This window comes from Rhagoletis pomonella, unplaced genomic scaffold (genome assembly GCF_013731165.1).
Source record: "Rhagoletis pomonella isolate Grant_MI unplaced genomic scaffold, Rhpom_1.0 Rhpom_scaffold_00002, whole genome shotgun sequence".
In the NCBI taxonomy this organism is placed as follows: Eukaryota; Metazoa; Arthropoda; class Insecta; order Diptera; family Tephritidae; genus Rhagoletis; species Rhagoletis pomonella.
Genome location: NW_023458556.1, coordinates 26647779 through 26719867, shown reverse-complemented (window position 1 = coordinate 26719867; position 72089 = coordinate 26647779). Strand labels below are relative to the sequence as shown.

Here is a 72089-nt window from a genome sequence, read left to right as displayed (position 1 = left end):
AAAATAATTTTTCCTATTTAAGAATATTCGCCTTCCAAATCTTCAAAAATTTTGAAAACATATATTTTTATTCGATCAAAAAATATATAATTTTAACGGGTTTTAACGCAATTCCATGATAAAATGCTGTTTCGTGTTTAATATTTACAATGTTTTTCAAGCTAAATTTCTTTTATAATTTTTTATAAATATGGTTCCTGCTTTAAGAAAGAGATAAACGTTTAAACTTTATACAGAATTTGGAAAAATTGCACAAATTTGTATCTCAATTTTAAATAAATATGAAAACTTGCGGCTCGAGCCGGCGAAATACAAAATTACAAGTAGAAAGGTCGCTAAAACCACAGTATATATTTTTTTTCGTAAACGGTGTTGCGCATATTTTTCCACAAGAAATTCGTATTTATGTGGAAAAAGTGCAAGGAGTTGTCAAAAAAAAAAAAATTATTAAAAATCAATGCGATTTTTTAGCCGCTCAAAACTTGCATTAATTTTACTAAAATTGTATAAGCCTTGTAACTGCATGCCCAAACATTTTATAAAAATTCTAATTAATTTGACGGCCAGTGCACCTCTATGGAAAACTTCAAAGCCCCAGCGGCACGGTTAAATATTAACCGATCTCCTTAGTTTCGATATTCTTCAGTTTTGAGAGATAACAGCGGGAATATTAAAAAAAAAAAATTGGGGTTCCTTTTAATTTGTATACCACCCTAATGAAAATGTACATACACATGTATGCGCATTAGGGTGGTCGTTAAAAAATCAAATGAAGGATTTTTTAGGTCTCATACCCCTCAATCGGTAATACCACTGTCACAGATATCACATATATATTTTGGTCCCAATTGAAGACGGTTAAGGTGTTTCGCAAAGCGGTCAAAAACCAGATGCCTCTGAGGACTCAAAAAAGTTTAAAGATTTTTTTTTTCATTTTATGCACAAAATCGATATTACTAAAGTCGGGGATATTACAGATACATCCTATTTCCGATTGGAGTCGCTTAAGACGTCTTCATAGGGTAATCAGAACTTTGAGCCCTGTGCGACACGCCTCCACCATCTCCAATCGAGAGCAAAATTTTTATGTGATATCTTCGACTATAGTAGCATCGCCGGTAGGGGTTTAGGCTTAGGAAATCTGATGTAAAAATTTGCTCCCTACATTTAAGGACCACCCTAATGCATATATATATATATATGTAAAAAATAAATGTAGACAAACAAATGCAAGTACATTTCTATCTGCATGCTATTGAGTATGTGTATGTTCATTTTCCAATAACAACAAACAGACATTGCTCGCAAATGAGTTAAGGTGAGATTGTTTGCTGCTGTATGCTGCATGCCGCATGCCACAAATGCGCAAACAAACAGTCCAGCACAAACAGTGAGCAACAAAATAAAATGGGTGTGCAAAAAAATTGAAAACGCACAACACCTCAGGCAGAATGCGAAATGAAAATGCAACATGGCAGAGTGCAATGCGCAAATAAAAAAAAAAAAAAAACAATTATACTCGTATGTAAGTCATATGAACATATTTAGCTTGTTGGCTTATAGGCCTGACGATGGGTTCATAAAAAATGTGTACTTAATGGGTATGTACATATGTATGCATGTGTGTGAGCGAGGGTGCCTATCGTTAGAGGGCATTGCCGCTGCATTTGCGCGGTTTTATGTGTAAGTACATATATATTGTATGTATGTATGTATGTATGTAGTGTTTCGAAGCTTTGAAATGGGGCGAATACGTATGTTAGGTGATCAAAAACCGTGCAAAAGGAGATAGAGTGTCAAAGTCTCTATTTTAGTTTGACACCTAAAAAAATGTCGAAAATACGGTTTACATAAAAAGTTCTGAAAAAATTCGGTGTAGTACCGAACGCCTGTAGTCCTCAGCATTCCACCTAGTAGTAGATGATCCAACTGGTTCCATAAGGCAGTCCCCAGACCTGGGAAGCGTGTCATAAAATCCGGCCTACCACTGATTCGTACATTTAAAGAATTTTAAATAATTTTGTAATGAGGCGTATCAATTTCAGGTAGTATTAAACCCTAAAATATCTAAGATAGTTTTTTTATATCAAAATTTATGCTGGATTTCACTACCAAATTTAAGAAATCCAAAAAAAGTGGACATTCCACCAACACAAGGGCATTCATGTCTTGGGGCTTGTTGCGGTTGAAGATGCTAGAGAGACTGATAGAACGACCTAGTCTGCGCTGCAATCAGAGTACTGAGCTCATGGTTGGTGCACCCAAAATAGATTACGGATTGTCTAAACTCCCTGTGAATTACATCGATATATTTTCTAAAAAGACTTATGGACTACAGGGCCCAGGGAAACTGCGACACGAGTTGTCGAGAAAGGGTATCCTTAAAATAATATTATTAGCCTGGAAACGAGTGAGAGTCCCGCTGGCAACCTGTGGCGGCGCTCGATTTTTTGGGGCCTCTGACCGGTCACGATGCTATCGGAAATCACATCAAGAGAATAAAAATCACATCTTACTCTGCGAGAAGTATCTCTACAAGCGGCTTTAATTATTGAGAAAAATAATTCCAAAACTAACCACAGCCGTTCAGGTAAAAACTAGATCCAAGTGTAAATAGCAAATATTTGTGAACCCACGAGTGTATGGAAAGAATAACAAATACATATGTAGATACATATACAGATACGCGGTGTAATATTTGCATAGCTCAACAGAGTAGACCCATTAACTTTTGTTACCTTCAAGCGACGAATTGTTGCAAAGCATTTAATTGAGATTTCGCAGTCGCTGTCTGCAAAACATATGAATTTGACAGACTGTGGATAATTTTTTGGTTTGTTTTGCTACGACTGCTATCGATTTAGCGGCTGTGCGACAAATAAAAATTTCTGAAAAAAAGTATGCGGAAAAATCACGGCTACCAGCATGGCGACTAAACTTTTTCAATATGCTTAAGTTTTGTGTATTTTTTATTTTCTATGACAAATTTATATTTTATTTTTTATTGCTTTTAAGGTTCCACAATAAAACGTGACACATTGCCGTTAAATTCCGATGCTATTCTTCCTTAAAATTCCACAATTGTAATGTGGAGCACGCGTAAGCTTAAAAGTAATCTGAGACCTATGTACAGACATACATGTATGTATATTTATGTAGCATTGTTTGAGAGTGATAAATGTTAAAGGAAGACAAACAAATAACAAATCAAACAAATAAAGGCAACCACATAAATGCAAGCAGGAAGAATACTAACATATATACAGCACACACATACATACATTTAACAGGATGTGACAGCAGTATCTAAGAAAGAAAGAAAAAAACTTTACAAAAGAAGTTCAATTATATCTAATGTTTTTTTCCGAACGATTTGTGGCGATATTCATGCGAATTAAGGCACTTTTGTTTGGATATTCGACACCGTAAGGCAGAATACCTCCCTATTTTTTTAGTTCTTTGTGAGTGTTGGAGTGAATGCTCAATGAGTTATCATAAAAAATACAATAGACTGGCAAATTTATATTTGAATTGAATTGAAGCGAGTGACTGACGAATGGAATTGAAATGTTTAGTCCCGCGTGTAAATACACGCAATGTTAAAAAGCAACGAAGGGTTGGGGGATAGTCATTTAAATTACTAATTTCGAGCGTTACATGGATCTGATGTTTTCTATAGAATCATTTCACTCTCCACATATTTAAAGGAGAAGTAAGATCTAGGATAAGAAAATCTAAGAGCCAAATCCCTCTAAAGGTATAATAGAAATAAACTGAAACCACTAAATTTATGCTCACAAAAACCAGTAAGGGATTTTTTTTATGTAAGGCTTATGACGAAAACTTGAAATATTCTGTAAATCTATATTAATTTTTTAAATCGAGGGATATAAATTATTTATTCATTTAATTTAAGCAAAAAGTTTAAGTTTTTAAAAATAATGCCCCTTTTAATAACAAGAATCTTACTGTAGACCTTCCCAGCAAAAAACACGATTACCACAGAAACGAAAGTGGAAACGAGCTAGGCGATGGGAATTGCTTACCCTTTCGCTTCAAGAAGGCCTTATTTTAACATGGGCATGTCATTGGAGGTAAGCGCTTACCCGCAGCATTACCTTCAAACGAAGGGAGAACGCATGGATAAACAGAATCCAGAGAAGCGAACAAAGAATGCCTTACAGAGAAACTAATGTAGAATGCCTAGATAAGTACATACTTATTTATATTAAATTGTAATCAGAAAATGTCTTAAAAGATTAAAATTCATTAAAATTTTTATAAATCAGCTTTTATACATACATATGTATTTATTTAGGTATTTAGATTTTCTTAAAAATCGGTATGTACATACATGCATATTTAACTAAGCTTAAAATTGTACTTCCTCACTCTTGTACTTCACTTCATTGACTGACTTCAACTTCGCTGCAAATTGAACAAAGCAAAACATGATTTTTATGTGAGACAAATTTCCACAGAAAGTAACGGTAAAAAAGAATTTTTGGGTATTCATTCTTTTTTTCAGCTGACTACGATGCAGCATTCTACTTTGCATTCTCGGAAATGAAGCAAAGAAGCGAAATAAAAAAAATATTGTAGGACATTCTACTTTGCATTCCCCGAAATGAAGCAAAGAAGCGAGACAAATAAAATATTGTAGGACATTCTACTTTGCATTTCCGGAAATGAAGCAAAGAAACGAATTAAAAAAAGAAATATTATAGGACATTCTACTTTGCATTCCCCGAAATCAAACAAAGAAGCGAAATAAATAAAATATTGTTGGACATTCTACTTTGCATTACCGGCAATGCCTAAAAGAAGCGGAAAAATTCGAAGGCATTATAACACTATGCCTTCTAGAACACGTTATCACTAAAAGCGATTACCGATTTTTTGCTGGGTTTGCAAAATCCAAAAATATACCAAAAATAGAACCCTCTCGCAAGCAGCTTAAAAAAATTTTGATAGATGTAAAAGCCTTCAAAATCATTAAAATAGTGATGTTTAACTTTATATGGAATTTCGACAAAAGAATGTTCGCTACATATGTTTTATAGCTAAATATGTACATACATCAGCTAATAATCTGTTATATTTATTTTTTTTCAGTACGAAGTGTCATATTGGTTTCCAAATATTTTTAAATGGCACAATTTTTTTTTATTTTATGACTATTTAGTGGAAGTTTGGCATTAGACTACAATTAGAATTTTTACAAAATTCCTCGACTTAAGCAATTATAAAAATAGGAAAAGGATGATTTCAATAAAGGTTTGTTGATTTGGTGCTCAAGCAAAAAAGTGAAAGCAATAAATATGTTTGCTTTAGCATTTCAAAAATTTTTCATTTCGTAAAAATAATATTAAAATTATATTAAAATTTTGCTATCTACGGCAAAATGAAATATCTTAAGTTTTTTTTTTTTAACGGAGCAGAGAGCCATTCGCGTTGTTTCCTATAATTGAGATGTAAAATTTGCCATTAATCAGGTGGGCTTTCATATTCGCTCCACTTACTATTTTATATTTTCCCTCCAAATTTCTTCCTCCTCATACTTCGTTTCCTCTCAAAGTTCTACAAAGTTTTGCGGGTTAATTGTCTTATCGCTGATTTATTAACTAATTTGTAGCATGTATTCTTTCAGACACCCCCCAATAGAAAATATGAAATGCACCGCCTCCTGCACTCCCCCTTTCACTTAAATCATGACAAACAACATTTGCGCCTAGCGATAGGCTATGCCGAAAAAATTTGCTGAATTATCAAAACAGGAAGTGAGCGCTAAAAACTTTGAAAATGTACAACTAAAGATAGCAACAAGCAAGAAAAAAACAGAAACACCAGAAAAGAGGCAAGTTTAGGTAAGTAGATAATAGTGCAAAGCGGCAAAATGCAAGTACAACAGCAAAAAGGCAAATTGCATCAAGTCAAAGTTTTGCTACACATTCTAAGGGGAAAAAAATTTCCACAAGAAACTTACACCGTCAGCAGCTGAAGAAGCGCAGAGCAGCAGCAGCAGCAACAGTGGCAGCAGAAATTGAGTAGCAAATGTTGCCGACAACTTTCGATAAAACGAACGTGCGGAAAAGGAGCAACAGCGCTTCACAACACTGCAATGTTCATCATACGCCCCGTTGTACCGACTGCGGAGGCGATGAGCAGAAGCGTTGCGAGTGGCGAACAATCTGTTTTGCCAGCGTTTGCTAAGTTTAGCAGCAAAAATTTGAACAACAACAGCACCGAAATAAACAATTACAACAACAATATGTGAAGTGATGCAACGTGCAGTGGCGCCACATTGTCTATTGTGCAGTCATGCCGAACGGCAAAATAACTCAAGTAAAACAAACAAGTAAGAAAGTCTAAGTTCGGGCAGAGCCGAACATTAAATACCCGGCGCACGTATTAAATATATGTTTTTCGCCTTACCGAAAGCTACGGCTACATGGTAAGCCGGGGCGTATCAATTTTGAGTAAATTAGAGTCCTTAAATTTCGATTTTGAAGTTTCAAGCAGTTCTGAAATTTACCGTTATATGAGAAGCGGCCGTTATTTTAGTCCGATTTCAATAATTTTCAACGGTTTGCTTATATGTGGCAAGCACAATAACCACACCGAGTTTGGTACAAATTGGTAGAACGGTTACTGAGATACATATATGTGATCATAAGTGGGCGGTGCCACGCCCATTTTCCAAAAATTTATCACAAACGTATTTCTTGGTAAAGAATTGTTGCAAGCATCAATTTTGAACAAATTAGCTTCAATATTTACTGATTTATCGAAGATTTTGTATTTCTCTAAATTACCGTTATATGGGATGTGGGCGTGGTTATCGTCCGATTTTAAAAATTTTCGGCGATTTTGTATGCTGTACCAAGGCCGATAACTGTGCCAAGTTTGGTAGAAATTGGTACAGCGGTTACCAAGATATACACATGTAACCATAAGTGGGCGTGGCTACGCCCATTTTCCAAAAATGTATAATATTCTTATTTTTTGTCAAAAAATTATTGTAAATACCAATTTTGAGTGCTTTATCTTCAGTAGTTACTAAAATATCGCAGTTTTCGTATTTCTGGAAATTACCGTTATATGGGAAGTAGGCGTGGTTACAGTCCGATTTCGCCCATTTTCAATAGCAACCTACCTTGGATTAAGGGAAACCTACATACCAAATTTCGTTGAGATATCTCAATTTTTACTCGAGTTATCGTGTACACGGACAGACGGACAGACGGACAGACGGACAGACGGACGGACAGACAGACATGGCTTAATCGATTTCTTTTTTCATCCTGATCATTTATGTATACATTTGTCTATATCTATCTCGATTCGTTTTGGCTGTTACAAACAACCGTTATGTGAACAAAATTAATATACCCTTGTGCACAAGTGCGCTCGGGTATAAAAAGAAAAGTCAGCTACAGTGATACAATACAAGAACAAGAAGAACAACAATACAATTTGTGAACAATAAACGAAATATTCGAGGAATATGATAACAAACAAAAAAGCTGAAGGCGGCGCTAAAAAGGAAAGCAAGGAATATGACGAGGTAGCACATCCTTTGCAACTTATGGCAGAGTTTCATATTTTGACAGGAGCAACGAAAAGTGTTCGAATTTCCTGACTCTGGGCGAATGTACCTACGTACGCCGCCGAGACTGACAAATGAGCGCGGGCAAATGAATGGCGAGACTAATAACAACGTCAGGACGGGGGGCCTTGGATGCCTTGGATGTGTGGCAATTGAGCCTTGTTGCCTCAGCAAAGGAAAAACTTAACTTTGTACATTTACGTACTCACTAAACTAAGCGGTGAGCGAGAAGGCAGTAGAAAAGCCAATGAGTTATTACCAAAGTTATCGGACTGCAAAATGCCGTAAATAATGATGAAGTGAAAATGCGGCGTCCGAAAAGTATAATAGCTGAAGCTGTTAAATGTGTCTGCTGTTGTTGTTGTTGGTTTTTTTTTTAATTTTTCCTATTCCTACTTTTAATGAAGTTACACTACAAAAGCACAACACTCGCCAAGTTTGGAAAACTTTTTTGCTTAGCGCCCAAAAATATGTTTTTGTTAAATATTTTTTTTGTTCGCTTATGCGACGTAAAATTTGTGTTTAAACAGCAACTTCCTTCCTAACGTTAATTGTGTGGAAAAGTGCTTTATAAAAAAGTTGAATGAAATTAACTGATTTCCTCTGCAACAATTGATAAATTTTAAAATCATAGTTTTGTAGCGACAAACGCAGTAGGTGTAAAAAGTAAGAGAGATGTGAAGAAAAAATTATAAAAAATTAACTTTTAGGTTGCAAATGGAGTGAAAGCAAAGCTGGAAATGAAGATCCATGCGCGGTTGAAAGCGAACTTCTTGCAACTTTACAAAGGAAAGTTCCGTGTGCTGAAATCTGAGCGATTTTTTTTTTTATTGCCACATACAAGGCAGTAATCAGAAATAATTTGAGGATACTAAGCCTTAAACAAAATATACTCCGATTAATAATCCTAGAAAAGCATCTTAGGACAAACTGTTGTCTCTGCACTCTCAGCTGGCGTCACCCTGAATCACATCCCACGCGATTGATCAAAGGCGAAGATGGTATTTCTAGCAAAAAGGGGAGCGGGCGCCCAGTTGAAACGGAATGATTTTAGTAGCCTCACTTCATTTGTTCTAAAAACTCTAGAAAGGCTCACAGATAAAATAACTATTTCTCTATTCAGTAATGAGGAATAGATTTATATGGGATTTCATTAGCGTATTAATATGTAGATATAGAGCTTCCTGTTGTTTGGTACCCAGGACAGCAGCATCAAAAGTCACGGAGAAGATGGCGATCAGAAATTCCATGTCTGACGATAGGAGAGGCGACTCTACCATGTGATCAACTACCGTGAGATGTACCTTCCGGAGATCGAACACTAGGCACTCCGCTGCATCAGTGGAAGTTTGGACTTTATTTCTTGAAAAAAAGCTGGCTACAAAAAGACGCTTCGATAGCATGAAAAGAAGAATTGTCAAAGATTAATCAAAGCCGTGCGAGCTAAAACGAGGTTTCAGAAAATTTACTTGCGAAAGAGCTAAGCAGCAACAAATGGATATACCACTTGTATATGATAGTCTCTACTCGTTAAATTCACTATGGCCTGCCCATAAAAAAATCGTTAAGCGAGCAGAGCAGACAAATCAAAAGCGTCCAGTAAGCAAAAACTGCAGAACTGAATTTATTACAAAACTGCATTACAATAATGTCGATTTCACTGGACCCATGTCCGTCTGTATGAAACGAATAACTTAAGTATTCACAAGAGACTGCGTCGGCAAAAAATTTTAAATTACCCCCTCTAGTTTTAAAGCATACTTTCAGAGCAGATTGGGGTCATAAAAATGTTCGTACTTGGCGTACCATAAAGAACAGCCGTAATCGAAATTTCGTACTAAATTGTTTTTATTTATGAATCGATTGGTCTATATGGTTGAAAATATATTTTTCAGAACTAAACATAGCCAAATCGCTGTCGACCATACTCCTATGCTTACTCAATTCAAATAACTCAATTTCTACCTCATTCAACAGAACTTCATTCCTCATAAAATAAAAAAAATTTTGTTGGTGACGATTTTTTTTTCAAGCGTAACAATAAATTATTAAAAGAATAATAACAGCGGCTTAAGGCTTCTTTTTCGACCGAACTAAATGTTGCTATATAACCTATACGCCATGATATGCAAATCACTTTACACTCAAATGAAATAGCGAAAGTCCCCACAGATCCTACGTCTGCTCTAATACTTTCCTAAGAGCTTAAATTTCGCGTTTGCCATGGCGTAAATATGAGTTATCTAGCAATATTTAGTTCGCTCGAAATAGAAACTTGTCGACGTAACTTTTCTCTTTATTAACTTATTGTTACGCTTCAAAGGAAAAAATTGGCGGTTAAGAAGATACTCTAGGTCTTAAAAGGATATATTCTACTCAAAAAAATATTTTAAACGAAATATCACACTTTGAAATCGGTTCATACATACAAAAAAAAAAAAATAGTGAAGAAATTTTGGGTTTAGCTGATTTCGGAACTCTGAATGGCCGAAAATTGTGATGATTCCAAATCCTCTCAAAGTTAGCTTTCAGGCTAGGGGGATAAGGGTCGAGGTTATTGCAAACTTCTTTCTTTTTGTATGGGCAACAACCCACTCTAGTAAAACCTCTTTTAAAATCATGTCATTCCTTCTTACTGTAGTGCTGTTAAATTCTTAATTACTTCCGATGTAACTCATATTTTTGCAGCACGGTTCGCTGCAGGTGTTAACAGTTTGATAGTTAGTAATAATATTTACTAAAGATATTTCAATAATGACATGCACATGACACACTGCCATTGAAAGACATATGTATATACATGCAAATATTTATGTTCATATCTGTGGCATTTTAATAAAACAACGTATGTGATTTTTTTTGTTTTTTAGAATTTTTATATTTTTTATGAAGCTTTCATTAAAGGGTATTCTTAAACTACACCCTATGGCTAGTTAATCGTTAAGGTGTCGTTTGGCAAACCAATAAAATATTACTTTAAAGAGAAAATGGCCTTGCTCGATATAAATTGTTTTACTAAAATGTCTCAGATATGTATAAAGTCATTTTAAATGCCAGCACACTAAACAGTTTGAAGAATTTCGTTATACATATATATGTACCTTCAAATAATTATTCCATATATTCATAACTATTTTATAGTCATTTAACTCAAATATGTATGGATAAGCATACAAATGGTTGTAAATGGGCGACATTTATTCAGATATGTACATACGTAAATATGCATTAAGCTTTCAGCATATTTAAATAATTTGCATGTGGCATGCAACAGATTGTGTGAACAAACAACCGTTTACATAAATATCTACTACTACATGCATGCCAAATATTTACGTATTTATGAGTTGCAACATAAAAGCGGTTCTTGAATTTTCTGCCTAAAATATTTGCACTGATGATTCTCTAGCGGCATGTCATGTTGGTCGTGATATTGGAATATGTATGTATGGATATACACATGTGTGTGTGTGCACTAACAAATGTATGCATATTCGGATGCGAATTATTGCTCCACAGGTTGTGTTTGTTTGTTAGTAATTATTGGTGTGTAAACAGCAGTATTCACTTTAAATGTGATAAAAGGTTCAATGCCAGCAGAATACTTGGCACAAATACATACTTGCGTGCAAAGTTATTTATACCTACGTGCATATGTATATGTGCATGTATTTGTTAATATGCTAAATGAAGCGTTGTCAGTAATAATTATTTCAATAATTGCCGGCCGCTTATCAGTAATGCTTTCAAATAGTAGTTAAAGTTAAAATCAGTAATTTAAAGTTTAAATGAGAGAAAGAACTTTGGGAGTAGGAAATTATGGTTCAAATTAAGTTTCGCATGAAATAATGGCAAACAATTTTTATATTTAAGAGTTATGTGTGGTTATGCGAATAAGTGCAGCAATGTTTAAAAAAAAATTGATGGCAACAAATGAGAATCAAGCATTCGTATTTAGTTGTGAAATTTTACTAACTGTAGTCGGAGGAATCATATTCAGCTGACATTAATTCAAACAAAAATTATATTGCTTAGCTCTCGACCAGGTTATGGGCAGTAGCGCTGTACAGCATACCTCAGGAGCTCAATAGAGGTGGAATTATGGTAGCGATATTTGCTGGCGATGCAGTACTTACTTGCTGTGATAATACCACGACATCGGATTAGCCTACTATAAAGCAGCTGAGGGTACCAGTATTCTTATCGCTTCGTATTATATGTCACACAATGTTGACACCCCATTGAATAACTTGAAACTCAGTAAAGAGTCTCGTAAAGCCTGCAACTTAAGCTAGTTTTCTTTTATAGAATCGACTAAAGAATCCTCTAGGAACACAGCAAATCTTTCTCCCTTTCTAAAAAAATCAAGATAGAAGGTGGAACAACAGCTCAAAGAGATACAAGAACTTCTCTTTAGTACTCATATTCCAGTTTGTGATCTTCTTCACGACGCGGTGGGCAACAACGGAGCAACACCATCCATAAACAACGTTAAGGAAATTACCACACGAGAAAACATTACTTATGCAATTAAGAGCTTCTATCCATATATATATCTTGAGTCCAGGTTTGAACTTTCGGCAAAGAAACAGGCCTAAAATAATTCGATGCAGTACCAGCTGGTGGTAGCAGATGAAGAGAAGGCATCCTATGAAGCACATAGCTTCAATTAGAATTACTTAATGAGCGTTTTTTGACACAGAAGAGAAAAAACTGAAGTGATATGTTGAGCTCAGCCAAAACCGCTCAAGCGGTTTCAGTGCCAGTCGAGAAGAAGGATCTACTGAAACCAAGTCTAAGCTAGTCAAAGAATGCTAAGCTCATTTCATTTCGGTTGCCTGGAATCTCGTCTCTAGTAGCATAGAAAGTAAAGAGAAAGAAGACGGAATTACAGATGAATCTGAGTCCGTTTCAGAAACCCGGAAATCTTGCGGACTTGCAAGGGAGCACGCTTACGGTGGCCTGACTATAGCAGATGAAATTGGATTTTGTAACTGACCTTCAAAACGTGTTAAAAGTGTTTTTTTTTAACTAGTAAGAGTTAATCTCAGAAAATTATTCTCTTGGAAAATTTTTAGTTTTCTCAGTCTGTTCCATTTACATTCCACAAGCTCTTCAACCACATTTTTCCCATGTGAGCCACATGTTGCATCAATTTGGCGACTACTCAGCAATAAGAATTAACTTTTGGCTCTTTTGGCACTAAAAAAGTAATGCGCGAGTCAGCGTCTGGACTATAAAAAAACATGGCAAAACTTCTAACTTAACTATAGTGATTCGAATATCATTTGAAAGATACACAAATGCTATACGTGTATATTCGTACCGTGGGAAGGAAAATAAAACTAGGCGTACGTTATGATGCAAAAAAAAAATGAAATTCAATATTTTCTAAATGTGCATATGCCAGCAAACCGGCAACATGCAACGCGCTACATAGCGAGTATCATTCGCAAACACAAAAAAAAAAAGAAATTTATTTATGTGAACAGCAAGTGGCGGCTATTTCAATTCGAGTGCACTCGTCTCGATGAGCGGAAATGAAGAAGAGGTCGAAATAGAGTACGCATGAGTGCCTAAATGGTGCACAAATCTAATAGCTATCAATGACTAAGAGTAAATGTTAGGTTTGTATGTTTATTATACATAGTGTGTAGAAATGTATGTATGAGTATTGTAGTGCCTACAGTCATTTCACTTCACCTCCATAGTAGATTTGTTGATTTGCCGCCGTATTTGACTGAACTGTGCCAAATTTCACTGCTAGCTGCATAAACGAGTTGCCAAAGTACCGAGCACAGCACCTAAAAAAAAAACACATACACGGTCATACACTACTATTTATTGAATTTTCGTATGCAGTTTTTCTATTTCTCTCTTGACTGCCAAATTCAGTGCACTGCCAAGCTATCAAATGGCGACAGGTGATCGATAGCTGCTGGTTTCCTGATGTTTTTTCTAATAGTTATGTGTAAACGTAGTATTTTTAGGTGGAAAGGTGAAAGAGCCTTTTATCAAAAAAAAAAAAAACATACTATCAGTCGAATTCGCGGAATGTTGGAATGCTGCAATCTATGATTTCATCGCAGCGCAGCGTGAGGCATCTCAATTCATTTTTATATTGAGCGGTTGTTGAGTATTTTTTTTTTTTTCAGCAGAAGAACTGACTTCTCAGTTAGCAATACAAAGTCGTAAGTCTACGTGAAAAACTATTTCAAAAATAAAACATAAAGCAATAGCATTTAGCCAACGGATAAGACTAGAAATAAATGGTATGTTTAGTGTATTATACATACCACACGATCCATAGGGTATTCTAACGCTAGTACCTATACTTTTTATTGCAGTATAATACTGTTTTTTTTTGCCTAAATTTATTTAATGCACAGCGTTTGTGGAAACGCGGTATAAAAATTCATATACTATGTATGGGAAATATTTAAATTTTTTTTTGGCTTAACTTGGCGTTCCCAATTGGCGTCAGTTGGCACAGAGGATAAACGACTGGCGTGCTTTGCTGAACTCGGCCAAAATCGCTTAGGCAGTTACAGCGCCATAAAAGAAGAAGAAGAAGAATGAATGCAAATTTACACACCGTGTTAATTAAATTACACACTGCTTGTTTACTTATACTTTTCATATGTGCGGCGTAGAAACAATTTCAAATTTGTTTGCTGAATTCTAAACATTTGTTGTTCGCAGTTTCACAGTTTACACATAAAATGTTTAAAATTTTCTCTAAAAAATGTTTTTTTAAATTTACGCACATATAGAGAGGTAACCAGTTTCCTCTCCTAATGTGTGCAAATTTACACCACCATGTAATAAAATTAAACATTGGTTGTTTACTTCTACATACCAAATTTGTCGTGTAGAGCAAAATTACACATAAACTGTTGAAAATGGAGTAAATATGAGCACTAAATATTTATTATTAGTTAGAAATGTATTTTTAATTTTACAATTTCTTCAATATTAAACATTTCATGTGCATATTTATATGTATATTTTAAACATCTTACGTCCAAAATCAAATCTTGAACATCTTCTGCGTATTTGTACACAAATTCTGGTCGAAAAATAAACATAAGAATGTAAATCTTAATATTTTTTTCAAAATATTTTGTCCGAAGTCTTATTATATGATAGATTTTATGATTCTGTTAGAAAACCTGCCACTTTTTTGGTGATGTACATATGTATGTATATAATTGATTTAAATAAATAAAATATGACCCTGCTTTTTCAAAATTTCAACTGCGTCGTGACCGTCGAGGTCCGAAGGTGCTTAATATTTGCCCGATATTTGAGCAGTTCAATTTGCAGGTCTTATTATCTTTTCTGGTATCACCGCTAGGTAAAGGGGCTAAAATAGGGGAAAGTATTGGGTGTGAATTCGCCACGGTACTCTAGCGATTTAATGTTCATGGCCTGCGAAAATTGGAAATTTTAATCTACTCTTCAGGGCGTCAGTGAAGAAGAATAGATTCCGAAAAAATTTGATTGATTGTTTTTTCTTATGTGTAGGAAACAAGGAGAAATGCTTGAAATCAAATATTTCCAACAGTGTTTGAAACAGAAAAGATGGTATCTCAAAATTTTTGAAAAATATACCAAAACCTCTTTTGCAAATTGCACTGAGGTGATACAAAAACTAAGCTATCTGTTAATTTCATTGTTTTTTTACGCTTTCTTTATAGTTTCGGGTGCAATAGATTTCCTACTAGAATTGTAAAAGCCCGAAAAAATGGTTTTAAAGACAGCAAAAGTCAGCACAGTGCGAACCCTAAAAGCGCTGCACAAAAAAAAATCGGCGTTGTTTTTGTTAATGTTGGCAGAAAAAAGGCATCAACTTGCCGCGTCGTAGCACAAAGTTCAATCACTGCCAATAAAGATTTCCAATTGATTTTCATTTGCTGTCGCCTGATTGCCATTTGTTGTTGGTATTGCTCTAGTGTGTAATAGTTGTTTTTATTGCAGATGCAGTACTCGACTTATATATACGTATTTTTTTTTTATTTTGCCACACGCTTGAGACCATTGCTGCTTTTTCTAAACTACCGATTGCTGCCGCATGCCGTCAGTTGTAGGCAATGAGTATTGGCAAGAGTGCGGTCGCCATGGATCAAATGCCTACTGCACTGCATACCATCAAACTCCCGGCCACACCAGCACCAACACACACGCACACCAACTAGAACAGCATCAGCAGACTGCCATGAATAAATGTCTACGAGCCGCCGAGTGTTGAGTGCCTGGCTTAGCGCATTTGATAGTTTGGCTTAGGGCGCATCAGCATAGTTGCACAACAACAACAACAAAAAAATGCGATTGTAGGATTGGAAGCAGCAGTAATACCAGCAAGCAAAAACTGCTGAAAAATTTTAAGAAGAAAAAAAAACAGTATTTGCTTCGAAAAAGGCTGCTGCCCATTGCAGACGCGTAAAATAACAGAGTGAATGGCATAATGAAAATGCTTTTTTGAATGATACGGGCGAGGAAATTTGTGGGTGGCAGTGGTGTATAGACATATGTATGTAGATGTGTAGTTTTTGGTGATTGGAGACGAGACAGCAAGGCTGTAGCATAAGGGCGTTGGTGGTAGGCGCGTCTCGCCTCAAATGGCACGAACGTCGCTAATGCGTTTTCAATTAAAAGGATTTGTGTGCGAGCGCACGCTCCATCACACACATTCACACAAACAAACAAACGTAAGTACATACATACATACATACAAATTACGCTGCAGCCAAGTATGTGTGTGAAGCGGAAAAGGCATCCTGGCGTTGTTTGTACTCTCTGTCAGAGCACGCTTTGCATAAATTTGTATGATTTGCTTGCTGGCAACGGCAATTTTTATTAACTATTTCCTCTGTAAAATCTCAAATTTAAAAGCTTTCGTTGTCGTCGAATCATTCGCGTGGCAGTAGCGAATTTCTAAATTTAATTTTTTTTGCTTTTTTAAATGAGCTATTTGAAATATACAAATTATTTTTCATTAATTTTTCTATTTCAGAAATTTAAAATAATTCCAGTACATTTTAAAAATTTAGGAAAGTATGTAAATATCGTTTTTTTTTCAATCGTTCCCGCCGGGTTTGTGCCAGCCAAAGCACCAGTACCACCATATTCATAGGAGCAGACACTTTAAATTCATTGTTTTGCCATTCTCATATAATTTCATTGGCACATGCCATTCGGGCCAAAAGGCAAATCCTAAAAAAAAGAGAAATTAAAAGGCCTGCTGAGATTTGTAAATAGCACAAAGCATCAATTGGCATACAAATGAAAACTATTCAGTGAATGGATGGATTGAAATATGTATGTCGAAGTGTTAGTTTGAAAGCATAAATGATGTGAATAACTTACGAATGTCAGGCGTTTGTCTGTCTATATGTCTCGTCTTTACGTATCATTAGTTCGTATTGTCTTAAATTCAGTAAGGAAGGAAGGAAGAAAGGAAGGAAAAAGGAAAGAACTAATTAAACTGGAATTCATTGTCCAATCAATACAATTACTTTAGTCGCAATTTCGAGTGGGAACCGGAGGAGATTTTTGTGTATAAAGTATTAAAAAATTTTGCAAGGCTTAACTTTTTTTTACTATTTTATATCAAGCTCTAACCGCCAAAGAAATGTAACTGCAGATGATCCGGATTAAGTCCTAAACTTAAATGACCTCCTACCTGACGTGAAGGGGGCTAAAAGACCTCGGATTTGCATTGAACGCGTCGAAAAACATTGGGATACAGAGGTTTGGTTCAACATGCAGAAACTTTTTTGTTTAATAGTTGAAATTGGAGTTTTATTTCTTCGGAAAAATTTAATCGTTATTTTGTGGTTTTAATTTTTTAGATCATTTTTAACCGTTTTAATGCGAACTACGTTTTTGTAGCCAACTAAGTTAAATCTGAATATAACCGTTATGGTATGATCGCAAAAATTTAAACTACAAAATAACGATTAAATTTGATCGGAAAATTAGAAACCCAATTTTAACGGTAACATTATAATTTTTATTATAAAAATCATTTCCCCACCATGCGAGCGATCAAGACACTCTTTCGACTGTGCATTAAATACTTTTTAGTAATACTTGCATGCCGGACAAATATCCTTGTAACCTTCTCATTAGAAACAACTAGGCGACTTATTAACGTTAAAAACCCATTTTTAGTCATCACTACTTGTTTAGGCGCGTCTGCTAACACCAGGCGCCTAAATACGTGCTATGTACTGCTGCATGCGCAAAAATTTCCTTTATGCAATTTAGGAAATTTTTGCTCATGCACTTCTCAACTGCCAAGTAATTGAACTTTCTTAAGTTTCAATAAGATGGCACTTCAAAGTATGCTCTGCCTAGTCGGATGCATCCTCCGGACACTGCTTCCGGAGTCTTCAGCGGACTCTGCATGGCTTACAACCATGCGGAGGTGGTAATAGTTGATTACCATTGGCCACAGTGCCTACCCATTACTTTTTGGTCCAATAAATATTTTTGTTTATATACATACATGCAAACATACTGGTCTCCCCTCTCACTGAGTTATTCACTACTTAACTGATTAAAATAAAAATTTATGACGATAACTGCCCAAAATTCATTCATTGAACATATTTAAGATGCACTTTGCGATGCTAAAAATAGATCTACCCAAGCCTTGTACTAACTACTCCGTAGGTGTCACCAGTCGCCATGGCGTATGAGTAACTTAGAAGTAAGCGAATAGGGAGTAATACATAGTGTTAGAGGAGTGGAGAAATTAGCCACCAAAATTTTGAAAAATCACGTACATTGTTTACAAAGTTTACAGCAATGCAGCAGAGAATTTCACACTATTATGTATGTGCATTAGGATGGTCCAAAAATGCATGTGAAAAAGTTAAGTGGGAAACTCCTCGGATTGTTCTATACCGAAAAATTATTACTTCTTATTTTAAAATAAATAAAAAATTTGGAGTGCGCTCAAAACGCCTAAAGTTTTCTATGTATTTTATATGAGGAAAAAAACTTTTCGTAGAAATGGTGTAAAATTATTGAAAATCAATATTTTTCTATCGGCAGAACTCTGCTCCTCTTCAGAAGATTCCCAATAATTTTACTCAACTATTTATTTAACCAGTTTGTTATAGTAACTATATTTTATAGGTCCGCCAGAACCCCAGAAAATGTGAGAAAATGCAATGGGGGAAAAAATAAAAAATCTTTGGTATTAAAAAATGGTTAAATAAACTATTGGGTATTGTTATTGGGAGTCACCTGAAGAGAACCACAGTTTTCTAGTCGAAAAATATTGATTTTCAAGAAATCCATACCATTTCTACGAAAAGTTGTTTCTTCCCCATATAAAGTACATGGAAAATTGAGCGCTTTGAGCGACCTCTAAATATTTTCTGATTTCAAAATAAAAAAATAGAAGTATATTTTTTCGATATACAACAATCCTAGGGGGTAAGAGCATTAAAATTCCGACTTTATTTATTTTGGACCACCCTTAAGTGCATACACATATATATTTGTAGTATAAAATGTTTGTGTGCGAAAATCTAGAGAAATTGGTGGAATTGGCTGTAAACTAGCGTACGTTGAAATATTTTTCGGCTAAGCGATTAAAATTCAGCATTCGGCGTGCATGTACAAATCTAATAACTCTTTTTCCAACTGTCACTCCATTAGTGTCGGACACAAACACTGTACATAGTACGCCGGTATGTTTACACTCGTATGTATGTTTGGCGTTGTGTGACTGCGCTGGTGTTAAAATGAGCAGAGTTGGGCTTTAGCAGGAGCAAAGGATGGACGAGCTATTTGCGATTGGATTGGTTTGTGTTTCACTTACATACATACATTTACAGGCGAGCGCAAGTACTTAAGTAACTTTTGTATAAATGCGCTCAGAAAGTTGCACATGCTATTCAACTTCAAAAAAAAAAAAATAGGTAGCATGGGAATGGGGCAGTAATATGAATGTGCCGAAAACAAAATAATAGGATTGCTATTTCACGCACAAGCAAAGTGAGTAATATTTTTTTATAAATGTCTATGGCTATGCATATACACACACTATTTAGTCGTAGATATACATACCGACAAATTATATTTGCCTGACTGCTACATATTTATGTTTGAATAGTTTTACATTTATGCGTGGATGCAAAAACACTGGCCATTTCCGTTCATATGTTAACTAGTTGTGGCAGTAAATAGCAGAATGCCAAAAATAGCTGGTAAACTAAGTAGTTTGAAAAATACGTGGCATACTTTTGGGAGAATCATTTTATAAATATATTTCAGTTACAGTAGTTTGTGCATCATAAATATACAACGAATTCAGTGTTTTCCTAGTTGGAATAAAATAGGAGTTTATGAAAATAAAATTAAAAGAATCGCCTAAGGCCAAATATGATAAGGGAGAGAGAGGTGACAGGAAAAGCAACCTAGCGCATGGAATTTAATATACAGCTCGACGTAAATTTAATAAATGAGTTGATAACGGCAACTGCAGCAGATGCGGAATAAAAAAACAACCCCAAAATATTGTGAATTCCATGTCATACAGCAGTTCCGAAATTTTGAAAGGCTCCCTTAAATCGGAAATATATATAAATATATTAACTTTTACTTCCATGATAAAATGTTCAGAGGACTTTTAAGGAATAACAAGTGCTATTCAAAACATTAAAATGTGCTCGATAATACTCGGATTGCTTTTTAAACTTCTGATCAATAAAAACCAATTAGTGTAAACGAAATATTAATGAAAATGGTAGTTTGATTGTGACAATTTCTGAGAGGAAAAGTGAAATATTATTCGTCCTTCAATTTCTAGCACGAATTCTCTGAGCACTCTCCCGGAAACGGGTTGGTCTTATAGAGGAAAAGAGGGGCATTGCTTCGGATGGGAATTTGTCTCTGATGACGACCACGGTAAATGTTTAAAGGACTACGGATTGACGGCATCTACCTGGAATGTCCAGACCCTTAAAGGGGAAGATGCCTCTTCCCGGCTGGTTGATGTTCTCGTAAGGACAAAAGCTAATATCACCGCTATCCAAGAAATGTATTGGATAGTGATATGCAAACAAGGTATGTGGCCTTGCGACGTCTACTACAGTTGCCACATAAAGGAGCGCAAATTCTGTGTTGGATTTGTGGTGGGAGAGAGACTCTGTCTCCGAGTACAGTCATTTACCCCAGAGGATGAACGTCTCGCCATAAATTTGCAAAGCAAGATTCCGCAACAACTCGTGCTTGGCGACTGCATCTAAGATGGGCAAGGAAGGGATCTTTGGAACCACCGAGGTGCACCGTCGGAAAATTCAGCCTCCACAATGGAACTTCCGACAAGAGACAGAAGCTGATCGACTTCGCCGGGGCCCGAAAAACGGAAGTATAGCATCCAGATTTAAGCATAAAAAGATTCATTGAGCTACGTGGGGAAGTCTGCAGATCGAAAAACGAGAAGCCATTTTCAAGTGTTTTGGATGTACGTGCACTCCGAGGCCCACTATCTTATTGCAGCCAAAATACGCACCCGCCTCTGTGCAGCAAAAAACGTGAGCCCTAAAATTCAAGGAAAGCTTCAGCGTCGAAAAGCTGCAAGCACAACAGACAGGCAATTTATTCGCCACTAGACTCTCGCACCTGCTCTCTGAGAGCACTCTTCAACAAACCGACATATGCGAGCAGGAGAACAACATTTCCCGCTCGTTAAGCACCGCCGCCTATTTCAGCGAACGCGAAAGAACAACTCCTACCATGCGGAAAGTCAAGAAGCTGCAGAGAAAAAAGATGCCGCCTACAGGGCCCAGCTGCGATCGGGCGTAACGCGAGGTATGAGGGACCGCTACAGGGAACTGAAGATGGAAGTCAGACGTACTAGTCGCAATAAGAAGAGATGATGAAATAAGTTAGTGTGAAAAGCTCGAAATGGTGGCCGACAGGAAAAAAGCTCGAAAATTTCACCTTAGAGTTAGGCGACTTACGGAATATTTCATGTCCAGGGCAAACTCCTGTAAAAACAACGATGACGCCCTAGTGAAGCGAAATTATCAAAAGCACGCATTCGCTGAGCACTTTTACATTAGTATGATAAATTATTTTCAAAATAAATCTTCGAAAACTTACCACTGTGCAGTAAGTAAATAAATTTGATGGCGAACTCGATGTGAGCACGAACCATACCGCTGCTAATAAATGCAGCTCAGCGCTCCTTTCAGCTTCACTCTCCTCATACCTCGCCCGCACATTTTGAGCTCTTTTTTTATTCGAAAGGACCTTCGCTCCTTCTCGTACAACTGCATTTTGTTGGGCGATTTATTTTTCACTCACAAGTGTATTTTAATTTCCGGCAAATTTCCTAATGCAATCTCCGCAATTGCAGTGCGACGCAAACAACACTGACGCCTCCAACTGAAGACACTTACTACATTCGAATGCAATGCTGGTGGCATACGCTCTGCAAATAGAAGATGAAATGGATGAATACAATTTTGTAGTAGTCATATATTTGTATGAGTGTGTGTGCAAGTGGTAACGGGGGTATGAAAATGATCAGTGGCTAAAACTAACACGAATTAGTTGGTTTGTTGATTGACTTTGGCCAGCAGGGTGTATAATGTAAAACGGCGGACATGGAAGTTGTGAGTTTTTTTTGTGACTTTTCATGTTTTTCTTACATTATCTAGAAATTGAGCTGGCAGCTGAAAATTGAATTTATTGCCACCGAGAATTGTGCTGGTTTACATATATATATATATATATATTTAGGGGGCATTCCGGCTTAATTCGTACACAATTTGACGTTTGTAGCTCCGAATTTTCTGATAATTTTTTATGAAAAAAGGACTCAATTTTTCAATGTCCATAGCTTTAGGAAAAATGAGCCCATCGCGTAATCAATTGGTGAATTCAATTTTCTTTTTTGGAATTTGAACAGGAAATAATCTTACTCATACGCCGTGTGCTACCCAACCCTTTTATCAAACTTAATATTAAATCGATAACAATTGATTCTAGAATTTCTTCCTCAACAATTTAGTATTTGGGTCAGTCTATACAGAACCGACATCAATTTAAAAATCCCTTAATTATCCGTATTTCAGTAATAAACTTTTGCTAAATGACTACATTTCATTAATCTGTTGAAAAAAAATAAAAAATAAAATAAAATAAAAAGACGCTGTAATTTTTGTCTACGGAACATTTTACTTCGTACATAATTACTTCACAACAGTCACAAAGACCTGTCCTACCAGTCACAATTTTAAATATTTTTAAATAATTCTATGAAGATTATATCAGCCTATTTTGTAATGAAAACGATAGTTTTTTGGTACTTTTTTGAAAACAGTTTTGTACATTGGTTACTTATTTATGTTTAAAAATATCTTTCACTGTTGCATAGGTTTCGACGACATAGTTATTATTCCCAATTTATCACATTCTGGAGGCAAATGTCCAACTAGTCAGAGTTGGACAAAATTTGTTAGTTTTTCGTTAAGTACAAATTCGAAAAAATAGTTCGAATTGTAATCGGACTGAATTTAGAAATTGTGGTTTGAGTGACGGTTTTTTATAAAAAATTTTCGAAAAAATCGATCAGTACATTTGTTTTTTTGGAAATTAAAAATTTTTTAAAAATTTTATAAAAACACGGTTTTAAATATTTTTTTTTTCGATTTTGTATTATAAAATTGTCTTCTTTTTTTCGAATAAGTATTACAAAATTGTCTGTCTTGAAAATGAAAAATTTCCAAAAGTTACGAACATTTAAAAACAAATATTTTTTTTTATCGAAATTTCAAAAACGGCTGAACAAACAAAAAAAAATTAAAATCAGAGGCGCCTTGCTCAATTGTTATTATAACATAAAAAATACGAATAATATCGGAGACACAAAAGCTATGTTTTGTCCAAATTGCGCTGGAATGCCCCATATGCATATTTAAATATACATATGTAAATTTTTAAGGGTAATATATTTTGTGTTGTACCATGTGGTAAGCAAATGTATTTTTCCACTTATTCACAATAATTCTACTTACAATGCAAATTTGTAGCCCGATAAATAAATATTTATGCAACATATTCGTGGGAAAATTTTAAAGCGGTTTCGTTGCTTTGCTACCAAAAATTCAATTTCCTACACAAAACAAAAATGCCGCAGCTACGCAGTTACCAGGCCAGTTGTTTACAACAAAAATGTTCATTTGCAATGAAAGCGCAGCAGTTATTTCTGCAGTTTATGCCTTGCTTACTCATTGTTTTTGTTTTCAAATACTGTTGCGCGCTTGATTAGCAAAGCCCACAGATTGGTCTCACTGTGCACACCTTTTGGCACTTTGCTGTCTGTCAATCTTTAGCTCCATCACATCACTCCAGTGCCTGCCCATACCCTCAGAGGTGCAACAAATCATGAAATTTCTATTTCCTTCAAATCAACAACCACAATTTATGTCAAAATCACGTTACTCATACGCCCAGTGGTGCCGACCGTTGCAACGTTAACTGGCATTGCATGCAATCAAAAATACTCGTATCATCATAGCATGCTTCATCGCCTGCTTAAAACCACTCGTCAACAGTGAACGTAATAAAGTCATGATTAGCTTCATCAGCAGCAACATCATGACTGTCCTTGTGCCTACACATTAGCCAAAGTCTGCAAAGTAAAAAAAACAAAACATGCAACACACAAATGCTACTCGCTCGACTGCAGCAGCTAAACACTTGATAACACATCATAATTCTCAGTCTCACATGCCATGCCACATTGGAGTACTCTTTTTGCGTTGGCATAGTGAAAAGTGATGAACTGCACACACACACACACACACATTTTTGAACGCAAACAAACAAAGTAAGTATGTATGCAAATACAAACATAACCACTTCAGTCATGCAATGTGGCAGTCTGATCAGTGTCAGTTTGAAAGTCACAAAACACCATTTTACTTTGCACACACTACGAACATATTTGGTGGCTATTGTTGTTGTTGCTTTCGCTGTTATTGTTTATGAAAGCATATGCGCCACTCAACTATGCTCTGTGATTTTCCATGCACATACGGGCAAATCTACGGAACCGTGCCACTGACCTTTAAATTAATTTTTTTTTTATGTAAAATTTTACTTTTTATAAAAAACTTGTGAGATCTTTTAAGTTGTTTAATTTTTGTTTGCTGATAATGTCATTTCAATTTTTATAAACAATCAAAATAATTAAACCAACCAATTTGACGAGTCACTTTGGGTAGCTGTTGTAGGTTTTTGGAGTATAACTTGAAATCTGTCACTCGTAATTATCAAACTGGTAATATGTACATACAGTGCCGGACAAAAGTATTGGCACAGAGAATTTTTCGCAATATCTTAAAAGTTTTTTATTCTAATTTATTTTCGATAATTTGTTATAAATATATAGTTCGTCCTACACCAAAAAACATAAAAACTAAATCTCTAAATTTTGTGCAAAACTCAGGAAAATTCGATAAATTTGCATACTTATTCGCAACTTTCTATTCAGATTTTTTAGAAAAATTCTAAGTATTTAGCTCAATTAATTTTAGTATAACAAAGTGCAAGCTTGAAGGTGCTAAAAAATCGCATTGATTTTTGGCATTTTTTTTCAGTCAGGTTCTTCCGTACAAAGTATGTTCGACAATTATTTTTTGTATGGAGAAAATGAACAACGCCTTCTACTAAAAAAATGTCCAAAAATCAACGCAATTTTTTAGATACTTCAAACTTGCACTTTGTTATACTAAAATTAGTTGGGCTATAAAACTACATACTTAGAATTTCTCTAAAAAATCTGAATAAGAAGTTGCAAATTAGTATGCAAATTTATTGAATTTTCCTGAGTTTTGCACAAAGTTTAGAGATTTTGTTTTTATGTTTTTTGGTGAAGTACGAACTATATTTTTATTAAAAAATATTGAAAATAAATTAGAATAAAAAACTTTGCATATAATGCGAGAAATTCTCTGTGTCTATACTTTTGTCCGGCACTGTATATATTATTTAATTATACATTAAAGTATAAAATAAAAGCCTTTACAGCTGTGTGCCTTTGAAAGTATTGAAAATATAACAAATATTGTCTGAATAGGCCTTTGCGTGAATGGTTTCAAATTTCACCTTTTTTTGATGGCACACCGACAGACTAAAACATAACAGGTTGGCATTAAGCGTGAACGTTAGATAACATTCTTCATAAAGTTAGTTAAAAATTCTAAATAAATAAACTAATTTTTGCCTAAAATACGGCCATGAATTTATATGTCTGTATGTAAAGTATGTTTTGCTCACTGTGCCGTGCGGTTAACGAATTTTTAAATATTTACTCAAAAAAGATATTTTCAATGCATCTTAAGAGAAAATTAGAGTTTCTTAAATTTTTTTTGAAAACTGGGCGTGGTCCGCCCACTAATGTCAAATATTTGTATCTCGAAAACCACTTCACCTATCTTTACCAAATTTGATATACACATTGCGGCTGACATTCTTACTGTATTGAAAATTTTTGAAACCGGACAAAAACCACGCTTTCTATAAGTATTGCTAACTTTGAGTTATCAAAAATTATCGTTTTTTTACTTATAACGATTTAAGAATTTGAGAAAAATGATTGCAAACAATTTGATGTATAATTTATTTTTGTGCGTTCAATTTAAAATTTTAGGTTTTTTTTAGCGTTGAATCGCACGTTTTCGGAGATTTGCCCATATGCTAAAATATATATATGTATTCATGTATGTATGTACTTATATGCTCAAGTGTGCTTGGGTGTAGTATTTGTAGTCAATTATTTCATTAGCATCACCGCAGCGGGGTGCAAATTTCCTCAGCAGCTCACTTTTGTGGCACGTGCATGGTTGGCATGCCTTAAATTTGTTTATTATTATACGCTGAAGTTTGCTGCTATTGCCATTAGTTGTTATTGTTTTTGCTGCTATTGTTGGTTATTTAAAGTTCATTTGTGTGGAAAATGTTTGAGAGCGGTAATTAAGCGTGGAATGTTTAAGTCTGGGTGTGTGTGAAATTGTGGTAGCCATTGGCCGTAGTTGTACACGTGAATAACTGCGAAATGGATATGCACTCATTGAAGAGAATGATTTCCAGGTAGGTTAAGATTTATTTCCTTAATATGAAAAGTTTACAAGTTTTTAGTTAGGTTATGTTAGGAGAGTTGGTCATCTTAAAACAATAAGGACAATAAATTATAATATATTTATTTCCAAAAGTTTACACAAAATATGGATATGTGGGTATCAATTAAAAGGAAAATTCAAAAAAAGATTAATTATTACTTTTGTTTTCAATTATCCTTTTGGAACATGAAATGAAAATGTCCTTTAAAAATATTATCTTTCAAGATTTTTAATTTTGAGTTTATTTTGAAGAATCTTGGTTTAATGTATATCCTACAAATATATGTAAGGATATTCAAGGATAAAAATTGCAGAGGATATTTTCCTTAAATTAATTTTTTCGATTTCCTTGGGAGAAATTCTGCCGTACTATTGAAAATTTTAAGATGCAGATTTACTAGAAATGCGTTGAAATATGGGAAACATATGGCATTTCAAAGTTTTCATGGACGATTAATTCAAGTTATTAAATAAAACTTCAACTAAAAGTCGGTACGGGTTATCGATACACATATATGCTATTTAGGCTAGGGCATGCATATCAAAATTTTTCCATATATTATTGGGACATTCTAATATACAGTCATGTGAAAAATAATAGGGTCACGCCATTTTGACCAGTTTTGGCTATTTTTTTTTGTTTTATTTTTTTAATGTTTATTATTTTTGCATAAAAATACAACTCATTATTTAGCAAAAACCATATAATTCAGAAGTCGTATAAGTCCAAAATCTCAAACCTTATAGAAAAATTTAAAAAAATTTACAACGAGAACAAATTTTTTTTGACCAAAATCAAAGTACGCAGTATTATAGCCCATTAAATTCTAGCTAGTTTCAAGTGGCTAAGAGTTAGCGTTGAGTTTTGAAACTTTTTTTGGATGGTGTAATTTTTTTCCAAACAAAAAATCGAATGTCTTTTGTGCGGAAGAAAATTCGTGACACCGTCTGCAAATAATAAAAAGTTTGTTATTGTTGTACAATATTTTTTAATTCTTATAATTTTTCTAAAAGTTTGAGATTAGGACCCACATATACATATGTTGGGAAAGTGACAGTGGACGGTTACTCAAACTGCGAAGATTACCTAAAATGAGCTCAAGCTGTTTAGAGCAGAAATTCTTAGTGCAAACCGAGATTTCTAGAAATTTATTTACGTCGATTTCTGCTAAAAATACAATGTCTGCTTAGCTTCGCAGTTTTTGGGCGGGCCTGTGCATAGAAAGTCGCAGACTCGACTATTGCAGAAGTCTGATGTGGAAATGAGGTGATCTCCGAAATATAAGCTAAAACTTCCATCACTTAGACTTTTCGCATTTAAATATAACCAAAAATTAATTGATTGAAGCACGATGCTCAATAATATTGTCGACAATATATTGTTGTTGCAAAGGCGATCTGAAAAGTGTCGCAAATTCATCTTAATCTTAGGTTTAGTTAAGAAAAAGGAAAACCTTCTTAAAGTTAACAGATCTGCAGTAAGAGTTCTTACTGACGCCATTACAGGGCAAGGTGCTATTGCACCGATGCTCCCGATTCCTGTCTGCGGGAAGATACCATGATGGGAAAGAGAAGATGTCATTTGACCGCTTTTGTGTCGGTGACTGGTCCTGCAGTGGAAGCAATTCATATCTACAACTAGGGTCAAGTCTAGCAGAGATATCGAATTGGCACTCTTTGGTTGCCGCAATTTTATTTGGTATTAAAAGTAGTTTCTTCTCATCTTCTTTTAAAGGAAACAAAGTTAGATAAAGGGTGCCCTTTCCGCAAGCACTTACAGGCGGCTCTTACAATGGGCAAGTACACATAATAAACGCAACTTAAGTTTTAAATCCATCCGTTTTATTGTTCTTCCAAACAAAAACACATAAAGAGCCACTAGGTTAGAGTATTTCTCAAGGATCTCGATATAAGCCGTTTGGATAAATTGTGCTTCTCAAATGGCAGCTGTGTTTATGCTTTTAAAGCCGAGTAGCTAAGCAAAATAAACGTTAGCCATTTTTGACAAAAATTCACGCACAAAGTTGGTTGGAACGCATAAAATTATTGGTAACCAAAAATAACAAAAAAAAAAACATTGAAAGCAATAACAAAAAGCATGAAGAAGAAGCCAAAAGCATTTATAGTATTAATATCTACAGGACATCCTCCAAAAATACAGCCATGAAAATAAATGTGGCTGAAATGGTAAGCTAAGAGAGATAGCGGAAACATTTAATAAAGCGAGTTATAAATTTTCCAGCACAAAATGGTTTACAATGTCACATTATTTAGTATACGGTTTATACCAGTATCCACTTAAGTGTATACGTTTTTATGCAACTAAACGTGGCACAGCAAACAATCGGGCGGCGATATGGTAAGCGAATAACTTCAACAGTCCGACAGCATACAGTGCACACAGTTCACTTCCTTGCTAAGTATTTGTGTATAATTTAGCAGCATTTAACGATTCATCGCCATCGCCATCACCAACGCCATCGCCATCGCCATCACCAACGCCGTCAACAGCATTTATGACTCTAGGCAAAGGATTTACCACCCCCACTCTGCCGACTCATTCATCTAACTACTCATTCTTTCATTCCTTCGTTCATTTTGAATAGACGGATTATTTACCACCACCACTTTTAGCCCGCACGCAGACCACAGATATTGCCACTAAATATTGTTGGCTATTGAGGGGCACACAACAGAAGAGAAAAAAGTTTGCAGAGATTCAATAACAATTTTCACAAATAGCGTATAATTTCGTTAAGCGCCGCAAACCAGCCAAGAGGACAACAAACCATAATTCGTCCACCCCGTCGAGCTACTAATTCATTCATCTATGTTTGCTTACTGTTAGTGCTGCAGCACGGTATGACATGGCACGAGCACTGGCATGAGTTCCGGAAGATTAGTTTAAGCTAGACTGTCTGTGTGTGCTTTTTGTTTTTGTTTCGAATTGAAAGTAACCCGCTTTCGCTTATTTGGAGAGATTTAAATCTTTGAGAACTTTGGCGAAGTTCACTTAATTTTCTATATGCTACTTTTATATCTAAATATAATATTTTGATATCCTTTTGTAAAGATTAAATTGTAGCCATGGAAGTGTTCATGCGGAATGTTTAGAAATCCCGTATAGTTAGCTTAAATTAGGTTGGTCAGTTAAAATGACTAAGACAGGGCAACCTCAGAGACTATTTTCCATAGAACCATTTTTAACCTCTTATGAAGCGTAGAATTGGCTTTATTCCTACACCGCATAATTCCGTAAGAGAGCCTAAAAAGTGCCTACCTGAAAAGCCTGCTCTGCTCTTGGCCAAAACCGGGCAACTGCAGAAGAAGTGGTCGACTGTTTCTTACTCTTCCTCATATCCGCTAATTCTGCCATATTCGTTGCAGATTATCCTTAGTCTCTAAGAGTGCCTACCAAACAGCCAATGACCGGTTACAAAAGCCGCGACCATCATATACTCTCTTTAGAGGCTGAGCAATTCTTTCGTCGTTTTCTTATCTGCTTATGGCCATATTAGCCTAGTTGTTCTACAAGTGCCCTCCTCTAGCCATGATCTGTTTACCTATATAGTCATGTTATTTCTAATCCTTGACCTGCAGGCTACCCTGGGTATCCCAATTTCACCTACTTTTTCATACAGGTGGAGATTAGTAACTTTCCTGGCTGGTTCATCGGCCCTGAAATTTCCTTCAATATCACTATTTCCCGGGACCCATATGAGGCTGACCTTGAATAAGGCACTACTATCGTTTAGAGCTGCTGGGCATTCCTGTGCAACCTTTGACTTTAGCATTACCGTGTCATTGATTTCATGGCCGCATGGCTATCCGAGAAGATATGAGTCGTACTCTTTGTTAAGGCAGGTGTACTAAGGTAAACAACCAGCTTCTTTATAGCTACAACTTCTGCCTGATAAACGTTGCAGTGGTCTTGACTTCACAATTTCAAAAAGATTTTATATGTACATTAGGTTGCCTCACCAAAAATAGTTGCAGGTTGTCAACCTGGATTATAAAATTTATTTTATTTTAAGACTGCCGCCAAAATATTTTGGAAACATATTAAACTTTGCGTGGGCTAACCGATTTGAAAATACCTCCAAAACTCCCATTATTTCGATTATTTTATTTATAAAAAACTCAAATTTCGGAGGTATTTTGAGTCAAGGGCACTTAAACATTTATAACTAAGTATTATTCGAAATATTTTGGCGAAAGTCTTAAAGTGTAATAAATTTTACAATTCCAATGAAAAACAGTATCAAATAACAGTATAATCATCAACAGTATAATGTACATATATCAATCTAATAAAAAAACTCCCACTCCTTCCATTTACCTACAACAACAAGAGCTATCACTAAATCAGTAAAAAAAAACAAGAAGTAAAATAAGAAATCAACAATCCAGCCATTTATCGAAAGCAAATTGAATAAATTTATGCGTATTGAAATAATATAAATTCAATAAATGTGCAAATGAATAAAATTATGTGAGCAAATGAAGGGAAGTGAAGTGAATTGAATAAATGCGATGTTGATACTCAAATTTATGACAAACTTAATTGATTTACTTGCGTACGTGACTAGCAAAATGTGAATTGCATTAGCAGGCTGTCGCTACTGGCTGTTAGCAGAGATTTCCAGCAGCGCCAAGTAATGCAGTTTAAGCTACAAGAGTGGGATACGCCAAGAAAATACTGAACTAAAAGACAACTCCATTAGAAGTGGAGATTCGAAGAAAAATGCTTTTGTCACACGTTGGATTATTTACAACGTGAAAACATTTTTAAACGCTCTTTTTGCTTTCCAAAGATATTTTACGCTAAATTACCTAAACAAATAAAAAGATAGAGTGTTGATATTTATAAAAAGGAATACGAAAAAGTAAAATGACATTGCGTGACAATATATTTCACTAAATTCATAACCATTATTTTGATTTCTAAACAGCGCAGCTAATAAGCCAATTTTTTATTTAAAATTCCCATTCTCATAGTGAAGTGATTCTGTATGTCTAGGATACACATACCTGTTGATCTATATGGTTATCAGGTTATCAAGTTATCTGGTTATTTTTCTATGCAGTTTACAAGAATAAAATACAAAATATAAATGGTTTTTAACCAGATAACCTGCTAAGCACCTTATCAATTTTTAATATTTCTTAATATTTTTCCCTTCAAAATATCCGTTCTAAGCCTTTATTAAGCCTTTGAAATTCATACTGTTATTTTATTTTTTGACACCAAACTGGTTGCTCACCAGCAATTTTAGATCTAAGTGAACGTTTTCAAAATAACCAAAGCGAAACTCTTCAAAAAAGCATCACATTTTTGTGGCGTAAAGCTAAATTTAAGTTTGCGCATATTTTGCACAAATTGCAATATCCATCCCAACAACAATACAAGTTCAGCAGCCACACCAGCATGGCTGGAGCACTAACACTCCTACAACATTTCTCAAGCAGCTCTCTCGATTCATATCTACTTAATACTATTCGTCTGCCACTTTGATGATGCTGACACCAATGCTTTGGCCACAAATAGCTGAACTCAAATAGCAGACTTGCCTGCCGGCTGACTAAATATACAACGGACGACAAAGCTCACATTCGACCCTCTCGCCAACCACTCCTCCACGCCAAAGAAAGTAATCGCCAGCAATATGATACTTGTTGTCTTTAATGTTTTAGGCCAGATTGTTGATAAGCTGATCGACAGCGTTGATACTCCAAATAATTAATTGAATGAAAAGCTACAAATACCTTTAATTAGTTGGTAATTACGGTTACAACAGAGACATTGAAGTGTATTGGAAGGTAGGGTGCAGTCTTTTATAAGTCGAACGCTTGTGGGAAAGATAGAAGTACACTGGGAAAGATACATATTTGAAAGCTGTAATAAAATTTTAAAATACAATCTTATACTTATATAACTGGATGGCGACGAGAGTTGTTTACTTTTCACCGAAAACTCGCTCAAGTCCGAAAATTTGCTTTGAGAAGCATTCAAATTTGTTATCCATGAAAAGTCGTTAGAACAACAAAAGTCGGGTTTTCTTAACGCATTTTCTTAATTTTAACCTGGACTCGAATCGCGGTGTTCAATATTGAATGAAACGCAACGGTCAGGAGGAACAGGATAAGCTATACCCACGGAAACATGTTTATCTTGGGTGGAAACATTAGCCGTGTTTTGGGACACGGCAGAAAGAGAGGGAGCTTCTGTGGGGCTGCAATGAAAGAACAAAGAAAAGCCTGATAATGTTCCACGCAAACGACACAAGAACCACGATTTACGGATATGCACCTGGAAGATCCGGACCCTAAATGGGAATGGTGCCTCTTCACGACAATACCTCTGACAACGGAGAGCGGTTGAGCGACTTCCCCGCGATACGGAATATGTTAGTTAGTAATACCAAACACTAGCATCGAAACATCCACAAAGTCACTTGGGTGTCCCCTAATCAAAGAGCGAAGAACCAAATTGATCATTTTGAGACAGACGGCGAAAGTTCGACGTCGAAAAGCTGCAGTCACAACGGACAACTGAAAAATTTTGCAATCGACTCTTCGGCTTAATCAAGCAACTGCAAAGATGAAGATGGAAATCTGGTAACAGACGTCCAGATTACACTTGAGATATGGAGGCAACACTTTTCAACGCTTCTTAATGGCGACACAGGTGGCGAGTTTGATGAAGAAGAACCCGAACTAATGTAGGGATGGAGCTCACGATCCTCCATTTGACCAAGACGAGGTGAGAATAGCAATAAGGTGGCCTGAGACGACGGTATACCGGCCGAGCTGTTCAAAAACGGTGGCGAATTTGGTCTGCCCGAAAATTGGAGTTTCAGTGTACTTTGTCTAATCTAAAAGAAATAAGATCCCGCCGTTTACGCCAACTAGCGCGGAATAAGCCTTCTTAATATTGCGAAAAAGGTCCTGTGTACGATACAGTGTGAAAAACTGAAGCCGTTCACGAACCAACTGCTTTGAACTTATAAGTGTGACTTAAGACTGTGACTGGTAAATAAATCACTGAGTACATTGTCGCAGCATGTCAAATTCACTAGATAAACAATTCGACACACATTATCGCCATTATCGGTCTGATACAAGGGGACATAACCACGGCAGTTTCCAGTTTAGAAATAGAAGCTATAGAGGTTGGTCTAGCGGTGAATGAAGATACAGGACAGTACTTTGTCTTGTCTGGCAACATATTAATAGTCCACGCGTTTCGCGACGCACGTCACTGTTGGCAGCTATACCTTTGAAGTAGTGAAGGACTTTCGATGAGCGAAATATTAGGGCGGGAATTATAAGTACTACCCACCATGAAATACCCAGTTCCATAAAATGTGGACAACCCGAAAGCCTTTGTCAACCAATAACAATTACGCAGCTTCTAAATTAAAGCACGTATGCCTAATTTTTCTAAGTGTAATTAGAAACTCAACTTTTAACTGTGGGAGGATATATAAAGAAAATTTACGATTATGCTGAATGAATTAAATGAAGTGGAATGAAATCGTTACTAAAGAAGAGTACTTAAGAAAGAACTTAAAACTGAAATGTGTTCGATGCACGCAATTACCTAACGGCAAAATGGATGAGTAAACAATAAAAGCAAACCCAAAACAAAAGTGAAAATCAAAAATGAGCATAGAAAAGAAAAATAAAAATAAAAGTAGCAATATCAATGACAATTTTTTATTGCTTTTTAAAGAGGCCGTAATGGTGCTTGTGACAGCAAAGGCGAGGCTGGGGCGTGAGCAGGTGCCACCTAAATATGTATGGGAGTGAGAATAAAACTCAAAGGCGTTACATGTATGAGCACGCATAAATAAATGATTGTATAAATGACTGAACGTTGCAACAAATACTGAAGCAGAAGGCAGAAGGCAGGAGGCAGGAGCACGTGCCGTAAACAGGTTGACAGACAGACAGACAGACAGACAGACAGGCATTCAGGAACCCAGGAAGCAGCGAGTCAGGTGTACGAGTGGGCCTGCGATTAAGGCTGTTAGTTAGTGTGTGTGTCTGCGCGATGCTGCATCGTATGGTGTCGCTCGCATGGAAATTCTATAAAATTATTCAAGCTGAAGGATGTATGATAATTTCCGACGGAAGTGTAATCAAAAATCGCTTAGACAAGTGTGCGCGATGACACTTTTACGCGCGCTGTGAAAGTAACAAAAAAAAGGCGAAAAAAGCAGCAATACTTGTAGTGCGAGTGCTGTATGTAGTCAGCAAAGAAACTCAAGCGTCAGTCGCTGGGGGTGAGTGTGCGCCTAAAGATTTATTTATTTTTTATATTTACTTACTTTTGTATGTAACCCCAGCAGTGTAGGAATCCAGGAGCAGCTGTGTCTAGCTCCGTATTACTTCAACTTCCTGTTTGTGTTTGTGTTTGTGTGGCACTAACAGCTCACCTGTCGCCACGGAAATGAGCTGTGATTGTAGCCGTATGCGACAAAAGTCGCCGGCGCTTGATTCGTTTTTAATTTAATTTGCCAGAGAGCGGCGTTATTAATTCGTTGACTGCGATAATTTTTTTTTTTTCAATGTAGCCAAAAACAATAAAAGGAATGCAATTTGAAAGGCTTACTACTACGGGCAATTGCAATGCAATTAGCTGGCTATAAATTTATTGAATTTGGCGAATTACCATTTGAAAAAATTGGAGGGGGGGGGAAGAACAACGGCGTTAGCTTGTAGCTGCTGGCATTTATAGTAATTTCCGCCTGATACTTGCAGCAATTTGTTGCATTATTTCAGCTTTTAATACACTTTCGTGCATACAAATGCACATGGACTATAACTGTTGATTTATAACTATCTGTTGCGATAATGACTTCATTAGGTTGTCGAGAAAGGAGGAAACAAATTTGCTCAAATTCATTTGTACGCATGTATTCTCTACTGTCTTACATATCTAGTAACGATTTCTCATATTATGCCTCAAACACTCATAGATGATTTACGACCTTAAGCAAATTTACACATATCAAAAATGTTTGATACAGATCTTGCCATCTATGCCTGTGCATTTTCGTTCCTATTCCTTCGTATGTACATATGTACAGAGGTACATGCATGCATATGTTTTATTTGAATTATCATTGCTTACATACATATATGTACAGACATTCTTATGTATAGATGCATATGAGCTCTTCTTTAAATTACGAACTGTGTATCCTTAACTTTGCCTAAGTACTTCAATTTCTCAATTGTTTAACGTTTATGCAGTTAGCGTAATTGTCTGAAATTACTTACTTCCACTCAACTCAACAAGTCAGCTCAAATGAAATGTGGCCATAAATTGTTTGGTTAACAATTTAATTTGCAAACATAAATTTACAGTTAATGGTAGGACGTGTTGCATACATACTTTGAAATATTTTAGACGAACACCACATCAAGCAGGCAGTTAGACAAAGCTTAAAGCAGAGGTTGAAAGTCGTTTGGGTGAAATATTTTAAGTGTGAAAAGAATTCGATGTACCTATGCATTCCGTTATGACTAGAGAAATATTTAACAGTAGGAAGCTCTGCTTCAATTTTATAGAAAAAATACATACATATCCGCATGTGAATATGGAATTAGGCAAATCAAAGCAAAAAGTGCTCGTGTTTTTGCAAAAAGAAACGTATTTCCTTTCCTTCTAATAAAAATTGGGTCGTTTTTAAAACCAATAGGTCGGCCTTTCTGCTCCCGGCGATACCACCGCTTTATCCCTCCATAAGTGGCCTATCTTTTAAGCCTTCCGCGTAGCTATGATAATAATTACGTAGAAAGGTAGAAGTTTAAGTGTCTGTAGTGGCAACCAAGAAACCTTAAAGGCATTGGTCAACCCTCTAACTGCTAGACGCCAAGTCACGCGGGAGTACCTAGTTGGTAATGAGCTATCTGAACAATATTTCGTACGTCCAATTTTAGACATCCAATACACCGTAAGAAACTAAATGAACAGTTCGCTGAACAATGGCCGAGAGGCATCGAGGAGTATCAGCTTTCATGAGGAAGCTGGGCATGCAGACACATTGAGGAATCTCTGCTGATCAGCGTACAGGAGAAACCCAAGCTTCCGTCCTGAAATCGGATGTTTCTGTTGGTTGTGTTCAATTAACATCAGCGACTATTCCCAAAGGATCAGGATACTCCTTGTTTGAATTAATACTGGAAAAGCTTTATTTTAGTTAAACTATGTTAATGGTAGCGTACTTGTTTTGCCCTTTTTTGATATTTTCCGTTCATCTTATACGTAGTATTGCATTTGGCGGACACGGGGTAGTGCACGCCAAGCGGCGACGATATGCGAAATACATACACATCTTTGGAAAATAAAACATAGCTATGTTAAGTTAAAATAAAACTGAAATATAAAGAAATATACTGCAAATCTTGAAATATCGATTTACAGTGACTCAAACAAGTGTTCACATGTCGATTTTTTTTTAACAGATATTCACAGTATTTTCAAGTAAAAATTTTGTGGTTATTTTTTTCTATAAAAATATTGTTTATGCTTTATCAAAAACTACAAAAGTCAAAGTTGCGAACTTTACACAACATGCGGAAAAAATTAAACAATTTTTTTTCAAAATTTTGAACTTTTTAATCTGAACATTTAGAATACTTTTGTATATGCACTTTATTGTCCATCAAATTTTAGTGTGATAAAGTGCAAGTTTCCTCGACGGATTTTTGGGCTTTTTTATATAAACCTTAATTTCTTATGATATAAATGGGCAATATCATTCGCAAAAAAATAAAAAAAAATCAAAGCCAGTTTATGTAAATTGAACTTGTTAAATAAACAAGTAATTTTTAAGCAAAAAGCAGGACCGACATCAATTCTCATATAAAAATTTTGGAGTACCGTTAATTTTTTCATGATCCGATGATCGGATCTAAATCAGATTAGTATGGGACCACCTCTGAGATGCTACCTTTCCGAAACAAAAAGAAATATCGAAATCGGTTGATGTGGTCCAAAGTATTCCGACGAACTGATAACCTCCTCCTTTTTTGGAAGTCGGTTAAAAATCGCAAATGCCGTCAGCGAAAGAAAATTCTAAACGTTGTATAACGTTCGAAACTTGGACCAATGTGGTTTGGCTATACCATGAACAATATTTTTATAAAAAAAATTTACTATACAAAATTGTGAATATTTACAAAAAAATCAACATGTGCACACTTTTTTGAGTCACTGTATATTTTAAGGACTAAATGCTGACAAGTATATAAATTACTTCATCTGCTAAATTTTCATTATATTTCTTTCCTTTGATAAGATATATTTTTTTTATATCACCACTCTGCTGAGAATATTTTATGCATAAATATTCAAAGCCATTTAAGTTCACTTACGCTTAGCATAGACAGTTAGTTCAAAGAAAATATTTTGGAATTTCACTTGCATTTTCTAACGTAAAACAAGAAAGTTCTGAGAACATAACCAATTTGTCGCAGTTTAATGTGATTTTGGTCAATCAACTCAACCGAAGTGCCGCCGAAGACAAACGCAAAGTGTCGCAGCAGCTGAAGGTTAAACTTTGAGTGCCACTTCCGCAAAGATGCTTTGCTTAAAAGGAATTTTTAATATACATACAAAAAAAATCAATTTCTAAGGGAATGTCTTTAAGCGGCTCCATTTGCTGTTATTAAATTTTCGGAAGCATTTGTATGTAGTAAGTGTATACATTAGGGCGGAGCAATTTAATTTCGAAAAAAAGTGTATGACATACTCGAATTCTACGTTCGATTCTAAGCAAAAATGGCGAACAAACTATATACATAAATGACATTTCACCCTACCAGTTCAAAAAAAAAATATGTATTAAAACTTTTTCTGAACGAAATTCACTTTTCATTTACAAAATTTTGTGTTTTCTTCATATTTAAAGGCAATGCTACACGATTGGGCATTTGCCCAAAATTTGGTGCAAATCGTATCCCAAACGTGTGATTGCACACATATTTTTCTTTATTAATTTGTACAAATTTCTCAATCGAAGTTCGCCGTATTGTACCAGTCGTGTGACTACAACAAAGTTGTTTTTATTTTGTACCAATAGCCCAATATAAAAATTTTAAAAATCTGTACAAATGTACCAATCGCATGAGTAGGCCTTAAGAAACTACTTCACAGAACTAATTACAATTGTACAAGTTTTTGGTACAATTAAAAATAAATTTCGACCAAAAAAGTTACAATATACAGCTTTTTCTTTTGAAAAGTGAGAGGGTTAAACGTCATTTTTAGTATATAGAATTTGCGGCATTTTCGCTTAGAATTAATCGTAAAATTTGAATTTGCTATACACTTTCTTCGAAAATTTTTCTCCGAACAAATTATTCCGCCCTAATATACATACTTTTGTACATGCACATATGTATATTGAAAATAGAAGCATCATTTTAGACATACAAAATATATGTATAAAATTTTCTCCCATACAAACGAAACTGTCGAGCATACTTTATATGGAAGAAAATGCACAACACTGTCAGCCAGGAAAATTATTAAAAATCAATGCGATTTTCTAGCTTCTTGAAATTTGCACTTTACTGAAATTTAATGAGCTATGAAACTGCACACCCAAAATTTTTGTAAAAATTCTGAATGAAAAGTTTCAAATTTTTGGGTGCAATTATTAAAGTTTCTTGTTGTTTGTCATAATTTTTGTACGAAGTTTTAAATGTGGACTTTTGTAACGGCAAGCTAGACTTAAAAAAATGTAAACATTAAATAAACAAAAGAAAGTCAAAATATCACTTGACAGCTGACAACAAGGGTACGTACATACATGGATATGGAATAGATATCTTTGTCGCGCAGATGTCAAGCAAAGAAAATTTGTTGACAAACAAATCTAAATAACGAAGATTAAAAACAATAACAAAGCCAAAGTCAAAGTAAGTAAAGATCACAAAATTAATAAAGGTCTAAGTTTACTACCCGTTATCTGGTTCTCATTCAAATCTTAAGTCAAAACAAAGTATTAGTCAGCTGTTAGGAGGAAGCATATTTATGACATTTTCATTTATTTATTATTAAAAAAGTTTCGCCAAAAGCGCGCAAATGTAAACATACATAGACATATGTATATGTAGATTATGCGTACGTGCTTTTACTTCACCTGTTTGAAGTTTTTTCTTTATTGAAATAAATGAGTTTCGTATGTCTGGTTTAGCTCCTGGATGACATTGACAATGAGCTCCTTTGTTATTACCTTTGTTAGGTTCACTAAATAATACCACAATAATTTGCCGGGATTTTATGTGATTGGAAGCATCCATGATTTCATTGAACCAGAGCAACAACGCAGAGGCGTAGTCAAGTAAGAACTTCAGACAAAATGAAATTTACAAAACTTTAAATATGCACATGGGACAAACTTTTTTTTTCTACCGCGGTTTTTTGTCGAATTATACGAGTTTAAACATGCGAATTTCAGCCTTTTTCGTTAGGGTCCCAAAGTTCTTATCGCATGTTATACTTGCGGTAAAGAATCAAAAATTGCTGACCTATAAGAACTTTTTCGTGCGTTTTGGTGGAAACTATAATATTTTGCTTTTTTTAAATGTTGCATTAAAAAAAATTGTACTGCATTTTTCAAACAATGTACCACTGATGAGACCAAAGAACAACTCTATGTGTCTTAAGCGACAAGGTGGGCAATGACGGCCAATTTGGTCCTAACGTAGGAATATTCAGCCTCCACAAGAACAATTCCGACGACGGAAAGAAGATGATATCCAATTCGGCGCGGCACGGAAAGTGGTGATAGTACGTAGTACCAGAGAACAGCATCGAAACACCGGTTAAGCCACTAGTGTCTCACCTTACATCCGAGAAGCAATCACCGACTCGACCTTTAGTAGTGACCTTGCCAGCCAAAGTTCGCGAGCGCAGCTGTGTAATAAAGAATGTGCGTTGAAAAGTTGCAATCGTATCGAATATTCGAGAACTTCCGCAATGGGTTCTTAATGCTGTTTAAACAGGCAACTTCGCGTCGTTCAGATATTAAAGGGCAGTGAGATCACATTTCCAATTCTCTTTGCGCCTCCACGGAAGAGATGGTTATCAGAGAAATACGCAGCATACCAAGCAACCCTGTTCCCAATGAAAACGCGCGCGAAAGTTGGCCAATACCGGTAGAAAAAGAGAGAAAATATTCCGAAAGACATAAGTCCGAAGAGCTTGGGTTGCTGGCAGACAGAAAATCGGCGCGAAAGTTCTATCACAAAATAATTTTTAAAGACCAAGGCTGGTTCTTAAAGAGACGAAAATTGATCTGGTAACAGACATTCACGAGCACTCTGCATGAAGGATGTGAAGAAAAAACTCTTCTCGACGGTTTCGAACAGCGACGCGTGCACCAGCTGTTTAGCAAAAGTTGGTCCTATGGATACATACCCGAGCTCAGAGTAAGTTTTTCCAATCCACAAAAAGGTAGAATCTAATTACCGCGGAAATGGCTTATTTAACATGGAGGATTCTATTGAGTGTGACTTCAAAGCTGGAACATTGGCAATGAACAAGATTATCATTATTGCGTAAAATCTCAGAAAATTTCCTTGATAATCGAATCAACACACCACATTTTCGTAATTTTTAGAGCCTTTTTTATAATAAAGAAGCTTCCTCTAAAATTTTGTCTCCCCAAAAACGTATACGGTTTTTAGAGTTAATTTAAGCTCAGCCTTCAGCTGCTTCGAAATTGGAATGGATGCTTTAGACATAGCGACTCCCTTTCTTGCGACTTTTTCAATCTGATTGATAACCTTAGCCTAAACACCAATGGATGGAGCGAAAAATTTTCCAGCTTAGAGAAGGAAGCAAAAGGGGTTGGTCTAGCGGCTAAGGAAAATAAGACAAAGTCGTTGTTGGGAGCTATAACTTTGAAGTAGTTGTGGAAATTATCTATGTAGAATGCAATACTAGTACACCTAACGTGAGGATCAAGCAAAGCATAACTTTTTCAATCAGATGCTACTTTGAGCTCGACAGGCAATTGAATAACAGAGCTCCTTCTCATCGAACAAAACCACGCTCTATAAATCTTTCATCTTTCCTTGTTGAAGTGAAACTTTTTTAGCGGCGGTTGGTTTGTTGGGAGTAAATTAGTAAATTCAACGGAAATTGCACACGGAAATGGTGCAACGGAAATGGTTGGGGCTGAAACAATTGCAATTGGTAATTATAGAGAAAAGGATAGAGATAGACACAGACTCAATCTGGGAACTATTTAGGATTTTAGATATTTTCGGGATTCTCGGGACTTATCGGTGTAATAATCGATATTTTCATCGGTTTTGTTATCGATATTTTTATCGATTTTGTTATCGAAATTTTTATCCATTTTGCTATCGATATCTTCGGAGCTTATCGACATAATAATCGATATTTTTAACGATTTTGTTATCGATATTTTAATCGATTTTTTATTGATGTTTTTATCGATTTTTTAATTAATTTTGCTACCAGTATTATTATCGATTTTGCTATCGAAATTTTTATCAAATTTGTCATCGATTTTTTATCGATACTTTTATCGGTTTTGTTATCGATATTTTGTTGGATGTTACTATCAATTTTGTTATTGATAGAGTATAAAGATAAAAATTAAGATAAAGGAAAACAGTATAACATAAATGTAATTTGAACGAACAAATAGAATACAAAATTTGTGTTCAACTTTTCTCTCCCTCAAGCATTCACTATTGATTACGCCACTGTGTTTCTTTAGCAGCAAATACACACGTAGTACGTACATATGTACGTAGGCATGCCACACATTAAAACACAGTTCAGCGACGTACCTCATAAATTATTTCGCATGCAAATCTGTCACATCTATGAAGTGAAATTAATTTTTGATATACTAAAGAAGCTGCTTCCCCTACATACCTCTCACACAGCCAACTCTACATTTCTGAATGCTATGGAAAATTTGCGCTGGTAAGTGCTTGGAATAGCAAATGCGGCAAACTTGGCTAACAAAACCACAAATACAATGGTTTTGTATCGATTACCCATAGCTAAGGCGGCTGGGAGGAGCTCAAGGATTTATTAGTGAAAATACGAAGTTTAGCAGCGTTCAGTATATAAAGTAACAAAGATTAGCAGAGGAAAAGTGTAAGGGGGAATGACGGAAGGAAACAATTTTCGGTAACAAAGGAAGTCAAATAAAATGAACAAAGTGTGGAAAAGAGGACAAGGAGTGAGTGGAAGCACAGCGCGCAAATAAATGAAAAACAGCAACAACGCCAATAAGTTTAGGCGAGCGAGCGCCAATCAATGGCTACATGGCACACACACGCAACTAAAGGCTATAAATATTACTTATGTAAAGGAATTAATTAAAAAACTTTTTTAACAAGCTGGCAGTGCATCAAAAAATTTTCTATTCACCTGCGAAAAATTTTGAGAATTAGTCTCTTTTAGTTACAAAATCGAATGGCATCCCTGACAGACGACTCATGTCCTGCTCATACATTCATGTCCTAGCTGTTAGTTGCTGCATCCTTGGAAGTTCACTAAAGGAAATTATCGCCGAACATGTCATTAACTATCAATAAACTTGCCATTAAACTTTGCTATTAATTTGGCAAAAGCTCTGCACGGAAAAAACTAGCGTACATACCAAAGTAAGGAACGTGAACGAGGGGAAAAGCAAGCGGCCTGCTTTTACCTCTCCGAAGGACATTGATGCAGCTGGAACTTGTACTTAGCATCTTTTAATTTGCAACTGCAACCAATTGTTTTTGTTTTTTTTCTTTTTCATTTTTTTTTTTTGCGAAAAAGTTTGCGCACAGCTTTTGCCATTTCGCATTTTACATGGCATAACAAATGCCAAACATACATTAACCTTTTCGCCTTCGACCCAACTTAGCGTTCTTCTATTGCGCCTCCGCCTTCTCTTACGGCTTTGCACCCCGCACGTACGCGCAGGAAGTGTGTTGCAGCTACAAGCTGCCTCCCCAACGCCGCCAAAGTATAACATTTTCAAGCAAGTATTCCAACTAAAGTGGTTGTATGCGGGTGCCTTAGTTGCAAGATAGTGTGTGTGTGTGTGTGTGTGTGTGTTTGCTGGTGCTACAAAGCCCCTTTCATGCATTTTCGTTGACAAAACTTTTAATTTATGTCAAAAGCTTTTTACCAGGAATTTTAATATTCCATTCAGCGTGCACACACACACACACCCGCACACACACACACCCACACACGCGCCCACACAATTGTAATTTCACCAAACGACATCCTCGTTGACGTTGTCCTACACATTATGCTTGTTCTTACCCGCACTTAGCATGTTAGCAAAGTATTTTTAAGATGGTGGTACAGCATATGCAAAAACTAAGAGAGGCTGGCTTGCAGTAAGTGGTAGAATTACTTGGAAGTTATAGAATGCAGCGCCACTTTTGCATTGAAAGCATATTTTTTGGCGCATTAACATATGTCGATCGATTCAATGCGCTTCGCACGTCTGACAGTTTTCACAATCGAGCTGAAAATTAATAATCTTGTGTGCATAGTAAAAATTAACGAGCAGGCATAAGTGGATACATATTTTGGAGCTGTTAAGGCCTCTTATGGGAAAACCAGAGGCTAACTGTGAACCTATAGTAAATTACCAATCGAAATGGCTAACGGTCTATAATAAATAAATTGAAAAAAAATTTGGCGCTCACATTTATGTTAAGTGTTTTGACTACGCACATGCGGCGGCCGCAAGAATTAGCAATGAGGCTTTACTTTTTCGAATAGAGTTGCCACCTGTTGAAATATTTAATTCAAACTGTTTTATTAACTAATGCCATTAGATCCGCACCGTTCGTTCGGTTTAAAAAAAAATGAGATGTTCTACAGAAGGGCTTAACCTTTAGATGTGTAATAAGGTTTATTTTTTTCGAAAAGGGTTGCCACCCCTTAAAAAATTGATTTCAAGTTATTTAAAATAATAAATCAACTACTCCAATATGGCTAACAATCCAAATGTTTTTGAAATGGCTTTATCTCTAAACTAATTATATGGGGATTGCCACCTGTTTAAAAATTAATTTAAATTTGAATTAATATAATGAAAATACGTATTACCCAATGGTTGCAATGGTGTGTGGTAGTAGTTGAAAATATTTTTCAGAAGGTTGCCACCTGTTTTAAGCGTCGAATTTAGTACATACATACATACATATAAGTTATATGAAATATTAAAATAGGGGTGTCAGATAATCGAGGGTTAAGAAATCTTTAGTTTGAACATAAAGAATTTCTCGAGGTGTTTAAGAGGGTTGCCACCTGTTGAAAAAGTTAGATTCGATTAAATTCGAAAACACTCAAAGTGAAAAATCATAATATGAATTAGGCCTGATCCAAAAAGTACAGTACTTTACCGTGTAGCTTCGAAATAATTAGAGTTTAAAGTTTAAAGTCGATTTTCTCAAAACCGTGATTTGTAACATTCGACATCCGTTTTCTCAGACGACGAATATGTCTCGGATATGCCCACCCAGCTCTCTTGATTTTAAATCTCTTTATAAAGGTGAACTTTTTATGCATAGTGACCCTTGCTATATAAATTTTAGAACGCTGACTCGTCAGAACATCGACCTTACTACGGCATAGAAATCCTTCTACCTCGATACTGATACCATTCATCCTTAAGCGAGCTCTTTTCGCCTGAGTCTGGATATCGCTCTAGAGATGCATACGCATGCTAGCCTTTGTACCCTAATTAGCGCCTTGATTGCCCAGTTCCATCGATCGAGATGATGGCTCCAAATGGCTGCTAAAAATGTGACCCCTTTTTGGTATTATACATATTTATATCTGATGTATATATCATCAGCCTTGTTGTTTTCAGACCATCACATGAAGTTTATAACAACAAATATATGTATTATTAACTACAGTTTAAAATATTGTTATCCAACTATTCTGTAACTCTTTTGAGCTAAAAAAAGTTTTAGCGGCTTAGAACTAAAACACATAAAAAAATGCAAACTTGAAAATAAGAGCCATCCTAGTGAGCATACCTACATACATACTTGAGCAGAAGTATAATACAACAATGGCATCAGGGAGACAGGTGCCACCGAGTGAATAACAAACAACAATCAAAACTCGATTGCTTGAATAAAAAAGTGATTGTGGCAAAGAAAACAGCTGTTTGACTAAACAAAGGCGTAACCGTTGAACACCATTGTGGAACTAAGAGCTACTCATACAAAAATCAAAGGTTATACATCAGACATGCATATATCTAATGTAAACTACATACCTACATACCCGTATGCACAAGTCCCCGTAGGAAACTCGACTTCATTGGTTCGAATTGTAAGCTTTGTATTAAAAATCTCAAAGAATTTGCTATTGGAGTTGGACAGCCTTTCCCAAAGTTCTAGAATGGAAATTAAGTCAAATGTACTTCAACAACTGAATGATTAATCTGGATAGTGACCAGATGACGCCAAGCCTTCGATATTGCCCACGATGGAGCACAGAAAAGGCTTCAATGGACGCACCTGTGCAAAGACCTTCTTGATAAGACCAAAAATGTTCTTTAAAAGCAACTAAGATGGGTTTCAAAACACTGTCTGAGATTGTTAAAAATCGTAGGAAAATCTGGTTCAATGCAAAATCTGATTCAAGGGACCGGATCACACGGCTTTTCATTTTTTACAAAATATTTACGCAAATTTGTAGCTTAATCGATTGATTGGAAAAATTTGGGTTTGTACGAATCATATGAAACAGCTGTATACCTTTTGAATAAGAATTTTAAAATCAAGTTTCACCCGAAAATATTCTGAATAGGAGATGTCGTGAGAGCCTTAAATTTTCAAGCGATTTGAGTGAGAGCTAAACAAATTTAGATCAGCAAAAGTTTTAATTTTATAAAAAAAAACTTCTTAAACTTTCTTAAAAATTTTTTATCTCTATTAAAATTCTAGGTTTGTAGTGTGACAATTAAAGTTCTGTTTAACAAAGTGCAAGTTTCAAATGGCTAATTTCCTTGTATCCCTTCTAAAATAAAACTGAAATATATTTTTTTTTCGTACTTTCTACCAGAGTCCGGTATCAGAACATTTTGTATTTTGCAAAAAGTTTGATTTCAAGGAATGAAACCGAAACCCAAACCGAAACCGCAACCGTTTAAAACCGTTTCGTTTTTCAAAACCGAAACCGAAACCGTAACCGTTATCTTAACCTGAAAAGGAACGATACCGAAACCATTTCAATCACAGGTTTCAATCGGTTTCCAGAAATTTACAAAAATAATAAATCAAAATTTCTTTGAAATAAATGATTTATTTAACCAAAATCAGCAATATTTTGCTAAAATTCTTGTTAAGTAGTAAATAAGTATGTCAAAATAACTTTTCGCAAAAAGCTACTAAAATGGTGCCTAATAAATTAAGTCTCGGATCTGGCATCGGTTATTTGGAAGAAGTCATTTTGGTTTTCATTTTCACGTGTATAGTTGTAAAGGACACAGAAATGAAGGGGTTTCATAATTATGTAGGAAATATATGACGAAAATAACAATTATATTTTAGTTTTCATACACCTTTAGTTTTACAGCAAGAAGGAAACATTTAAGTGAATCTGGTTGTTGCTGTGTATCTGTGTAGTTTTCAGCGAAAACTGGTTTTCGTTTGACAGATTTTACATGGACGAAAACACAAGTTTTAGGTCGAAAACCAGTTTTAGCAACGAAAACATGTTTCCGATGTCGGTCAGAACATGGTATAAGTGACAAAAACAAGAAAAACGTGAATCAGCTGTTTCTCGACATGTGGGACGAAATGTGGGTTTTTGCGTTTCCGTACTTCTGAACTTTGTTCCATTTTTGAAAGAAAATGTTTCTCTTATTCTCTAATTACCAAATCCGGTCCGGATTGTTAGGGAAAGAACCTAGTGTTGATATTATCAGTGAACTGTAATTTTCGATTTTCTTTCCTCAACGTTTAAGACATTGTGATTTAAATAATATCAACAAAATTTCTGTGAAAACCCGAAACCGGAACGAAACCGAAACCAAAACCGAAATAAATTTTGAAGAACGAAACCAAAACCGAAACCGAAACACTTGGCAAAACCGAAACCCAAACCGGAACGTTATTTTGAATCGGTTTCATTCCTTGTTTGATTTTTCTGTACAGTGGTATATATACGAGAGTCTGTGGTAATCCTATTCAGAGGAATTTTCTTATTGATTTTAATTGTAAAATTTCTTCTGCCTGTTTTGATCTTGGCTAATCCCCAGTTTTCCGACTGGCTCTTTAACGACTAAAGCGTTCTAAAGGGTTTTCAATATACTTTGGCTCCCACACATGAATGTAGGCGATTTTCTTGGCAGGGCGAAGAACCGCAAATAAAAAATGAATGTAAACAAACCAACAGCCGAATGTAACAAAAAGTGTTTTCTGGATGAAAGAGCAAATAAGTGGCAGGGCGCCTCGGTGTGGTGACATATAGTGTCAACATAGCACCTGCAAACACAAACAACTTCAACAAAAATCAACAACAATACAATAATATTAAATAGAAGTAAATGTACAAACGTAACAAATGCAAATATACACATACAAAGACCGAAATGAATTAAACTATGGGTGGTGAAAAATAGTAGTCCATAGACTTTCATGCACTATAACACATCAATGGGCGGACACTGCCCACATACCACACACCTCCTCCATTTATTTCACCTGTGTACACGCTACTCGTACTTATGTAGATATGTACATGCAGTTCGATTTGAGTTCGTTTGTGTAGGTAAGTAAGTGCGCTCTAAGTGGAAATGAATGTATTTACCCCTGTTTACGTATGCAAGACACGTTTATTGAAACAGTTAAGAAGTTGATTTGATTTTAAGATTTGCTTTAGATTATAAATAAGTGCACTTGTGTTTGTGTGCATGTTTTTGTTTGTTTTCATAGGTATTTGCTTGTGTCGAAACGTTCACATTTATTTAGATTATATCATTTAGTTGTTGTTTTTAATAAACTATTTAAGGAATTTGTATTCACTATGTTTGTGAAGCAAGGTGCTGTGGTTTAAATTGTTTACATGACATTTGAGGTGATATTTATTCACATTTTTGGCACACTCTTACAGTTGGATTTATTGATAAAAGTTTACTGAAGCGAAACAGTTCTTTGAATTCATTTCATACAGGTCCGAGTAAGCAAACTGATTTATTTTGATATGCATAAAATGCCCTTTGTGTGAGCTTAGTTAGATAGTCGATGTATGTATGTATGTACATTAGTAGATGGGATAGGATTGGTACTAAACCTAAGCAAACATACGCAAGCATACTTATATAGCAATGTATGTGTTGTAGCCATTGAGCATATTGAGCGTATTGTTGTCTTTGAAATAAAACCAGGAACATGGCTTCTTTCCGCGGCCCATAATGGTGTTAAATCCAAAAATGCTGTAATAACGTCCAAAATCCAAAGTAAGATTTTTAATTTTGAGACATAAGGTACGCTTTGACAAAGTCATCACATACATATTTATGCTAGATTTGCGTCAAGACTTTGCAGTTATTTTACACTTCAACCCAATGGTTGCTGGCGTTTATCATACGCCCCGGTACCCAATACATAATAGGTCAAATGACACTATTTGAACCAAAAACCTTAATAATAGTGCAAATGAGACAATTATTAACCCTTTCACGGCTTCTAATGGAAATATGCACATACTTTTTACTGTGTTTCAAAAACCATTCAATTTTGTTTGCCTTAAGTTTTCTTGCTTACAACCTCAAACAAATGGCTTTTTTCTTGCAAGTGGTCCTTACAATCTAAAAAAACAGCATTGGTAGTGGTTTAATAAGTATTGCGTTAAAATGACACTTTTAACAGTATCAATTTTCGGTATGAATAGAACCATTAATAATGTAAAAATGTATTGAAAAATATTAGATTTGTATTTTGGTTATTAATTTGATGAGAAAGAACACTAGTTTTACCCTTCACAATATCAAATTGAGACATTTATAGTCTCTTTGGTTCTTTTTGGTTTCAATATAACAACGAAAAATATCATTTAGATAAGATGATGAATGAGGGAAAATAGATAATCGAAATTTTCACGTTGAAGTGTTTTTGAGTGCAGAAAAAAAGTTCCCTTATTGATCGAAAAAACTCGCAACTCGGTTAATATTTTTCTGCCTTTATTGTTTACTGAGCATTGAAAAAAATATAAGGAAGTTCCTCTTCTGAATGATAACTTTTGGAGATCTCGTCTTTCAAATATGTCCTTTTGTAAGCCTATAACAAGAGATTTTGATAAGTTTTGGAGAAAAAACAAAAAATAATCAGCCTTATCATTTTCATTATCCCCGAACCGGTTCACTTTTCACCTATGGTTTCCATGTATTTACTATAGGCGGAATAGAAATTTTCGGGTGCAATTTTTTACGGGCGAAACTCAGGATAAGACAGAATATTGATTTCCATTAGTATTTTTTCCAATAAAGAGCTGAATATGTTCCTAAACAGACCATTAATTAAAAACACCAAATTTTTTTAATAGTGAATAATATTACTCTGGGCTCCTACCGATATACGACAGGTGTTTGTGTGACAATTATTTTTGAGATGTAATTCAGGGCTAATGCGATTGCTGGGAGGGGGGAATTTTGTAAGCAGTTAGCGACAATTTTCGGAACGCTATCGCACTTGTGGGCATATTATATGAATTTTGTTGCGTCGACCCGAATATTGTCGCTAACTTGTTACCGGATCTCCCCCTCAGGTAATTTTACTTTAACCCTAAAAAAATGTTAGTCACCCGACTGACATAGTATATATTTTGTGGTGCAGTTTCTTGAAAATGCATTTTTTGAAATTTAAATTTTATTATTTAAATATAACCGCATAACTTTTTTTTTTTTACTAAGAAAATATTAAACTAATAACATAGAATATTTTTGACGATTGATGCCATTTCACAGAGATTGTACAATTACATACATACATATATACACTTTTAAGTTCATGCATCTAATAATTTCATTCAATTTCCCCCTAAATAGGCAGTGCAGCTACTTTAATCCTTCCAACTAATTTTGAAAATTTAAAATTGAATCCCGATTAAAAGCAAACTGCAAAACAGAATGTTCGGAAATGCATCATCAAAAAATTTTTTCGAATAACGGAAAAAAATATTATCATCAAGCGCACCCTGCGAATTTACAACCCTGCATCCGATTTATTATGGAAAATGTTAAATTACTGTGAATGCAATAAGGCAAGTAGTATAACAGTTTTCCCCTGACACGAACCACCAAAACATACAATCAAGCGAAAAAGCTTATGTAGCCCACAAAGCATTGCAAGCACAACCTCACATTCATACACACTTTCAAACCAACCATCAAGCAAACAACTTTCAAAGTTACCCTGGCGACAGGCAAACGATAAAAGCAAAATTTTCAACCCCTAAACAAAATTTCCAATTTGAACATAAATTCCATCGTAAACATAGAGACAAATTAATTTTACAACATAAAAACAGATACTTTGTTTTGTAATCTGGGCATTTACGCTTACTTAACGCTTGTTTTTTTAATCATTAGGTACTCTTGGCAAATATGCTGCTCAACAGGGAATATTGGAAGTCGGTTATACACGAAATTGAGGATGCAGCGCATCAAAAAACGCTCAAAGACATTATCAAAGACTACGACCTCTCCGTTACCCTACCAGAAGATTTACGCGAGCGTATCAAGAAGATAATGCCCTATGAGTTCGACGAGTATGACCGCTTGGTGTATATTGACGATTCAGCGGTGGAAACACCTAAATCATATGACACGGAAGAAACGTTGACAGATGAAGAGGCTGGTCAGAAAAGAGAAAAGAAAGAGGTATTGCGAAAGCGTTAATTCGATTGCAAATATTTGATGTGTTAGGGAATGCTTTTACTCACCAGGCAACTTTCAATGAAAGCTCTGAAATCGAGCCTTTGGAAAACGAAGTTGTAAATTTCGAAATGAAACTCGATACGCGCCCGCAACGTAAAGCAAAATCCAAAAAGCAATATAACTGGACTTCGGGCTATATTTGTAAACCACGCAGAGAACGTGTAAAATGGGATTCAAAGATTTACCACCTGGAGCGAAGTTTAGCCGAGAAAACACTCGATGAACAGGCTGAGCAGCTAATGGATGCGGTAAGCAATAATACAATTGTACTGCACTTACAGCCAGTTTCACCAGATTCATTTAAGTTTGATTTTCGAATTTTTGGTTTCAACAATCCATTTTAATTTGTTTTTAAGTTTGATTTAAGTGACCTATGCTCTTCACTTAAATAAAAATTAAATCAAAATAACCACACTCAGAGGTGTTACACGTTTAATCACCTGATCATTGTGTATCTGCTGCTTACTTGTATACCAGCGCTGCTTTTACAACAAAGTGTGCCAAAGCTTTCAAAAGCCCTCAGTACAAATGAAAGCGTTCGCTGGCCTAGTCTGTTTTACAACCACTTTTTACTCGCTTAAATAAATAGCTTATTGAAACTGAAAATAATTTAAATGAGAATTAAATAAAAAATTTAACAAGTAAGAAAGTTTAAGTTCGGGCGGAGCCGAACATTAAATACCCGGCGCAAATATTAAATATATGTTTTCCACCTTCCCGAAAGCTACCGCTACATCGTAATCCGGGGTTCATCAATTATGAGTAAACCAGCGTCCTTAAATTTCGAAATATTGAAGTTTCAAGCATTTTTAAAATTTACCGTTATATGAAAAGCGGTAATTTTAGTCCGATTTCAATAATTTTCAACGTTTTGCTTATATTTGGCAAGCATAATAATCATACCGAGTTTGGTACAAATTGGTTGCACGGTTACCGAGATACATATATGTGATCATAAGTGGGCGGTGCCACGCCCATTTTCCAAAATTTTATCATAAACGTATTTCTCGGTAAAGAATTGCTGCAAGCATCAATTTAGAATAAATTAGCTTTAATATTTACTGCTTTATCGAAGATTTCGTATTTCTCTAAATTACCGTTATATGGAATGTGGGCGTCGTTATTGTCCGATTTTAAAAATTTTCGGCCAGTTGGTATGATGTACCAAAGCCAACAACTGTGCCAAGTTTGGAAGAAATCGGTGCTGCGGTTGCCAAGATATACACATGTAACCATAAGTGGGCGTGGCTACGCCCATTTTTCAAAAATTTATAATATTCTTATTTTTCGTTTAAAACTTATTGTAATTATCAATTTTGAGAGAATTATCTTCAGTATTTACTAAAATATCGCAGTTTTCGTATTTCTGAAAATTACCGTTATATGGGAGGTAGGCGTGGTTATTGTCCTATTTTGCCCATTTTCAATACCATCCGTCCTACGCCCGAAAGAAGTGCACGTACCAAGTTTCGTTAAGATATCTCAATTTTTACTCGAGTTATCGTGTGCACAGACGGACAGACGGACGGACGGACGGACGGACGGACGGACGGACGGACGGACAGACAGTCACCGCTTAATCGATTTCTTTTTTCATTCTGATCATTTATGTATACATTTGTCTATATCTATCTCGATTCGTTTTGCCTGTTACAAACAACCGTTATGTGAACAAAGTTATAATACCCTTGTGCACAAGTGCGCTCGGGTATAATTAAAGTTAATTTCCACTTAAATGAATCTGGTGAAACTGCCTGTTAGAGCTTAGAGTATACATATTTATATATTACATACATACATACATACATGTGTATGCATGTCTTATACTTCTTTAACTTGTGCGCTTATAGTCAGCCGAACGCTTCACAGAATGGCTTAATTCGTTGGGTAGCAACCGTGAGGCGGACATAACAAAAGCTCAACTAAAAGCTTTATTCTCCATCGAGGGTAAACGGCATCGTTTAGCTACGATACAAACCGAACCGAAGGAAGTGCAGGCCATTGCCAAAGCTGTGGCGGATAAGTGGAATTTACCAGAGGTGGGTTTGTAGTTGAAGAGCTTTGGAGGGTGTGAAAACTTGTTTATGATTTCTCCACTAATTTTCACCACTTTCCCAACAGATGGCTATTGAGCTGAAATATGAAAATTACAACAAGGATGCATTGAAAAATGTACCAAAGAAGATGGTTAATGTCGCCTTCGGGCGCACAGTGCACTACGACGAGCGTCCTTGGGTGCCAATGGCTAGTGATCAGCTAATAACCACTGTTTTCCCCGATGAGTTGCTTTCCGGTTCAAAGTTATTTAAGGGCATTAAACATTTACGTTCGGTAAAGGCACTCATTGAATTTTATCGTGAACGGCCACATTTGAAGCGACCGCAATATTTGGAGAAGAGTGGACTTTTCAAAATGAGAGAAAAGGCAACCGCAAAGCAGGAAATACCACTTTATGAGCTGCTCAAGTTGGAATATTAAAGTGTGAAATTCACAATAGCCGTCATCGATTCGCCAACAGTCAGCTAGTGGCGAAACGAACGAACTCAATGAGGTATAACCAAACTCGCTATCGTCTATCAGTGCTAGCTAACTTTGTTGTTGCTTTCACATGCAAAATTCTTCTTTAAGCGACCGGAACTCAAACATAGCGAGCGAGAAGTGGCGAATCGATGACGGCTAATATATTAAAGAACTATGCCCTCATTGTACCGTTTGTACCACTTAGGTTAAATTTATGCACAAGGAGTATAATTTTAGGCGGCCTGAATAAAAATAATAAAAAAAACTCGTATTTCCAAAGTGTTTTGAACTGAACAAATTGGAATTCTCAACCACCAACTTTAAGGGCCAAACTCACAGTGCGTAGTTAACTCGGAACAGGCTTTTGTACTGAAAATCCGGACGAGGCCCAGGGCTCTCTTCCCCCACATGTGATGACGAAAGAACAAAAAAATAATAATTTTTACAAAACCGGGGTTAAAAGTCTATAAATAACGATGCTGTGTAACCAAAAAGGGGCCTCCACATTCTTAATCCGGTGCTGGAGGCGTGTATGTAAATATTGCCATAAACATGTACTAATGCACTCGTAACCATACCATTATCCATCTACCTCTGCGCCATTCCATTGCAATGCTACGCACAAATCGACTGAATGAAGAAATTAATGAGTGATGTATTCTGTTGTGATGTGCATCTGTCTACCACCTACTCAACTCTTCCGACGAGCATCTTTCTCACCAGTCTTTTCGTGTGCTTACATACATATGTAGCAAGCTGGTGTTTGTCGTTTCGCTGCCAACTGTCATGTTGGTAACACAGTTAACGCTTATCGCTGATGTTTCGTGACGTACGCTAACTGACAGGTCCTCATCACCAACCATTCACTCACATCATATCACATCACATCAAATTTACGCAATTATGATTATATGTACGTATGTATGTATAGATGTAAGTACTTACACATGTAAGGTTGCAGTCCTGCTCTAGGCCTTGGTCCTGCTTACATATATTCGTACATAATAGGAAAATGAATGTCTGAGAAAATGCTGTGAGCTCTATTGTTGCTTACGAAATCAAAGTACATACCTCTTTATGGGATAGTTATTTTTTTGCTAAGCTCAGAAAGAGTGTTCACTTGATTGGTGACGGCAAAGAATATTCACCTACAAATAACGCGCAATTTTTACATCAATTTATTCCCTTTAAATTTCGCCCATAAGGCGAATAAACTCTTGCAAGGATGGTGATCAAAAGTTGGCATGGAAAATCAGAGATTTCGCAAATCACTTTCGAGATGAATATATTTACATAAAGTCTACCACGCTGACCATCCCTTGGTAAAAAAAAGCACCATACTAGGGTTATACTGACCAGTTTCAGTTCATTTCATAAATAAATGGTACTAGGTACGAACATTACTGAGAGTGAAGGTAAAACTGCCTTTACATGGGTCGATTTCTGTCGACTAGAAAACCGACTGAGAAACCGACTAGGGTTGAAGTGCCATTTACAAGTGTCGATTTTGGTTGGATGACAAAAATTGACCAGAAAATCGACCCGTGTAGAGGCAGCTTAAGAAACCTGTAACGATATAACGGTAATTTACAGAAATACGAAGACTGCGATAAATCAGTCTACTAAAGAAGCTACCTCACACAAAATCAACCTCTCAGCAATGAATGAGATTTTTATGAAGTTTTGAAAAATGAAGGATAGTTTATTAAAAAAAAATATATATATAAAGTTCGTTAAGAATTGGAGGCTCTGCGCTATTTTTAACCCTACATCTTGATTTCAGAGTAACAGAAAGTCCCAGTAACTAAATTAGGGTTGTTCGACTTTACTAGAAAGTCGACTTTCAACTTTTGGATCGACTCTTTTGAGTCGACTTTTTTCGACGTTTTAATACCACAAAAAGGAACAGTCCAGCGCCTTCGTCTTGGTCTGCAGGCTGTATCGGAGATACACCCGCTAAATTTAAACGTAGAATACGTGGTATGGTTAAGAGCATATCCAAGTCAAAAACGAAAGCACAAACTAAGAAAAAAATATCGATAACAAAAGCGATAATAAAATCGATAACAAAATCGATAAAAATATCGATAACAAAATCGTTAACTAAATCGATTACAAAATCGATAAAAAATCGATTACAAAATCTATCGAAAAATCGATTACAAAATCGATAACAAAATCGATTCCAAAGTCAATAACAAAATTGATAACAAAATCTATCAAAAAATCCATTACAAAATCGGTAATAAATTCGATAAAAAAATCGATAAAACTATCGATAACAAAAGCGATGGCAGAATCGATAGCAAAATCGGTAAAAAAACCGATAAAAATACCGACAACAAAAGCGATAACAATATCTATAGAAAAATCGATAAAAATATTGATGACAAAAGCGACAAAAATATCGATAACAAAAGCGATAACACTATCGATAGCAAAATTGTTAAAACAATCAAGAAAAATATCGATAACAAAACCGATAAATAATCAATAATAAAATCAATAACAGAATCGATTACAAAATCGATAACAAAATCGATAAAAATATCGATCATTATATCGATAAGTTCCGAAAATATCGATAGCAAAATTAATAACAACATCGATACAAATTTCGATAACAAAATCGGTGAAAATATCGGTAACAAAACCGATAAAAATATCGATGGCAAAATCGATTAAAATATCGGCAACAAAATCTATAAAAATATCGATAACAAAATCGATAACAAAATCGATAAAAATATCTATAACAAAACCAAACAGATCCACATTAACTGAAACTTTCATATGTACGTATATATGCATTTACATATGTACATACGCTGCGATCAAAAGCCGCATTACATACGCATACATACTTTTTGACTCCTTCCCACACTTCCAACATATGCACGTGTTTGCAAAATGATGACGAGGTGATTTTGTATGGAAAATCATTTATGCCCATATATTTGAATAAAATAAACATATATAGAAGATATCAACCAATACTTCCCATATACCAAACGAAAGGAAAACTCTTGAATTTTTGATTAAAGAAAACAAAAACAAAACCATTCGAGCGGTTTTCGAGCATTTTGGTAATGAAAAAAATTTGCAAATTTTTTCAACAATTTTTTGCCTTAAAATGCTCAATATTTGTTAAATTTATATAAAATTTGTACCCGATAATATTTCTACTGCTCCAAAGAACCTATATCCCGAAAATGAAAGTTATATATGCCAACAATAAGTTGCTAGAGCACTTTAAAGGCTCAAAATTGACCCCAAAATAAGGCAATGTTTACCGTTGTTTTTACGACAGAAACCGAATTGGTTATTTACAAAAATGAATCTGTCGACAGGTTTGGAATTTTATCTTTGAAACGCCACACTTTTCTTTGAAATCGCTTTATTAGTTCTCGTGCAATAAGCGTTTTTGTGAAGCTCTAAAAATTACAACTACAACATTTGAACATAGCCCCCATACCTTAAGGTAAGACGTATTCTACGTCAAAAAATTTGTAGTACTCGCATTCATCTCATATTTTAGATATAAAAATAATGGTCAGAATACGCTAAAAATATCATGATTTAAAAGTGGTCTTTAGAATAATCTATAATTTAGTGAAATTCAATGCTGGGTAGAAGACAAATAGACACTAAAGGATTTTTAAATTGTGCCAGTTATACAGCATGACAATTTTTGAATGTATATTTAGTAATTACGGGCCACTTTGCGAATAATTTGCCTTTCCGATGGAACATATATTTTTTTTATGGAGGTTTTGCTCCATTTCTTCATTAAAAAAATCGTCGAACATACATATAGCATTTTCAGTTTAAATGAAACGTTTTTCAAATTAAATTAAATCATTTTCAAATTAAGTGAAACCTTTTTCAAATTAAAGAAAGAAATTAGAAAGCTCGAAATTTTTACGGAAGTTTGTCATATTTTTTAATGTTGTTCAAGGATTTAAACTTACTTTCATACAGTTTTTGTTTAGGAATAAACTATATTTTTATAAAAAAATAATTAAAATTAAAAAATTATAAAATAAATAGTCAAATCTAGTCAATATGTGAATGTCATAAGTTATGATATTTAAGAACATCTCTTTCTTAATTAACGATGACATTGTTTCTATATGCAGCTGATTTCGATATTTTGTTTTAATAAGATTTCAAAACTTACAAAGGCAAAAACGAGAAAGCGAAGACAAAAAGAGAATCAAAAAATTCCCCGCAGTGAGTTTTCAGAGCTATATATTCATAGTAGTCAACACAAAATTGTACTAATAAGTACTGCGTAGTAGGAAAGTATATTGTAAACGAAATTGTATAAAAAAGTACAATTCTACCAAAAATGCCAACACTGATGTGACACAAAGCAGAACACAAATAATATTAAACTCATTCAAATTATTTTCAACCTCTCACTCGACCAATAACCTTTTTTTTAAGAACCATTTCCACCAATCGAGAGGATTATCAGCGAGATGAGCTCGTTTGTCTTTAAGATAGGTTTTCAATTCAGCTCTAATTTCACAATTTTTAATGTTTACTTTTAGCAGTACTTGATATACTACTTAACCGTTTAGCGCCTGAAGCTAAAAGCCAGTTATTGCCCGCACCCTGGTTAGACAGACTTAGAGCTATTTCAACAATATTAGAGTGGACTCTCTGCCCATTCCCAAATTCGCATTCGCAAAACATTCGTATCATTTGATGCATTTGCATTTGAATGCGAATGTCGAATGCGAATGCGTTAAATGATGCGAATCATTCGCATAACGAATGCGAATGCAAATATTCACAACATCCCTGGTATGAGTTCTCTAGTAGTATAAACTACATTTTTGTAAAAAAAGTTAATTTAAAATAAATAATGAGAAATAAATGATCAAAACTTAAGAAAAAGTAAAGTCCCTAATGATGTCGCCACCTTTATATGAATATACAGCCTCTCAAACTCTTCACACTGCTTCTACACAAATTTAACAAAGACTGCTGGCAGTAAGCAGTTCCGACATGCGCCTAAATTCATGCCATCGAACCGAATTAAGTTTTTGTGCTTACTGGGGATTTATAAAGGGAACATAAATTGGGATGAAATATAGGGGGATCAATGATGGCCAAGAAAAAGCCCAATTCTATACTGATGCAAATTTTCTAAACATGCAAAAATAGGAAGCCAACCATTTACATACATATAATCTACACATATAATTCTTTGGCTATTTCAATTCACTCACCTTATAACTTTCACCAAATTAGATGAAGATTGCACAACTACCTTCAATTTAGTAAAAAAAAAACTCTTGTTCGGGCCGGCCCGAGCCACTCGCGCACCGCATCGAAAGTACATATATCGCAACGAAAACTAAAATAATCACTGCTCCCGCATTTTTTATCTAATTTGATAATTTGTTAATTTAAAAAAAAACTAACACTTTTCACTATATTGAACGCGAATTTTAGAATTTTCAGACATTTTAACATACACCCGACGGAAGCAATCGCGGCACTGTTGAAATGGCGACGGAAATTTAATGAAGCGCAGAGGTGTATTTACACGGTGAGATATTTAGCTAATAAGGTGTTCACAATATTGGTCTAGATTGACTAAGTTAATATTAGGATTTGCCAAGCGGTAGTATGTTTTAACAAAATGTTGATGAAATAAATGCGCATACCACTAAAAATATGCAGAAACCCTGCAAACCAAAGTTCCCGAAATCGTTAGGAGTATCTTATTTCTGTAACGTTTTTTTTAGGAATTTTCAAAGAAAATTATATGAAGTGGTTGACGCGAACTCGTAAAGAAATTTTTACAAATACAGTAGAGCAGTGGCAGTGGTAGTAACAGTAACAGCAGGCCTGCCGCAGCAAATACAATACGGCGTTGTCAGTGACAGCTTTTCTTGACATTCCCTTTTGTTTGTTTACATTTTTGTTGTTATCTTTTAGGCTTCAGTGACATGAACAGAAGTTGGCTGCATTTTATTTATGTCAAATTCAGCATGCGAAGTTTGCTGAGATGAAGGCAGTGGCAGTGAATTTAGAATTTGGGTTAAACTGAGCAGTACTGGCAGCTGCCACTGCTGTATTGTGAGTCGCTTCATTGGACACCTAAACAGCTGATTTCGAAAAACTGCCACTGCCACTGCGTTATTGTATTTTGGGCTTAATGCTTGTAAAAATTAGAATTTTAAATGATAAAAGCTTATTTTAAAAATCTTGTACGATACTTTAGAAATCAATAAAAAAATTTAGAGTTTAATAATTGGTGACGAATACAGAATTTAGTGAAGAGATATGCCAATCCGATGGCAATATGTTAGTTATATATGTGTTATAAGGGCTTTCATTGAAAAATTAAAAATACACTGGCCCTTAGTCATAGTCGTAAGTTAAAACTCATTCTTGTTAAAATAAAGTTTTAAGTTTAGAATTTTTAACTTGTGTCAATCATAGACATCGTAGGCCCAATTTCAGATGGCCTACTTAAGTGGAGAGTTTTGATTAAATTCCACTGTCTGTCTGTTCATATTTTTATTGACATCTCAATGCATTTTCTGGTGCGGGCAACTGGTCTAATAGCTTCCCTCCTTTGTGAAGGGGCATGCAAATTATACAGAAGAGTGGTCAAAGAAACGCAATTGCAGTGGATTTCGCCAGCCAGACGGAAAATATTTCTTTTTAAAACGTCAGATAGAAGAACTGGGAGGAAAGTGATTAACATTTTCTACAACATAGTTTTGTCTCGCGCTTCTCGCAGAGATACTTTTCAAAGCCAGAATTTGTTTAATGTGAATACAGAAGTTGATATGGTATCGATGCGAATTGTGATCCACCTATTTTCTTTATATAGAAATACATATTTACTTTTTAGGTACATTTATCTACTTTTAGGTAAAGCTTTCCGTAAATTAGGTACAATTTTATAATTCAATTTTCCATCGCTGATTGAATATCAGCTGTAAAAGAGTGCAATTAACATACCTCCAAGTCAAAATTAAACAGACCTGGCAGGGTCGCATAGAGAATCTGACAGAAATTAATTGCCAATTAATTATAAATTATTAATTGGCATTTAATAATTTGAATTTTTGTATGATAAATTGCGTAACAATTAAGGCTTCAAATGGTGAAAAGGTTCTTAATTGCCAATTAGGTGCCTGTTTGAACATAGTCTAAGACGTTAGTGATATTATTGGTAATACAATTATGGATCCAGTTGCAATATAGTTTTATTTAATCGAAATTCCTTAGTTGTGTAAATAAAAACAAAAGTATTAAAAAATACGTATTAGGAGCATAAAAATTAGGAGACAAATATTTAAGTACATAATAAGTAGTATAAAAAAAATATTCACAATAAAATATGAAGCCAGTTTAATATAAACCAGTTAAACAATAAAATACGAACGCAGTTTAACACCCTGCTCAATTAAGTTAAAAAAATTTTGATTGGCAAATATTAAGTTTAGGAAAGAAGCACTGTAAAGCTTTTAAATTAATATGAAGTGTTATATTTGTATTAAGTCAGTAAATGTACTTTTAATTTTTTCAATAAAGGCTTTGATAACACATCACTAACATATTGTCATTGATTAGTTTATCTTTTGATTAAATTCTGAAATCGTCACCAATCATTAAACTCCAAATATTTTTACAAGATTTTTAAAGTAAATTTTTGTGCTTCGAAAAATCTAGTTTTCACTAGCACTTCTTCTCGCTTGGCCATGATACGATGATAATTTTGATATACTGTCAGTCTTCAATGCAAGCCTATACCGTGAAATAAATTGCCTACCATTTATTTTCAGAGTATATATTTGAACATTAGAAAAATAAAATTGAATAATTTTTACCATGTAAATATTTCTGTATTTATTAACTTAGTGCCAGCTCTAACTTAAGTCCAGTTGTAAGCGATTTCTAGGAGCTTTAATAAATAGCGCGACATATTGTTATTGGTAACCACTTAAAGAAGCTTAATTTTTAAAAATAGTTAAGAAATTTTTGTGCAGAACGGAATACTTAAAAACAAAAGGCCTTATTTCAATGGGGTCGAAAATTTTACGAAAATTCACCTGTCAGATGGCGGCTTAAAATATGCCTGCATAATCCTAAAATTTAACCCAGTCAATCTACATCAACACTGTGAACAGCTTATTAGCTAAATATTTCTCTGTGTAAATACACCTCTGTGCTTCATTAAATTTCCGTCGCCATTTCAACAGTCCACGATTGCTTCCGTCGGGTGTGTATTGTCTGAAAATTCTAAAATTCGCGATCAATGTAGTGAAAAGTGTATAGTTTTCTTTAAAATTAAGAAAACTAATTGCTTTTATTAGCAAATTAGTTAAAAATAAGCGTGCGAGCAGTATTTTTTGTTAGTTTTCGTGGCGATATATGTAGTTTCGATGCGGTGCGCGAGTGGCTCGGGCCGGCCCGAACAAGAGTTTTTTTTGTATTAAATTGATGGTAGTTGTGCAATCTTCATCTAATTTGGTGAAAGTTATAAGGTGAGTGAATTGAAATAGCCAAAGAATTATATGTGTAGATTTTATGTATGTAAATTGTATTTTTGTATGTTTAGAAAATTTGCATCAGTATAGAATTGGGCTTTTTCTTGGCCATCATTGATCCCCCTATATTTTATCCCAATTTATGATCCCTTTATAAATCCCCAGTAAGCACAAAAACTTAATTCGATGAAAGAATTTAGGCGCATGTCGGAACTGCTTACAGCCAACAGTGTTTGTTAAATTGTGTAGAAGCTGTGTGAACAGTTTGGAAGCGTGTGTATTCATACAGAGGTGACGACATCATTAGGGACACTACTTTTTCTTAAGTTTTGATCATTTATTTATCTTTATTTATTTTAAATTTACTTTTTTTACAAAAATTTAGTTTATACTACCAGAAAAGGTGTAAATTGCAAGTGGAAACTATTCGTGGCGTTAACGCTGTTTGCGTTGAAAAATATACACCACGGAATGTAGAAACGCATTTTTACACCCAGAAATTCTGTTGAATTTAATGTAAATTAACATAATAAAATCAGAGATAGTTAATTTAATTAACATCAATTCATTAATTAACATTAATTAGTTAATTAAATTAAAATTCTCTGGTTCTAGGTTTGTACTTTCGTACAAATTTCGAGTTTTTTTTTTTAAATTCTAAAAAAATCAACCGTTATTTTTTGCCATTTGAAACTTGTACTTTATTTACTAGAATTCAATGGGCTACAAAACTGCATGCGCAGAATCTAATTAAAAACTCGAAATTTTTACGAAAATTCGTTGAATTTTTTTTTTTATTGCATAAATTTTAAAGGCAGTGTCACTCGATTAGTACATTTGTACAGATTTGCGCATTTTTAAAGTAGGCTATTGGTACAATACAGCAATCTTATATTCAAAAATTTCAACAAACTATTTTTCGTGATTGGGATAAAGAAAAATATTTGGGTATTCACACAATTGGGATACGATTTGCGAATTCCCAATCGTGTGACACTGCCTTTAACCTTGTGTATATACGGATGTTGGTAAAGAATTAACTACAAAAAACTAACCAAAATTAAATAACAACAAAAATAATACTCTAAAACTTGTCAAAATTTGGTGCGGCTATAATTTTTTCGACTACTGTACATAAGATGATTGTGATTACTCGGCCGTGCTATCGCAATAGCACAATGCCACTAATATTTCAATTACAAACAAAATGCGGGCAGGAAATTCAAAATTTCAACCCTATTTGTGTGAAATATTATATTTTTATGAGTATTTTTTTGAACCAATCTATGTTGAAATAAAAAAATATTTTGTCAGGTTTGGTTATCTGTAAAATTCCCTGGATGGCAAAAAAATGGTCGACCGAAGAACCGCTGCAAATCTCTTTACCAAGTTTTTGGCCGATAAACCACTGAAGTTCTACACCGATGGAATTATGAAGCTTCCCGAAAAATGGCACAATGTCCGTCATAATATTGACTAATATGTAGGTACTTCGTAATTTATTTATTTTTAACTTGCAAATACCCGGCGTGCTTCACTGCGCCTTAAAAGTATTTTTGTGTTGTTGGATACCCATATAGTAATTTTTCTTTTATTTTATCAATTTAATTGAATATTTTCGGCAGTAAACTTTCCTACACCTCTTCAATTTGATACCCATATTGCAATATTCAATTCATCTTATAAATTAAATTAAAAATTAAACACAAAAATATTTTCCGCTGTAAGCCTTCTTAAACCTCTTTCTTTTGACAGCCAATTGCAATATTTACTTTTTCTTGTCAATTTACTTAAACAGCAATTTTCAAACAGGTGGCAGCTCTCTAATTTTTTTCCCCCATATTTTAAGTTAGACATACATACATCGGTGAAAACTGTATTCAACTTCATGCATTATTTTTCGAGTGATGCACGTACAAACATACAGGCAGACAGACGGATGGACAGACAGACTGACAAAAATTAATTAATTAATGTCTATAATGTACAGACATCGGTTTGTTACAGTTTTATTTAATCAATAGATATGTATAGATACAGAAAAATTATTTCATAAATTTACCCAAAAATTTCCGGAAACTTTTCATGTGAACCAATGGGGCTTATAAATTAAAACTAAGCAATTGCTTTTTTTAAAAATGTCAGACCTTTTACTCGATTTATTCAAATAAATTTAAGTAAAAGGTCTGAAATTTCAATATTCATAAGGCCCAATACATATATGTATAATCAAAAAAAGGCATATGTATGTAGGTATTTTTCCACAAAAGGCTAATTCTTTTCTTATATTAATTCATTAAAAGAGATTGAGCACATCATCCACTCCTTCAGCCATCACTTCCTTTCGAGTGAGTAGTCAAAGTGATTGTTACTCATAAAATCTGTGCAAGCACTCGTGGCATGCATATGTTGGACCCTCGTCAATTTAAGCATCCGCTTGCCAATACCGAACACTTGTCAAAAAGTATACTTTAACAAACATATTGACACCACTTTAGTACCGCTCAACCCCTGACATACTTACATCCTTTCATGTACCTCGCATGTACATTCATACATCTTGTGACCACAACTTCATCCGTTTTATTGTCAAAGCATATGGAAATTTTCATTGAACTGCAAAATTTGCTTCATTCATTCCAACAAGCAACCCAAAGCTTTGACACATGTCCATCGAATTTATACGCTTACACTATCTATCATCCGTTCACTGGAACACATATTAGCGTACTTGTATGCCAAAAAGTGGCAAACCGCAGAGCTACTAAATACATACTCGTAAGTTACTCTCATCCATACACACACATCGTGTTGTGCGGCTGGTTAGTTGGTTGATTGCTTCATTGGTTGAGTTCAATGCTTAACTGGTTATGCGATTGGCTACTGTTTATATGGCTGGTTAGTCCGGTTTTTCATCAGTTCATTGTGGTTGACATGAAAGCATGTTCAATTGCTTGAGAAACTTTTTGAGTTTCCGTCTCATTGCTGTCCACTGATCATCATCGACAATATTTAGATATTCAGCATGTGAGTGGATGATGTGTGCCAATTCAAACCTCCACCCCAATATTAGTACATATTTACATGTGCTCTTCATCTCAGCTCACTGCATTTCATTTCATTTTTTTTTTGGGTCCACTTGACTCTGCTACATTTGTTGAAAGTGTTTTGGTTTGCTTGCCGCTGCCGAAAGGGTTACTTCAGCAGTGTTTGCTAACTCGCATGATTACCCCGAAAAGTGTTTGTTAATTCTAGTTGAACAACATGTCAAAGCTGCTTCATTACTAGCTCATTTGTGGCATGCTACCCCAAATGCTGCCGCAGCGGCTTGTGTTCACACTTCACCCATTAAGCAAATGCTGCTCATTTCCGCTCCTTTAAGCGCAATTATAGACATATTTTTGGATTTTGCTAATTTCGCTGTTAAGCATTTCACATAATCCCACAAGCTGACAGCTTCTTCAATAAATGCCGTAGGTTTGTACTACATATGTATGCGCATTAGGGCGATCCAATATTTTTTTCCAGACACTCCTCAGAAATGAAGAATATCGAAAATATTGAGACCCGCAGGTTTTTTATTTTGAAACCAGTAATATAACAGTGCGACAGAATTTTTGAGGGCGGAATGATGCCAACTCAGGATGAAAAGTCTACCTTATATATGGCCTGATATGTGGTAAAGTCACCAAATCGTTTTGCTTTCTCAGGTAAATATTATGTGTGGTCATATCTAGTTTAAAATTTTTTACCAGATTTTTTTGAAATAACTGGAAAAAGGGCTTAAATTCAAATCGGAGCGAAATATGTAGTTTGGCTACGTATAATAAAATTTTACTAGGCATAGTTTTGTAGAACATTTTAATCCATTACCTCTTCTACGAAAGGGTTATTTGGATCCCATTTTTGGAAAGTCTGAATAAATGGCATTTTTGTGGTCGCTAGAGAGTTAAAACGTTCTAGTAAATTATTCGGCGGAAAATTTCACAATGCATAAAAAAATATATCCCCTTGAAATAGGCTGTTTAGTCGCAACTACTACCCCCAAGCGCCTAAATACGTACTATGTACTGCCGTGTGTGTAAAAATTTCCCTAATTAAATTTAAGAAACTTTTGCACAGGCACTTCTCAACTGCCACGTAATAAAACTTTCTTAAGTTATAATTTTATGGCACTTCAAATTATGATCGGCCTAGTCGGATGCATCCTGCGGACGATGCTTCCAGAGATTTTTTGCGGACTATGCGTGACTTACAACCATGCAGAGGTGGTAACAGATGGTTATCATTGGCTACAGTGAGTCCCCACAAGTTTTTGGTCCATACAAATTTTTTCACTAGTCGGTAAATATTTACAACAGTGGCATAAGCCCAGTCAAAAGACTAAATATTTATACATAGGCTACTTATTTACACAGTTGGGAAACAGGTGTACACAAAAATAGCAATTATTAATTTTTCCCCCAATATAAAATAGATGGAAAACTTCAAAGCCACATCGACAAGGTTACATATTAACTGATCTCTTCCTTTCCTAATTTTCAATATTCTTCAGTTCTGGGAGGTGGCAGCTCGAAAATTACAAAATATTGATTTTCCTGTGCACTTTTGGACTACCCTAACGTACATGCATATATACATGCACATACGGATGCTTTTGCACTTTTTCTTTGACTATCCCTCTGATAAAGAGATGTTCACAAATATTCATTAATAAGTAGACACAAGCCAAATATTGACTTGATAAAAGTCTTGCATATTTTTCGAATACTATCAGCCAAGGTTTTGGGAAAAGCCATTTTATTAACTTATTTATCTTGTAAAAACAAAGGTGTCAGTTCACTCGAATGCTATTTAAGACGAATCCTTACAAGGCTATTACTTTTTGTGATTCTTATTTTTATTTGGCACTACAAGTGATTTTTGATTTCTGCTTTCCACTCTCAGAAAACAAAGGTTATACTATAAAATGAGTTAGGTGTAAATACTCGCTTTTTTCCCAATATCTGGTGAGATTTTTTCATTGTTCGAAAAATTCTTTTCGCGAAATTATGTAAAAAGAAGCTGAAAATCAAAAATTATATATATTTGCAAAGTCGCGCGCAAAGATCAAATTATATATTCGAAAACTACATAAAATTCTCTAAAAAATTAATAAAATTTCAAGACCTGACGGACCGGTACTCACACTTTTTTTTACTAATAATCTTTAGCATCTACCTTTCAAAGTAAATTTTTTGGTAAGAAAATAGGAAGGTACCAAATAAATGATAAATACCTTCACCTGAATATTGCACGACATTTAAATAATTGCCTACAGTTGGAAAAGAAACGCTTTCTTTAATGGGTTAATCGCCAAAGGCAACTAAACTGATTAGTCGGTATCACCCATTCGGGTCAGGTCGGGGCGCCCATTACCGTATTTTTTGGAAATTTATCGATCGTGAAAAAGAGGGGTGAGTAAATAATGTAAAATTTGGTATTTATGGGTTTTACTTTTCCCTCTCTAAGTCTAACCGTTTTTTTATCAACTGTCACCATGACTTTTTTCTACCTGCCTCCATACAGTCGAAACACTGTGCGACGTGTCCAGTAGTATAGATCTAACATAGAGACGTGTCCAGTACTATAGATCTAGCATAGAGAAGATAGCTTCCCAAGCTAAGCCTGGATTAATCGTTTGTAGTGGAAGGAGATTAGTACGAAGCGAGGGAAAAACAAAAGACTAGTAGGCGACAAATGTACCTATTCCTTTAAGACAATTTGGTGTTGTTTTATTTATATTTGTATATGATCTCAATTCTTTCCACGTTTCAGGTACCATATCCCGCTGTACATCATCCATCAGGACATATGTCCAGGGCGACGCCTTACTTTGCACAACAAACGAGCGCTTACGTCGCCGCGTAATGACTGGCTGCTTCTGACAAAACAAAGTTTTTCCTCCTTACTACTATTACTACACATACGTCTTCTCTTCTTCTGGTAATGACCTCCTCAATTCTAGATCTAATATAACTGCTCTAATATAGTTCTTATATTACTCCTGATCTCTTCGAAACAATGCGCTCGCAACTTACCTTCTTATGTTCTTACAACAACTCGCTGTCCCTTATGCAACAAGCTACCTTAGCTAATTGCTGACCCCTTGCTCTCTGATTATCTGAAGCTTATGCCCTAGAGGTATTTCTAAGGGTCGCGGGGCTAGCGACTCCTGAACTGGGTTTTTCTACTGTCGTAGAAAACTGCCCAAGGAAAACCAAGCTAAATGGAAATATTATACTCCAAGATCTTGCAGATGCTCTTCGCCGTAACAGTCTGTGGTGGAAACACAAGTCCAAAACCTAGAAAATAATCAATCGCCCCTAAAATATACTGCGCGGCACGACTTCATCACAGGCGTTATCGGAATGACCAAAATAATTTCCCAGAGATCGACTGCCTTGGATCTCTCCACAAATCCCCAGCTTGCTGCACTTCTCAACCTGTTGTCAAATCAACAACCAACTTCATTTGCGGCCAATAAAATTTCCTTCTCTGGCACAGAATAATGCTCCTCAGCCTTGTTCAAAGACCTACTTATACTCGTACATAAGCTATGACCTTTCCACCGTCCTCAAAACTCTGAGCTAAAACTGCCCCTGTACTGAATTCAACTTCGTTTTAAAATCTTGGCAGCTCAACACCGGGGATGTCATTAGGCGCTCCTTCAACTTCCTTCCTCAACTTAAGAACTTTCGGTTCTTCTTCGTTAACTTGGTATACGCAAAATCTTTGCTAAATATATTGTACCAGGAATCTTTAGCTCTAAAAGCTCGGACCTGTCTCTCTATATTATCTATCACCTCCACCTGCCCTGGATCTACGTGTAAATCGTACTTATCCACGACGTAGCTTAGTAGCAAAATCCTTGCTCGGAGCGGACGTAATGAGTCATCGCCTTAAAAATTTCGCGAGTTGACGCCTTTTCTTGGTAAGTATAAAGGGCTAACTAGTGTTAGTCATATTTGTCACAAGATCATTTGAGCTTTCGTAACTAAGAAGGTATCTAAGATTTTTATATACATCATAGCCTGGATACTTTGCCTTCCGCTTTCATTTCGATCGATTGAGGCAAAGTTTGCAATTTCTGCGAATGGTAGTGTGTAAGAAAATTCCAGCAAAAAAGTGTAAAAGTGCGAAGCAATTGTGAGAAGGTGGTAGACAACAAACAGTGAAAGGCCAGAAAAGCAAATGGCTGGGGTAGTATTCATGTTATGTTCAGCCCTCCTTTCAAACTCACGCAATGCATCTATGTCAGAGGGCACCGTCCATGTGGCAATATGAGAGCATCGTGTAACACATGAACCTATACTACTCCATGAAGTAACATTTATTTCTTTCTAAAAGTATGTATGTATGTGCTTTCATAGCATACACTTCGACTTTGAACCACAACCAGCATAGCGGTTGGAATCGTTTGGCATGCCACACCATTGTTGCAAGTTGCTCGCAGAATGTGACAATATTGTCTTTGATTTATTTAGCCATAAATTCATTTTTGTTTTTGCGCCACCGATGCGTGGCAAAGAAATACTTAGAATAGAGAAGAGCCAGTAAATGAGGAAGGAAAGATGCAGCTACGGGTATTTGCAATACTGAGGATGCGTGGCACGTATGTACATATGACAATATATACGTACTTACAAACATACACATATGCATACATATTTATATGTATACCCTGCAGCCAAAACCCAAACTAGTCAGTAAAAATGCCCTTTCATTAACTAGTTTGAGATAAAGGGGTAGCATGCCAGTTTGACAATTTACGAACGGTTCTGCTGGTGGTTAAGCTTTTTCAAATTAAAGGGCAGCTCTCGAGAAAAAAATCATATAAAATCACGCTCAAGAAATGGAAAATACATTTTCTTCTATCAAAATTTTTTAAATCAATTTGCAGCTCTCAAGTAGAAATGTTCGTATATTTATTTTTGAGCGCTTAATTCTTTGAGCTACAAACATTTAAGGGGGTTTTAAGCCCCTTAAGTGGCAAAAAAAAATCTATATTTGGTTTTTGTTTTAAACAATAAAAATTTATTGAATATGAATCAAAACTAAACTAAAAAAAATATATATAAAAAAGTAAAAATTTAAATAAATAAAAACTAAACTAAACAAAAATATTTAAAAAAAAGAATAAAAAATAAATCAAAAGTAAAATAAAATATAATAAAGTAAACAAATTCAGTGTAAGTTAATATAATTCAATGACAAACTTCAAAATCTAATTTTATTTGAGAAAAAACATATGTAAATAAAATTTTGTCGCATAAAAATTAAATTAAATTAAAAAAAATCGTTTAAAAAATTAAATTGAAAAATGAAAATAAAAAACCTAAGTGAAAATAAAATAATAAATTTAAAAAAAATATATAAAAAATTAAAAATTTAAATAAATAAAAATAAATAAAAACTAAACAAAAATAAATTACAAAAAAGAATAAATAATAAATAAAAATTTAAATTAAGTATAATTAAATAAAGTAAATAAATTCAGTGTAAATTAATATAATTATTTAAATTTAGATATAAATTAAAAATATCAAAATCTAATTTTATTGGAGAAAGAACATAATATAATAAAATTTTGTCGAATAAAAATTAAATGAAATTCTTTTGAATGAAAATCTTTTAAAAAATTAAATTGAAAAATTAAAATAAAAAACCTAAGTGAAAAAATAATAATAAATTTAAAAAATATATAAAAAATGTTCCTGCTGAAGGACTCGAACCTCGGAATTCTGGAATGACACGCTATTGCATTGCATATCGGCCAATGCGACAACTGGCAGCATTAAAGTTCACAACTAGTAGCTTTCCCTGCACGGTATGTACGTGTAATACATACACACTTACAATAACTATGCAACACCTGCTAAAGTGGAGAAATCGGAATGGATGCGCGCGCGACGTTAAAGCCTGAGTGGAGTTGTTTGCTGGTTGAGTCGCCTGAACTTTATTGGATTAGAAGTTAGCAAGGACTACTTGCAATATGCGACTACAACAATATACCTACATATACGCCTACGGCCCGGTACTTTGCGATTGCGCTTAGCCCACAAGGCCAGTTATTCTCCACTATACGCTGCCCGACTTCTGGCCCTGCTTGACAACTGGAACCTCAGCTCAGTTTTCAACATACGAAAGAAGCAATGACGCATGTGTGAGTGCAAATTTTTTATGTATGTACATCACTGTGTCGCTATGTACTTGCTAAATGACATTTTGGAGGCATCTGCAATTCGACCTTAACAAATATGTTTGCTCC

At 35.1% G+C, this 72089-nt stretch overlaps 1 protein-coding gene across 1 annotated transcript; it reads left to right on the top strand.

Moving 5' to 3' along the window:
* Positions 1-51393: 51393 nt before the first annotated feature.
* Positions 51394-54215, top strand: LOC118733354. The gene is made up of 4 exons (XM_036462723.1): positions 51394-51680; positions 51746-51985; positions 53588-53776; positions 53859-54215. Exons 1-4 carry the CDS (start codon positions 51405-51407, stop codon positions 54213-54215), a joined length of 1062 nt encoding a protein of 353 aa, XP_036318616.1. The 5' UTR covers positions 51394-51404.
* The last annotated feature ends 17874 nt before the right edge of the window (positions 54216-72089 follow it).

Coding starts and splice junctions, on each gene's coding strand:
- LOC118733354 (XM_036462723.1), top strand. CDS start 51,405: ATGCTGCTCAACAGGGAATATTGGAAGTCGGTTATACACGAAATTGAG. Junction 51,681..51,745: donor AGAAAAGAGAAAAGAAAGAG/GTATTGCGAAAG, acceptor TTTACTCACCAG/GCAACTTTCAATGAAAGCTC. Junction 53,777..53,858: donor ATAAGTGGAATTTACCAGAG/GTGGGTTTGTAG, acceptor CTTTCCCAACAG/ATGGCTATTGAGCTGAAATA.